This window comes from Triturus cristatus, chromosome 3_1, assembly GCF_964204655.1.
Source record: "Triturus cristatus chromosome 3_1, aTriCri1.1, whole genome shotgun sequence".
Classification (NCBI taxonomy): Eukaryota; Metazoa; Chordata; class Amphibia; order Caudata; family Salamandridae; genus Triturus; species Triturus cristatus.
In genome coordinates, this window is record NC_140583.1 from 973,834,218 (window position 1) to 973,906,306 (window position 72,089).

Consider the following 72,089-nt stretch of genomic DNA (forward strand, 5'->3'; position numbering starts at 1 on the left):
AAATTGCCATTTTAACAGACTTTTTCTCCTACTCAGAAGCTTCTAAATCGACCAATTTCAGGCATTAAAATTACTCTAAACACACTTATTTTAGTTCCAAAAGTGATAATTCACATGCAATAGTTATGTACAGTCAAAAAATTAAACATTAAAAAATTACCATTTCTGACCATCTGGAGAAAGTTTGATAGATCACGGGTCATCGTTTTCATCAGAAAATAGTTTTTTTGGACTGTAGAAAAATTGATTCAAAATGTCATTTGGATTGTGCCTCATGTTCAATGACTACTTTTAAAAGCCTGAAAGTGATCAAAATTGTCATTTTGACAGACTTTTTCTCCTACTCAGAAGCTTCTATTTCGACCAATTTCAGGCATTAGAATGACTCTAAATACACTTATTTTAGTTCCAAACGTGATAATTCACATGCAATAGTCATTTACAGTCAAAAAATTAAACATTAAAAAATAATCATTTCTGGCCATCTGGAGAAAGTTCGACAGGTCACGGGTCATCGTTTTTCATCAGACAATTGATTTTTAGGACAGTAGAAAAATTGATCCAAAATGTCATTTGGATTGTGCCTCATGTTCAATAACTACTTTTAAAAGCCTGAAAGTGATCAAAATTGTCATTTTGACAGACTTTTTCTCCTACTCAGAAGCTTCTAATTCGACCAATTTCAGGCATTAAAATGACTCTAAATACACTTATTTTAGTTCCAAAAGTGATAAGTCACATGCAAAGTCATTTACAGTACAAAAATTAAACATAAAAAAATTACCATTTCCGACCATCTGGAGAAAGTTCGACAGGTCACGGGGTCATAATTTTTCATCGGAAAACTGATTTTTTTGGACTTTAGAAAAATTGATTCAAAATGTCATTTGGATTGTGCCTCATGTTGAATAACTACTTTTAAAAGCCTGAATGTGACCAAAATTGCCATTTTTACAGACTTTCTCCTACTCAGAAACTTCTATTTTGACCAATTTCAGGCATTAAAATTACTCTAAACACACTTATTTTAGTTCCAAAAGTGATAATTCACATGCAATAGTCATTTACAGTCAAAAAATTAAACATTAAAAAATTACCATTTCTGACCATCTGGAGAAAGTTTGATAGATCACGGGTCATCGTTTTTCATCAGAAAATAGTTTTTTTGGACTGTAGAAAAATTGATTCAAAATGTCATTTGGATTGTGCCTCATGTTGAATAACTACTTATTAAAGCCTCAATGTGACAAAAATTGCCATTTTAACAGACTTTTTCTCCTACTCAGAAGTTTCTATTTCAACCAATTTCAGGCATTAGAATGACTCTAAATACACTTATTTTAGTTCCAAAAGTGATAATTCACATGCAATAGTCATTTACAGTCAAAAAATTAAACATGAAAAAATAATCATTTCTGGCCATCTGGAGAAAGTTTGATAGATCACGGGTCATCGTTTTTCATCAGAAAATAGTTTTTTTGGACTGTAGAAAAATTGATTCAAAATGTCATTTGGATTGTGCCTCATGTTCAATGACTACTTTTAAAAGCCTGAAAGTGATCAAAATTGTCATTTTGACAGACTTTTTCTCCTACTCAGAAGCTTCTAATTCGACCAATTTCAGGCATTAAAATGACTCTAAATACACTTATTTTAGTTCCAAAAGTGATAAGTCACATGCAATAGTCATTTACAGTCAAAAAATGTAACATTAAAGAATTACCATTTCTGACCGTCTGGAGAAAGTTCGACAGGTCACGGGTCATCGTTTTTCATTAGAAAATTGATTTTTTGGACTGTAGAAAAATTGATTCAAAATGTCATTTGGATTGTGCCTCATGTTCAATGACTACTTTTAAAAGCCTGAAAGTGATCAAAATTGTCATTTTGACAGACTTTTTCTCCTACTCAGAAGCTTCTAATTCGACCAATTTCAGGCATTAAAATGACTCTAAATACACTTATTTTAGTTCCAAAAGTGATAAGTCACATGCAAAGTCATTTACAGTAAAAAAATTAAACATAAAAAAATTACCATTTCCGACCATCTGGAGAAAGTTCGACAGGTCACGGGGTCATCGTTTTTCATCGGAAAACTGATTTTTTGGACTTTAGAAAAATTGATTCAAAATGTCATTTGGATTGTGCCTCATGTTCAATGACTACTTTTAAAAGCCTGAAAGTGATCAAAATTGTCATTTTGACAGACTTTTTCTCCTACTCAGAAGCTTCTATTTCGACCAATTTCAGGCATTAGAATGACTCTAAATACACTTATTTTAGTTCCAAACGTGATAATTCACATGCAATAGTCATTTACAGTCAAAAAATTAAACATTAAAAAATAATCATTTCTGGCCATCTGGAGAAAGTTCGACAGGTCACGGGTCATCGTTTTTCATCAGACAATTGATTTTTTGGACAGTAGAAAAGTTGATCCAAAATGTCATTTGGATTGTGCCTCATGTTGGATAACTACATTTTAAAGTCTCAATGTGACCAAAATTGCCATTTTTACAGACTTTTTCTCCTACTCAGAAGCTTCTATTTCAACTTATTTCAGGCATTACAATGACTCTAAACACACTTATTTTAGTTCCAAGAGTTCTAATTCACATGCAATAGTTTTTTACAGTCAAAAAATTAAACATTAAAAAATTACCATTTCTGACCATCTGGAGAAAGTTTGACAGATCACGGATCATCGTTTTTCATCAGAAAATTGATTTTTTGGACTGTAGAAAAATTGATTCAAAATGTCATTTGGATTGTGCCTCATGTTCAATAACTACTTTTAAAAGCCTGAAAGTGATCAAAATTGTCATTTCGACAGACTTTTTCTCCTACTCAGAAGCTTCTATTCGACCAATTTCAGGCATTAGAATGACTCTAAATACACTTATTTTAGTTCCAAACGTGATAATTCACATGCAATAGTCATTTACAGTCAAAAAATTAAACATTAAAAAATAATCATTTCTGGCCATCTGGAGAAAGTTCGACAGGTCACGGGTCATCGTTTTTCATCAGACAATTGATTTTTTGGACAGTAGAAAAGTTGATCCAAAATGTCATTTGGATTGTGCCTCATGTTGGATAACTACATTTTAAAGTCTCAATGTGACCAAAATTGCCATTTTTACAGACTTTTTCTCCTACTCAGAAGCTTCTATTTCAACTTATTTCAGGCATTACAATGACTCTAAACACACTTATTTTAGTTCCAAGAGTTCTAATTCACATGCAATAGTTTTTTACAGTCAAAAAATTAAACATTACAAAATTACCATTTCTGACCATCTGGAGAAAGTTTGACAGATCACGGGTCATCGTTTTTCATCAGAAAATTGATTTTTTGGACTGTAGAAAAATTGATTCAAAATGTCATTTGGATTGTGCCTCATGTTCAATGACTACTTTTAAAAGCCTGAAAGTGATCAAAATTGTCATTTCGACAGACTTTTTCTCCTACTCAGAAGCTTCTATTCGACCAATTTCAGGCATTAGAATGACTCTAAATACACTTATTTTTGTTCCAAAAGTGATAATTCACATGCAATAGTCATTTACAGTCAAAAAATTAAACATGAAAAAATAATCATTTCTGGCCATCTGGAGAAAGTTCGACAGGTCACGGGTCATCGTTTTTCATCAGACAATTGATTTTTTGGACAGTAGAAAAATTGATCCAAAATGTCATTTGGATTGTGCCTCATGTTGAATAACTACATTTTAAAGTCTCAATGTGACCAAAATTGCCATTTTTACAGACTTTTTCTCCTACACAGAACTTTCTATTTCGACCAATTTTAGGCATTAAAATGACTCTAAACACACTTATTTTAGTTCCAAAAGTGATAATTCACATGCAATAGTCATTTACAGTCAAAAAATGTAACATTAAAGAATTACCATTTCTGACCGTCTGGAGAAAGTTCGACAGGTCACGGGTCATCGTTTTTCATTAGAAAATTGATTTTTTGGACTGTAGAAAAATTGATTCAAAATGTCATTTGGATTGTGCCTCATGTTGAATAACTACTTTTTGAAGCCTCAATGTGACCAAAATTGCCATTTTAACAGACTTTTTCTCCTACTCAGAAGCTTCTAAATCGACCAATTTCAGGAATTAAAATTACTCTAAACACACTTATTTTAGTTCCAAAAGTGATAATTCACATGCAATAGTTATGTACAGTATATAAATTAAACATTAAAAAATTACCATTTCTGACCATCTGGAGAAAGTTTGATAGATCACGGGTCATCGTTTTTCATCAGAAAATAGTTTTTTTGGACTGTAGAAAAATTGATTCAAAATGTCATTTGGATTCTGCCTCATGTTCAATGACTACTTTTAAAAGCCTGAAAGTGATCAAAATTGTCATTTTGACAGACTTATTCTCCTACTCAGAAGCTTCTATTTCGACCAATTTCAGGCATTAGAATGACTCTAAATACACTTATTTTAGTTCCAAACATGATAATTCACATGCAATAGTCATTTACAGTCAAAAAATTAAACATTAAAAAATAATCATTTCTGGCCATCTGGAGAAAGTTCGACAGGTCACGGGTCATCGTTTTTCATCAGACAATTGATTTTTGGACAGTAGAAAAATTGATTCAAATGTCATTTGGATTGTGCCTCATGTTGAATAACTACTTATTAAAGCCTCAATGTGACAAAAATTGAAATTTTAACAGACTTTTTCTCCTACTCAGAAGCTTCTAATTCGACCAATTTCAGGCTTTAAAATGACTCTAAACACACTTATTTTTGTTCCAAAAGTGATAATTCACATGCAATAGTCATTTACAATCAAAAACATTAAACATTACAAAATTACCATTTCTGAACGTCTGGAGAAAGTTCAACAGGTCACGGGTCATCATTTTTCACCAGGAAATTGATTTTTTGGACTGTAGGAAAAATGATTCAAAATGTCATTTGGATTGTGCCTCATGTTGAATAACTACTTTTAAAAGCCTGAATGTGAGCAAAATTGCCATTTTTACAGACTTTCTCCTACTCAGAAGCTTCTATTTTGACCAATTTCAGGCATTAAAATTACTCTAAACACACTTATTTTAGTTCCAAAAGTGATAATCCACATGCAATAGTTATGTACAGTATAAAAATTAAACATTAAAAAATTACCATTTCTGACCATCTGGAGAAAGTTTGATAGATCACGGGTCATCGTTTTTCATCAGAAAATAGTTTTTTTGGACTGTAGAAAAATTGATTCAAAATGTCATTTGGATTGTGCCTCATGTTCAATGACTACTTTTAAAAGCCTGAAAGTGATCCAAATTGTCATTTTGACAGACTTTTTCCCCTACTCAGAAGCTTCTATTTCGACCAATTTCAGGCATTAGAATGACTCTAAATACACTTATTTTAGTTCCAAACGTGATAATTCACATGCAATAGTCATTTACAGTCAAAAAATTAAACATTAAAAAATAATCATTTCTGGCCATCTGGAGAAAGCTCGACAGGTCACGGGGTCATCGTTTTTCATCAGACAATTGATTTTTTGGACTGTAGAAAAATTGATCCAAAATGTCATTTGGATTGTGCCTCATGTTCAATAACTACTTTTAAAAGCCTGAAAGTGATCAAAATTGTCATTTCGACAGACTTTTTCTCCTACTCAGAAGCTTCTATTCGACCAATTTCAGGCATTAGAATGACCCTAAAGACACTTATTTTAGTTCCAAAAGTGATAATTCACATGCAATAGTCATTTACAGTTAAAAAATTAAACATTAAAAAATAATCATTTCTGGCCATCTGGAGAAAGTTCGACAGGTCACGGGTCATCGTTTTTCATCAGACAATTGATTTTTGGACAGTAGAAAAGTTGATTCAAAATGTCATTTGGATTGTGCCTCATGTTGAATAACTACTTATTAAAGCCTCAATGTGACAAAAATTGCCATTTTAACAGACTTTTTCTCCTACTCAGAAGCTTCTAATTCGACCAATTTCAGGCATTAAAATGACTCTAAACACACTTATTTTTGTTCCAAAAGTGATAATTCACATGCAATAGTCATTTACAATCAAAAACATTAAACATTACAAAATTACCATTTCTGACCGTCTGGAGAAAGTTCGACAGGTCACGGGTCATCATTTTTCACCAGACAATTGATTTTTTGGACTGTAGGAAAAATGATTCAAAATGTCATTTGTGTTGTGCCTCATGTTGTATAACTACTTTTTAAATCCTCAATGTGACCATAATTGCCATTTTTACAGACTTTTTCTCCTACTCAAAAGCTTCTATTTCAACCAATTTCAGGCATTAAAATGACTCTAAACACACTTATTTTAGTTCCAAAAGTGATAATTCACATGCAATAGTCATTTACAGTCAAAAAATGTAACATTAAAGAATTACCATTTCTGACCGTCTGGAGAAAGTTCGACAGGTCACGGGTCATCGTTTTTCATTAGAAAATTCATTTTTTGGACTGTAGAAAAATTGATTCAAAATGTCATTTAGATTGTGCCTCATGTTGAATAACTACTTTTTGAAGCCTCAATGTGACCAAAATTGCCATTTTAACAGACTTTTTCTCCTACTCAGAAGCTTCTAATTCGACCAATTTCAGGCATTAAAATTACTCTAAATACACTTATTTTAGTTCCGAAAGTGATAATTCACATGCAAAGTCATTTACAGTAAAAAAATTAAACATAAAAAAATTACCATTTCCGACCATCTGGAGAAAGTTCGACAGGTCACGGGGTCATCATTTTTCATCGGAAAACTGATTTTTTGGACTTTAGAAAAATTGATTCAAAATGTCATTTGGATTGTGCCTCATGTTGAATAACTACTTTTAAAAGCCTGAATGTGACCAAAATTGCCATTTTTACAGACTTTCTCCTACTCAGAAGCTTCTATTTTGACCAATTTCAGGCATTAAAATTACTCTAAACACACTTATTTTAGTTCCAAAAGTGATAATTCACATGCAATAGTTATGTACAGTATAAAAATTAAACATTAAAAAATTACCATTTCTGACCATCTGGAGAAAGTTTGATAGATCACGGGTCATCGTTTTTCATCAGAAAATAGTTTTTTTGGACTGTAGAAAAATTGATTCAAAATGTCATTTGGATTGTGCCTCATGTTCAATGACTACTTTTAAAAGCCTGAAAGTGATCAAAATTTTCATTTTGACAGACTTTTTCTCCTACTCAGAAGCTTCTATTTCGACCAATTTCAGGCATTAGAATGACTCTAAATACACTTATTTTAGTTCCAAACGTGATAATTCACATGCAATAGTCATTTACAGTCAAAAAATTAAACATTAAAAAATAATCATTTCTGGCCATCTGGAGAAAGTTCGACAGGTCACGGGTCATCGTTTTTCATCAGACAATTGATTTTTGGACAGTAGAAAAATTGATTCAAAATGTCATTTGGATTGTGCCTCATGTTGAATAACTACTTATTAAAGCCTCAATGTGACAAAAATTGCCATTTTAACAGACTTTTTCTCCTACTCAGAAGCTTCTAATTCGACCAATTTCAGGCTTTAAAATGACTCTAAACACACGTATTTTTGTTCCAAAAGTGATAATTCACATGCAATAGTCATTTACAATCAAAAACATTAAACATTACAAAATTACCATTTCTGAACGTCTGGAGAAAGTTCGACAGGTCACGGGTCATCATTTTTCACCAGGAAATTGATTTTTTGGACTGTAGGAAAAATGATTCAAAATGTCATTTGGATTGTGCCTCATGTTGAATAACTACTTTTAAAAGCCTGAATGTGAGCAAAATTGCCATTTTTACAGACTTTCTCCTACTCAGAAGCTTCTATTTTGACCAATTTCAGGCATTAAAATTACTCTAAACACACTTATTTTAGTTCCAAAAGTGATAATTCACATGCAATAGTTATGTACAGTATAAAAATTAAACATTAAAAAATGACCATTTCTGACCATCTGGAGAAAGTTTGATAGATCACGGGTCATCATTTTTCATCAGAAAATAGTTTTTTTGGACTGTAGAAAAATTGATTCAAAATGTCATTTGGATTGTGCCTCATGTTGAATAACTACTTATAAAAGCCTCAATGTGACAAAAATTGCCATTTTAACAGACTTTTTCTCCTACTCAGAAGCTTCTAAATCGACCAATTTCAGGCATTAAAATGACTCTAAACACACTTATTTTAGTTCCAAAAGTGATAATTCACATGCAATAGTTATGTACAGTATAAAAATTAAACATTAAAAAATTACCATTTCTGACCATCCGGAGAAAGTGTGATAGATCACGGGTCATCGTATTTCATCAGAAAATAGTTTTTTTGGACTGTAGAAAAATTGATTCAAAATGTCATTTGGATTGTGCCTCATGTTCAATGACTACTTTTAAAAGCCTGAAAGTGATCAAAATTGTCATTTTGACAGACTTTTTCCCCTACTCAGAAGCTTCTATTTCGACCAATTTCAGGCATTAGAATGACTCTAAATACACTTATTTTAGTTCCAAACGTGATAATTCACATGCAATAGTCATTTACAGTCAAAAAATTAAACATTAAAAAATAATCATTTCTGGCCATCTGGAGAAAGTTCGACAGGTCACGGGTCATCGTTTTTCATCAGACAATTGATTTTTTGGACAGTAGAAAAATTGATCCAAAATGTCATTTGGATTGTGCCTCATGTTCAATAACTACTTTTAAAAGCCTGAAAGTGATCAAAATTGTCATTTCGACAGACTTTTTCTCCTACTCAGAAGCTTCTATTCGACCAATTTCAGGCATTAGAATGACCCTAAAGACACTTATTTTAGTTCCAAAAGTGATAATTCACATGCAATAGTCATTTACAGTTAAAAAATTAAACATTAAAAAATAATCATTTCTGGCCATCTGGAGAAAGTTCGACAGGTCACGGGTCATCGTTTTTCATCAGACAATTGATTTTTGGACAGTAGAAAAATTGATTCAAAATGTCATTTGGATTGTGCCTCATGTTGAATAACTACTTATTAAAGCCTCAATGTGACAAAAATTGCCATTTTAACAGACTTTTTCTCCTACTCAGAAGCTTCTAATTCGACCAATTTCAGGCATTAAAATTACTCTAAACACACTTATTTTAGTTCCAAAAGTGATAATTCACATGCAATAGTTATGTACAGTATAAAAATTAAACATAAAAAAATTACCATTTCTGACCATCTGGAGAAAGTTTGATAGATCACGGGTCATCGTTTTTCATCAGAAAATAGTTTTTTTGGACTGTAGAAAAATTGATTCAAAATGTCATTTGGATTGTGCCTCATGTTCAATGACTACTTTTAAAAGCCTGAAAGTGATCAAAATTGTCATTTTGACAGACTTTTTCCCCTACTCAGAAGCTTCTATTTCGACCAATTTCAGGCATTAGAATGACTCTAAATACACTTATTTTAGTTCCAAACGTGATAATTCACATGCAATGGTCATTTACAGTCAAAAAATTAAACATTAAAAAATAATCATTTCTGGCCATCTAGAGAAAGTTCGACAGGTCACGGGTCATCGTTTTTCATCAGACAATTGATTTTTGGACAGTAGAAAAATTGATTCAAAATGTCATTTGGATTGTGCCTCATGTTGAATAACTACTTATTAAAGCCTCAATGTGACAAAAATTGCCATTTTAACAGACTTTTTCTCCTACTCAGAAGCTTCTAATTCGACCAATTTCAGGAATTAAAATTACTCTAAACACACTTATTTTAGTTCCAAAAGTGATAATTCACATGCAATAGTTATGTACAGTATATAAATTAAACATTAAAAAATTACCATTTCTGACCATCTGGAGAAAGTTTGATAGATCACGGGTCATCGTTTTTCATCAGAAAATAGTTTTTTTGGACTGTAGAAAAATTGATTCAAAATGTCATTTGGATTCTGCCTCATGTTCAATGACTACTTTTAAAAGCCTGAAAGTGATCAAAATTGTCATTTTGACAGACTTATTCTCCTACTCAGAAGCTTCTATTTCGACCAATTTCAGGCATTAGAATGACTCTAAATACACTTATTTTAGTTCCAAACATGATAATTCACATGCAATAGTCATTTACAGTCAAAAAATTAAACATTAAAAAATAATCATTTCTGGCCATCTGGAGAAAGTTCGACAGGTCACGGGTCATCGTTTTTCATCAGACAATTGATTTTTGGACAGTAGAAAAATTGATTCAAATGTCATTTGGATTGTGCCTCATGTTGAATAACTACTTATTAAAGCCTCAATGTGACAAAAATTGAAATTTTAACAGACTTTTTCTCCTACTCAGAAGCTTCTAATTCGACCAATTTCAGGCTTTAAAATGACTCTAAACACACTTATTTTTGTTCCAAAAGTGATAATTCACATGCAATAGTCATTTACAATCAAAAACATTAAACATTACAAAATTACCATTTCTGAACGTCTGGAGAAAGTTCAACAGGTCACGGGTCATCATTTTTCACCAGGAAATTGATTTTTTGGACTGTAGGAAAAATGATTCAAAATGTCATTTGGATTGTGCCTCATGTTGAATAACTACTTTTAAAAGCCTGAATGTGAGCAAAATTGCCATTTTTACAGACTTTCTCCTACTCAGAAGCTTCTATTTTGACCAATTTCAGGCATTAAAATTACTCTAAACACACTTATTTTAGTTCCAAAAGTGATAATCCACATGCAATAGTTATGTACAGTATAAAAATTAAACATTAAAAAATTACCATTTCTGACCATCTGGAGAAAGTTTGATAGATCACGGGTCATCGTTTTTCATCAGAAAATAGTTTTTTTGGACTGTAGAAAAATTGATTCAAAATGTCATTTGGATTGTGCCTCATGTTCAATGACTACTTTTAAAAGCCTGAAAGTGATCCAAATTGTCATTTTGACAGACTTTTTCCCCTACTCAGAAGCTTCTATTTCGACCAATTTCAGGCATTAGAATGACTCTAAATACACTTATTTTAGTTCCAAACGTGATAATTCACATGCAATAGTCATTTACAGTCAAAAAATTAAACATTAAAAAATAATCATTTCTGGCCATCTGGAGAAAGCTCGACAGGTCACGGGGTCATCGTTTTTCATCAGACAATTGATTTTTTGGACTGTAGAAAAATTGATCCAAAATGTCATTTGGATTGTGCCTCATGTTCAATAACTACTTTTAAAAGCCTGAAAGTGATCAAAATTGTCATTTCGACAGACTTTTTCTCCTACTCAGAAGCTTCTATTCGACCAATTTCAGGCATTAGAATGACCCTAAAGACACTTATTTTAGTTCCAAAAGTGATAATTCACATGCAATAGTCATTTACAGTTAAAAACATTAAACATTACAAAATTACCATTTCTGACCGTCTGGAGAAAGTTCGACAGGTCACGGGTCATCATTTTTCACCAGACAATTGATTTTTTGGACTGTAGGAAAAATGATTCAAAATGTCATTTGTGTTGTGCCTCATGTTGTATAACTACTTTTTAAATCCTCAATGTGACCATAATTGCCATTTTTACAGACTTTTTCTCCTACTCAAAAGCTTCTATTTCAACCAATTTCAGGCATTAAAATGACTCTAAACACACTTATTTTAGTTCCAAAAGTGATAAGTCAAATGCAAAGTCATTTACAGTAAAAAAATTAAACATAAAAAAATTACCATTTCTGAACGTCTGGAGAAAGTTCGACAGGTCACGGGTCATCATTTTTCACCAGGAAATTGATTTTTTGGACTGTAGGAAAAATGATTCAAAATGTCATTTGGATTGTGCCTCATGTTGAATAACTACTTTTAAAAGCCTGAATGTGAGCAAAATTGCCATTTTTACAGACTTTCTCCTACTCAGAAGCTTCTATTTTGACCAATTTCAGGCATTAAAATTACTCTAAACACACTTATTTTAGTTCCAAAAGTGATAATTCACATGCAATAGTTATGTACAGTATAAAAATTAAACATTAAAAAATGACCATTTCTGACCATCTGGAGAAAGTTTGATAGATCACGGGTCATCATTTTTCATCAGAAAATAGTTTTTTTGGACTGTAGAAAAATTGATTCAAAATGTCATTTGGATTGTGCCTCATGTTGAATAACTACTTATAAAAGCCTCAATGTGACAAAAATTGCCATTTTAACAGACTTTTTCTCCTACTCAGAAGCTTCTAAATCGACCAATTTCAGGCATTAAAATGACTCTAAACACACTTATTTTAGTTCCAAAAGTGATAATTCACATGCAATAGTTATGTACAGTATAAAAATTAAACATTAAAAAATTACCATTTCTGACCATCCGGAGAAAGTTTGATAGATCACGGGTCATCGTATTTCATCAGAAAATAGTTTTTTTGGACTGTAGAAAAATTGATTCAAAATGTCATTTGGATTGTGCCTCATGTTCAATGACTACTTTTAAAAGCCTGAAAGTGATCAAAATTGTCATTTTGACAGACTTTTTCCCCTACTCAGAAGCTTCTATTTCGACCAATTTCAGGCATTAGAATGACTCTAAATACACTTATTTTAGTTCCAAACGTGATAATTCACATGCAATAGTCATTTACAGTCAAAAAATTAAACATTAAAAAATAATCATTTCTGGCCATCTGGAGAAAGTTCGACAGGTCACGGGTCATCGTTTTTCATCAGACAATTGATTTTTTGGACAGTAGAAAAATTGATCCAAAATGTCATTTGGATTGTGCCTCATGTTCAATAACTACTTTTAAAAGCCTGAAAGTGATCAAAATTGTCATTTCGACAGACTTTTTCTCCTACTCAGAAGCTTCTATTCGACCAATTTCAGGCATTAGAATGACCCTAAAGACACTTATTTTAGTTCCAAAAGTGATAATTCACATGCAATAGTCATTTACAGTTAAAAAATTAAACATTAAAAAATAATCATTTCTGGCCATCTGGAGAAAGTTCGACAGGTCACGGGTCATCGTTTTTCATCAGACAATTGATTTTTGGACAGTAGAAAAATTGATTCAAAATGTCATTTGGATTGTGCCTCATGTTGAATAACTACTTATTAAAGCCTCAATGTGACAAAAATTGCCATTTTAACAGACTTTTTCTCCTACTCAGAAGCTTCTAATTCGACCAATTTCAGGCATTAAAATTACTCTAAACACACTTATTTTAGTTCCAAAAGTGATAATTCACATGCAATAGTTATGTACAGTATAAAAATTAAACATAAAAAAATTACCATTTCTGACCATCTGGAGAAAGTTTGATAGATCACGGGTCATCGTTTTTCATCAGAAAATAGTTTTTTTGGACTGTAGAAAAATTGATTCAAAATGTCATTTGGATTGTGCCTCATGTTCAATGACTACTTTTAAAAGCCTGAAAGTGATCAAAATTGTCATTTTGACAGACTTTTTCCCCTACTCAGAAGCTTCTATTTCGACCAATTTCAGGCATTAGAATGACTCTAAATACACTTATTTTAGTTCCAAACGTGATAATTCACATGCAATGGTCATTTACAGTCAAAAAATTAAACATTAAAAAATAATCATTTCTGGCCATCTAGAGAAAGTTCGACAGGTCACGGGTCATCGTTTTTCATCAGACAATTGATTTTTGGACAGTAGAAAAATTGATTCAAAATGTCATTTGGATTGTGCCTCATGTTGAATAACTACTTATTAAAGCCTCAATGTGACAAAAATTGCCATTTTAACAGACTTTTTCTCCTACTCAGAAGCTTCTAATTCGACCAATTTCAGGCTTTAAAATGACTCTAAACACACGTATTTTTGTTCCAAAAGTGATAATTCACATGCAATAGTCATTTACAATCAAAAACATTAAACATTACAAAATTACCATTTCTGAACGTCTGGAGAAAGTTCGACAGGTCACGGGTCATCATTTTTCACCAGGAAATTGATTTTTTGGACTGTAGGAAAAATGATTCAAAATGTCATTTGGATTGTGCCTCATGTTGAATAACTACTTATAAAAGCCTCAATGTGACAAAAATTGCCATTTTAACAGACTTTTTCTCATAATCAGAAGCTTCTAAATCAACCAATTTCAGGCATTAAAATGACTCTAAACACACTTATTTTAGTTCCAAAAGTGATAATTCACATGCAATAGTCATTTACAGTCAAAAAATGTAACATTAAAGAATTACCATTTCTGACCGTCTGGAGAAAGTTCGACAGGTCACGGGTCATCGTTTTTCATTAGAAAATTGATTTTTTGGACTGTAGAAAAATTGATTCAAAATGTCATTTGGATTGTGCCTCATGTTCAATGACTACTTTTAAAAGCCTGAAAGTGATCAAAATTGTCATTTTGACAGACTTTTTCCCCTACTCAGAAGCTTCTATTTCGACCAATTTCAGGCATTAGAATGACTCTAAATACACTTATTTTAGTTCCAAACGTGATAATTCACATGCAATGGTCATTTAGAGTCAAAAAATTTAACATTAAAAAATAATCATTTCTGGCCATCTGGAGAAAGTTCGACAGGTCACGGGTCATCGTTTTTCATCAGACAATTGATTTTTGGACAGTAGAAAAATTGATTCAAAATGTCATTTGGATTGTGCCTCATGTTGAATAACTACTTATTAAAGCCTCAATGTGACAAAAATTGCCATTTTAACAGACTTTTTCTCCTACTCAGAAGCTTCTAAATCGACCAATTTCAGGCATTAAAATGACTCTAAATACACTTATTTTAGTTCCAAAAGTGATAAGTCACATGCAAAGTCATTTACAGTAAAAAAATTCAACATAAAAAAATTACCATTTCCGACCATCTGGAGAAAGTTCGACAGGTCACGGGGTCATCGTTTTTCATCGGAAAACTGATTTTTTGGACTTTAGAAAAATTGATTCAAAATGTCATTTGGATTGTGCCTCATGTTCAATGACTACTTTTAAAAGCCTGAAAGTGATCAAAATTGTCATTTTGACAGACTTTTTCCCCTACTCAGAAGCTTCTATTTCGACCAATTTCAGGCATTAGAATGACTCTAAATACACTTATTTTAGTTCCAAACGTGATAATTCACATGCAATAGTCATTTACAATCAAAAACATTAAACATTACAAAATTACCATTTCTGAACGTCTGGAGAAGGTTCGACAGGTCACGGGTCATCATTTTTCACCAGGAAATTGATTTTTTGGACTGTAGGAAAAATGATTCAAAATGTCATTTGGATTGTGCCTCATGTTGAATAACTACTTTTAAAAGCCTGAATGTGACCAAAATTGCCATTTTTACAGACTTTCTCCTACTCAGAAGCTTCTATTTTGACCAATTTCAGGCATTAAAATTACTCTAAACACACTTATTTTAGTTCCAAAAGTGATAATTCACATGCAATAGTTATGTACAGTATAAAAATTAAACATTAAAAAATTACCATTTCTGACCATCTGGAGAAAGTTTGATAGATCACGGGTCATCGTTTTTCATCAGAAAATAGTTTTTTTGGACTGTAGAAAAATTGATTCAAAATGTCATTTGGATTGTGCCTCATGTTCAATGACTACTTTTAAAAGCCTGAAAGTGATCAAAATTGTCATTTTGACAGACTTTTTCTCCTACTCAGAAGCTTCTATTTCGACCAATTTCAGGCATTAGAATGACTCTAAATACACTTATTTTAGTTCCAAACGTGATAATTCACATGCAATGGTCATTTACAGTCAAAAAATTAAACATTAAAAAATAATCATTTCTGGCCATCTAGAGAAAGTTCGACAGGTCACGGGTCATCGTTTTTCATCAGACAATTGATTTTTGGACAGTAGAAAAATTGATTCAAAATGTCATTTGGATTGTGCCTCATGTTGAATAACTACTTATTAAAGCCTCAATGTGACAAAAATTGCCATTTTAACAGACTTTTTCTCCTACTCAGAAGCTTCTAATTCGACCAATTTCAGGCTTTAAAATGACTCTAAACACACGTATTTTTGTTCCAAAAGTGATAATTCACATGCAATAGTCATTTACAATCAAAAACATTAAACATTACAAAATTACCATTTCTGAACGTCTGGAGAAAGTTCGACAGGTCACGGGTCATCATGTTTCACGAGGAAATTGATTTTTTGGACTGTAGGAAAAATGATTCAAAATGTCATTTGGATTGTGCCTCATGTTGAATAACTACTTTTAAAAGCCTGAATGTGAGCAAAATTGCCATTTTTACAGACTTTCTCCTACTCAGAAGCTTCTATTTTGACCAATTTCAGGCATTAAAATTACTCTAAACACACTTATTTTAGTTCCAAACGTGATAATTCACATGCAATAGTCATTTACAGTCAAAAAATTAAACATTAAAAAATAATCATTTCTGGCCATCTAGAGAAAGTTCGACAGGTCACGGGTCATCGTTTTTCATCAGACAATTGATTTTTGGACAGTAGAAAAATTGATTCAAATATCATTTGGATTGTGCCTCATGTTGAATAACTACTTATAAAAGCCTCAATGTGACAAAAATTGCCATTTTAACAGACTTTTTCTCATAATCAGAAGCTTCTAAATCAACCAATTTCAGGCATTAAAATGACTCTAAACACACTTATTTTAGTTCCAAAAGTGATAATTCACATGCAATAGTTATGTACAGTATAAAAATTAAACATTAAAAAATTACCATTTCTGACCATCTGGAGAAAGTTTGATAGATCACGGGTCATCGTTTTTCATCAGAAAATAGTTTTTTTGGACTGTAGAAAAATTGATTCAAAATGTCATTTGGATTGTGCCTCATGTTCAATGACTACTTTTAAAAGCCTGAAAGTGATCAAAATTGTCATTTTGACAGACTTTTTCCCCTACTCAGAAGCTTCTATTTCGACCAATTTCAGGCATTAGAATGACTCTAAATACACTTATTTTAGTTCCAAACGTGATAATTCACATGCAATAGTCATTTACAGTCAAAAAATGTAACATTAAAGAATTACCATTTCTGACCGTCTGGAGAAAGTTCGACAGGTCACGGGTCATCGTTTTTCATTAGAAAATTGATTTTTTGGACTGTAGAAAAATTGATTCAAAATGTCATTTGGATTGTGCCTCATGTTCAATGACTACTTTTAAAAGCCTGAAAGTGATCAAAATTGTCATTTTGACAAACTTTTTCCCCTACTCAGAAGCTTCTATTTCGACCAATTTCAGGCATTAGAATGACTCTAAATACACTTATTTTAGTTCCAAACGTGATAATTCACATGCAATGGTCATTTACAGTCAAAAAATGTAACATTAAAAAATAATCATTTCTGGCCATCTGGAGAAAGTTCGACAGGTCACGGGTCATCGTTTTTCATCAGACAATTGATTTTTGGACAGTAGAAAAATTGATTCAAAATGTCATTTGGATTGTGCCTCATGTTCAATGACTACTTTTAAAAGCCTGAAAGTGATCAAAATTGTCATTTTAACAGACTTTTTCTCCTACTCAGAAGCTTCTAAATCGACCAATTTCAGGCATTAAAATGACTCTAAACACACTTATTTTAGTTCCAAAAGTGATAATTCACATGCAATAGTTATGTACAGTCAAAAAATTAAACATTAAAAAATAATCATTTCTGGCCATCTGGAGAAAGTTCGACAGGTCACGGGTCATCGTTTTTCATCAGACAATTGATTTTTGGACAGTAGAAAAATGGATTCAAAATGTCATTTGGATTGTGCCTCATGTTGAATAACTACTTATTAAAGCCTCAATGTGACAAAAATTGCCATTTTAACAGACTTTTTCTCCTACTCAGAAGCTTCTATTTAGACCAATTTCAGGCATTAGAATGACTCTAAATACACTTATTTTAGTTCCAAACGTGATAATTCACATGCAATAGTCATTTACAATCAAAAACATTAAACATTACAAAATTACCATTTCTGAACGTCTGGAGAAAGTTCGACAGGTCACGGGTCATCATTTTTCACCAGGAAATGGATTTTTTGGACTGTAGGAAAAATGATTCAAAATGTCATTTGGATTGTGCCTCATGTTGAATAACTACTTTTAAAAGCCTGAATGTGAGCAAAATTGCCATTTTTACAGACTTTCTCCTACTCAGAAGCTTCTATGTTGACCAATTTCAGGCATTAAAATTACTCTAAACACACTTATTTTAGTTCCAAAAGTGATAATTCACATGCAATAGTTATGTACAGTATAAAAATTAAACATTAAAAAATTACCATTTCTGACCATCTGGAGAAAGTTTGATAGATCACGGGTCATCGTTTTTCATCAGAAAATAGTTTTTTTGGACTGTAGAAAAATTGATTCAAAATGTCATTTGGATTGTGCCTCATGTTCAATGACTACTTTTAAAAGCCTGAAAGTGATCAAAATTGTCATTTTGACAGACTTTTTCTCCTACTCAGAAGCTTCTATTTCGACCAATTTCAGGCATTAGAATGACTCTAAATACACTTATTTTAGTTCCAGACGTGATAATTCACATGCAATAGTCATTTACAGTCAAAAAACTTAAACATTAAAAAATAATCATTTCTGGCCATCTGGAGAAAGTTCGACAGGTCACGGGTCATCGTTTTTCATCAGACAATTGATTTTTGGACAGTAGAAAAATTGATTCAAATGTCATTTGGATTGTGCCTCATGTTGAATAACTACTTATAAAAGCCTCAATGTGACAAAAATTGCCATTTTAACAGACTTTTTCTCCTACTCAGAAGCTTCTAAATCGACCAATTTCAGGCATTAAAATGACTCTAAACACACTTATTTTAGTTCCAAAAGTGATAAGTCACATGCAATAGTTATGTACAGTATAAAAATTAAACATTAAAAAATTACCATTTCTGACCGTCTGGAGAAAGTTCGACAGGTCACGGGTCATCGTTTTTCATTAGAAAATTGATTTTTTGGACTGTAGAAAAATTGATTCAAAATGTCATTTGGATTGTGCCTCATGTTCAATGACTACTTTTAAAAGCCTGAAAGTGATCAAAATTGTCATTTTGACAGACTTTTTCCCCTACTCAGAAGCTTCTATTTCGACCAATTTCAGGCATTAGAATGACTCTAAATACATTAAACATTACAAAATTACCATTTCTGAACGTCTGGAGAAAGTTCGACAGGTCACGGGTCATCATTTTTCACCAGGAAATTGATTTTTTGGACTGTAGGAAAAATGATTCAAAATGTCATTTGGATTGTGCCTCATGTTGAATAACTACTTTTAAAAGCCTGAATGTGAGCAAAATTGCCATTTTTACAGACTTTCTCCTACTCAGAAGCTTCTATGTTGACCAATTTCAGGCATTAAAATTACTCTAAACACACTTATTTTAGTTCCAAAAGTGATAATTCACATGCAATAGTTAAGTACAGTATAAAAATTAAACATTAAAAAATTACCATTTCTGACCATCTGGAGAAAGTTTGATAGATCACGGGTCATCGTTTTTCATCAGAAAATAGTTTTTTTGGACTGTAGAAAAATTGATTCAAAATGTCATTTGGATTGTGCCTCATGTTCAATGACTACTTTTAAAAGCCTGAAAGTGATCAAAATTGTCATTTTGACAGACTTTTTCTCCTACTCAGAAGCTTCTATTTCGACCAATTTCAGGCATTAGAATGACTCTAAATACACTTATTTTAGTTCCAGACGTGATAATTCACATGCAATAGTCATTTACAGTCAAAAAATTAAACATTAAAAATAATCATTTCTGGCCATCTGGAGAAAGTTCGACAGGTCACGGGTCATCGTTTTTCATCAGACAATTGATTTTTGGACAGTAGAAAAATTGATTCAAATGTCATTTGGATTGTGCCTCATGTTGAATAACTACTTATAAAAGCCTCAATGTGACAAAAATTGCCATTTTAACAGACTTTTTCTCCTACTCAGAAGCTTCTAAATCGACCAATTTCAGGCATTAAAATGACTCTAAATACACTTATTTTAGTTCCAAAAGTGATAAGTCACATGCAAAGTCATTTACAGTAAAAAAATTAAACATAAAAAAATTACCATTTCCGACCATCTGGAGAAAGTTCGACAGGTCACGGGGTCATCGTTTTTCATCGGAAAACTGATTTTTTGGACTTTAGAAAAATTGATTCAAAATGTCATTTGGATTGTGCCTCATGTTCAATGACTACTTTTAAAAGCCTGAAAGTGATCAAAATTGTCATTTTGACAGACTTTTTCCCCTACTCAGAAGCTTCTATTTCGACCAATTTCAGGCATTAGAATGACTCTAAATACACTTATTTTAGTTCCAAACGTGATAATTAACATGCAATAGTCATTTACAATCAAAAACATTAAACATTACAAAATTACCATTTCTGAACGTCTGGAGAAAGTTCAACAGGTCACGGGTCATCATTTTTCACCAGGAAATTGATTTTTTGGACTGTAGGAAAAATGATTCAAAATGTCATTTGGATTGTGCCTCATGTTGAATAACTACTTTTAAAAGCCTGAATGTGACCAAAATTGCTATTTTTACAGACTTTCTCCTACTCAGAAGCTTCTATTTTGACCAATTTCAGGCATTAAAATGACTCTAAACACACTTATTTTAGTTCCAAAAGTGATAATTCACATGCAATAGTCATCTACAATCAAAAACATTAAACATTACAAAATTACCATTTCTGACCGTCTGGAGAAAGTTCGACAGGTCACGGGTCATCATTTTTCACCAGACAATTGATTTTTTGGACTGTAGGAAAAATGATTCAAAATGTCATTTGTGTTGTGCCTCATGTTGTATAACTACTTTTTAAATCCTCAATGTGACCATAATTGCCATTTTTACAGACTTTTTCTCCTACTCAAAAGCTTCTATTTCAACCAATTTCAGGCATTAAAATGACTCTAAACACACTTATTTTAGTTCCAAAAGTGATAATTCACATGCAATAGTCATGTACAGTCAAAAAATGTAACATTAAAGAATTACCATTTCTGACAGTCTGGAGAAAGTTCGACAGGTCACGGGTCATCGTTTTTCATTAGAAAATTGATTTTTTGGACTGTAGAAAAAATGATTCAAAATGTCATTTGGATTGTGCCTCATGTTCAATGACTACTTTTAAAAGCCTGAAAGTGATCAAAATTGTCATTTTAACAGACTTTTTCTCCTACTCAGAAGCTTCTAAATCGACCAATTTCAGGCATTAAAATGACTCTAAACACACTTATTTTAGTTCCAAAAGTGATAATTCACATGCAATAGTTATGTACAGTATAAAAATTAAACATTAAAAAATTACCATTTCTGACCATCTGGAGAAAGTTTGATAGATCACGGGTCATCGTTTTTCATCAGAAAATAGTTTTTTTGGACTGTAGAAAAATTGATTCAAAATGTCATTTGGATTGTGCCTCATGTTCAATGACTACTTTTAAAAGCCTGAAAGTGATCAAAATTGTCATTTTGACAGACTTTTTCCCCTACTCAGAAGCTTCTATTTCGACCAATTTCAGGCATTAGAATGACTCTAAATACACTTATTTTAGTTCCAAACGTGATAATTCACATGCAATAGTCATTTACAATCAAAAACATTAAACATTACAAAATTACCATTTCTGAACGTCTGGAGAAAGTTCGACAGGTCACGGGTCATCATTTTTCACCAGGAAATTGATTTTTTGGACTGTAGGAAAAATGATTCAAAATGTCATTTGGATTGTGCCTCATGTTGAATAACTACTTTTAAAAGCCTGAATGTGACCAAAATTGCCATTTTTACAGACTTTCTCCTACTCAGAAGCTTCTATTTTGACCAATTTCAGGCATTAAAATTACTCTAAACACACTTATTTTAGTTCCAAAAGTGATAATTCACATGCAATAGTCATTTACAGTCAAAAAATTAAACATTAAAAAATAATCATTTCTGGCCATCTAGAGAAAGTTCGACAGGTCACGGGTCATCGTTTTTCATCAGACAATTGATTTTTGGACAGTAGAAAAATTGATTCAAATATCATTTGGATTGTGCCTCATGTTGAATAACTACTTATAAAAGCCTCAATGTGACAAAAATTGCCATTTTAACAGACTTTTTCTCATAATCAGAAGCTTCTAAATCAACCAATTTCAGGCATTAAAATGACTCTAAACACACTTATTTTAGTTCCAAAAGTGATAATTCACATGCAATAGTTATGTACAGTATAAAAATTAAACATTAAAAAATTACCATTTCTGACCATCTGGAGAAAGTTTGATAGATCACGGGTCATCGTTTTTCATCAGAAAATAGTTTTTTTGGACTGTAGAAAAATTGATTCAAAATGTCATTTGGATTGTGCCTCATGTTCAATGACTACTTTTAAAAGCCTGAAAGTGATCAAAATTGTCATTTTGACAGACTTTTTCCCCTACTCAGAAGCTTCTATTTCGACCAATTTCAGGCATTAGAATGACTCTAAATACACTTATTTTAGTTCCAAACGTGATAATTCACATGCAATAGTCATTTACAGTCAAAAAATGTAACATTAAAGAATTACCATTTCTGACCGTCTGGAGAAAGTTCGACAGGTCACGGGTCATCGTTTTTCATTAGAAAATTGATTTTTTGGACTGTAGAAAAATTGATTCAAAATGTCATTTGGATTGTGCCTCATGTTCAATGACTACTTTTAAAAGCCTGAAAGTGATCAAAATTGTCATTTTGACAAACTTTTTCCCCTACTCAGAAGCTTCTATTTCGACCAATTTCAGGCATTAGAATGACTCTAAATACACTTATTTTAGTTCCAAACGTGATAATTCACATGCAATGGTCATTTACAGTCAAAAAATGTAACATTAAAAAATAATCATTTCTGGCCATCTGGAGAAAGTTCGACAGGTCACGGGTCATCGTTTTTCATCAGACAATTGATTTTTGGACAGTAGAAAAATTGATTCAAAATGTCATTTGGATTGTGCCTCATGTTCAATGACTACTTTTAAAAGCCTGAAAGTGATCAAAATTGTCATTTTAACAGACTTTTTCTCCTACTCAGAAGCTTCTAAATCGACCAATTTCAGGCATTAAAATGACTCTAAACACACTTATTTTAGTTCCAAAAGTGATAATTCACATGCAATAGTTATGTACAGTATAAAAATTAAACATTAAAAAATTACCATTTCTGACCATCTGGAGAAAGTTTGATAGATCACGGGTCATCGTTTTTCATCAGAAAATAGTTTTTTTGGACTGTAGAAAAATTGATTCAAAATGTCATTCGGATTGTGCCTCATGTTCAATGACTACTTTTAAAAGCCTGAAAGTGATCAAAATTGTCATTTTGACAGACTTTTTCCCCTACTCAGAAGCTTCTATTTCGACCAATTTCAGGCATTAGAATGACTCTAAATACACTTATTTTAGTTCCAAACGTGATAATTCACATGCAATAGTCATTTACAATCAAAAACATTAAACATTACAAAATTACCATTTCTGAACGTCTGGAGAAAGTTCGACAGGTCACGGGTCATCATTTTTCACCAGGAAATGGATTTTTTGGACTGTAGGAAAAATGATTCAAAATGTCATTTGGATTGTGCCTCATGTTGAATAACTACTTTTAAAAGCCTGAATGTGACCAAAATTGCCATTTTTACAGACTTTCTCCTACTCAGAAGCTTCTATTTTGACCAATTTCAGGCATTAAAATTACTCTAAACACACTTATTTTAGTTCCAAAAGTGATAATTCACATGCAATAGTTATGTACAGTATAAAAATTAAACATTAAAAAATTACCATTTCTGACCATCTGGAGAAAGTTTGATAGATCACGGGTCATCGTTTTTCATCAGAAAATAGTTTTTTTGGACTGTAGAAAAATTGATTCAAAATGTCATTTGGATTGTGCCTCATGTTCAATGACTACTTTTAAAAGCCTGAAAGTGATCAAAATTGTCATTTTGACAGACTTTTTCTCCTACTCAGAAGCTTCTATTTCGACCAATTTCAGGCATTAGAATGACTCTAAATACACTTATTTTAGTTCCAAACGTGATAATTCACATGCAATAGTCATTTACAGTCAAAAAATTAAACATTAAAAAATAATCATTTCTGGCCATCTGGAGAAAGTTCGACAGGTCACGGGTCATCGTTTTTCATCAGACAATTGATTTTTGGACAGTAGAAAAATTGATTCAAAATGTCATTTGGATTGTGCCTCATGTTGAATAACTACTTATTAAAGCCTCAATGTGACAAAAATTGCCATTTTAACAGACTTTTTCTCCTACTCAGAAGCTTCTATTTAGACCAATTTCAGGCATTAGAATGACTCTAAATACACTTATTTTAGTTCCAAACGTGATAATTCACATGCAATAGTCATTTACAATCAAAAACATTAAACATTACAAAATTACCATTTCTGAACGTCTGGAGAAAGTTCGACAGGTCACGGGTCATCATTTTTCACCAGGAAATTGATTTTTTGGACTGTAGGAAAAATGATTCAAAATGTCATTTGGATTGTGCCTCATGTTGAATAACTACTTTTAAAAGCCTGAATGTGAGCAAAATTGCCATTTTTACAGACTTTCTCCTACTCAGAAGCTTCTATGTTGACCAATTTCAGGCATTAAAATTACTCTAAACACACTTATTTTAGTTCCAAAAGTGATAATTCACATGCAATAGTTATGTACAGTATAAAAATTAAACATTAAAAAATTACCATTTCTGACCATCTGGAGAAAGTTTGATAGATCACGGGTCATCGTTTTTCATCAGAAAATAGTTTTTTTGGACTGTAGAAAAATTGATTCAAAATGTCATTTGGATTGTGCCTCATGTTCAATGACTACTTTTAAAAGCCTGAAAGTGATCAAAATTGTCATTTTGACAGACTTTTTCTCCTACTCAGAAGCTTCTATTTCGACCAATTTCAGGCATTAGAATGACTCTAAATACACTTATTTTAGTTCCAGACGTGATAATTCACATGCAATAGTCATTTACAGTCAAAAAACTTAAACATTAAAAAATAATCATTTCTGGCCATCTGGAGAAAGTTCGACAGGTCACGGGTCATCGTTTTTCATCAGACAATTGATTTTTGGACAGTAGAAAAATTGATTCAAATGTCATTTGGATTGTGCCTCATGTTGAATAACTACTTATAAAAGCCTCAATGTGACAAAAATCGCCATTTTAACAGACTTTTTCTCCTACTCAGAAGCTTCTAAATCGACCAATTTCAGGCATTAAAATGACTCTAAACACACTTATTTTAGTTCCAAAAGTGATAAGTCACATGCAATAGTTATGTACAGTATAAAAATTAAACATTAAAAAATTACCATTTCTGACCGTCTGGAGAAAGTTCGACAGGTCACGGGTCATCGTTTTTCATTAGAAAATTGATTTTTTGGACTGTAGAAAAATTGATTCAAAATGTCATTTGGATTGTGCCTCATGTTCAATGACTACTTTTAAAAGCCTGAAAGTGATCAAAATTGTCATTTTGACAGACTTTTTCCCCTACTCAGAAGCTTCTATTTCGACCAATTTCAGGCATTAGAATGACTCTAAATACATTAAACATTACAAAATTACCATTTCTGAACGTCTGGAGAAAGTTCGACAGGTCACGGGTCATCATTTTTCACCAGGAAATTGATTTTTTGGACTGTAGGAAAAATGATTCAAAATGTCATTTGGATTGTGCCTCATGTTGAATAACTACTTTTAAAAGCCTGAATGTGAGCAAAATTGCCATTTTTACAGACTTTCTCCTACTCAGAAGCTTCTATGTTGACCAATTTCAGGCATTAAAATTACTCTAAACACACTTATTTTAGTTCCAAAAGTGATAATTCACATGCAATAGTTAAGTACAGTATAAAAATTAAACATTAAAAAATTACCATTTCTGACCATCTGGAGAAAGTTTGATAGATCACGGGTCATCGTTTTTCATCAGAAAATAGTTTTTTTGGACTGTAGAAAAATTGATTCAAAATGTCATTTGGATTGTGCCTCATGTTCAATGACTACTTTTAAAAGCCTGAAAGTGATCAAAATTGTCATTTTGACAGACTTTTTCTCCTACTCAGAAGCTTCTATTTCGACCAATTTCAGGCATTAGAATGACTCTAAATACACTTATTTTAGTTCCAGACGTGATAATTCACATGCAATAGTCATTTACAGTCAAAAAATTAAACATTAAAAATAATCATTTCTGGCCATCTGGAGAAAGTTCGACAGGTCACGGGTCATCGTTTTTCATCAGACAATTGATTTTTGGACAGTAGAAAAATTGATTCAAATGTCATTTGGATTGTGCCTCATGTTGAATAACTACTTATAAAAGCCTCAATGTGACAAAAATTGCCATTTTAACAGACTTTTTCTCCTACTCAGAAGCTTCTAAATCGACCAATTTCAGGCATTAAAATGACTCTAAATACACTTATTTTAGTTCCAAAAGTGATAAGTCACATGCAAAGTCATTTACAGTAAAAAAATTAAACATAAAAAAATTACCATTTCCGACCATCTGGAGAAAGTTCGACAGGTCACGGGGTCATCGTTTTTCATCGGAAAACTAATTTTTTGGACTTTAGAAAAATTGATTCAAAATGTCATTTGGATTGTGCCTCATGTTCAATGACTACTTTTAAAAGCCTGAAAGTGATCAAAATTGTCATTTTGACAGACTTTTTCCCCTACTCAGAAGCTTCTATTTCGACCAATTTCAGGCATTAGAATGACTCTAAATACACTTATTTTAGTTCCAAACGTGATAATTAACATGCAATAGTCATTTACAATCAAAAACATTAAACATTACAAAATTACCATTTCTGAACGTCTGGAGAAAGTTCAACAGGTCACGGGTCATCATTTTTCACCAGGAAATTGATTTTTTGGACTGTAGGAAAAATGATTCAAAATGTCATTTGGATTGTGCCTCATGTTGAATAACTACTTTTAAAAGCCTGAATGTGACCAAAATTGCCATTTTTACAGACTTTCTCCTACTCAGAAGCTTCTATTTTGACCAATTTCAGGCATTAAAATGACTCTAAACACACTTATTTTAGTTCCAAAAGTGATAATTCACATGCAATAGTCATCTACAATCAAAAACATTAAACATTACAAAATTACCATTTCTGACCGTCTGGAGAAAGTTCGACAGGTCACGGGTCATCATTTTTCACCAGACAATTGATTTTTTGGACTGTAGGAAAAATGATTCAAAATGTCATTTGTGTTGTGCCTCATGTTGTATAACTACTTTTTAAATCCTCAATGTGACCATAATTGCCATTTTTACAGACTTTTTCTCCTACTCAAAAGCTTCTATTTCAACCAATTTCAGGCATTAAAATGACTCTAAACACACTTATTTTAGTTCCAAAAGTGATAATTCACATGCAATAGTCATGTACAGTCAAAAAATGTAACATTAAAGAATTACCATTTCTGACAGTCTGGAGAAAGTTCGACAGGTCACGGGTCATCGTTTTTCATTAGAAAATTGATTTTTTGGACTGTAGAAAAAATGATTCAAAATGTCATTTGGATTGTGCCTCATGTTCAATGACTACTTTTAAAAGCCTGAAAGTGATCAAAATTGTCATTTTAACAGACTTTTTCTCCTACTCAGAAGCTTCTAAATCGACCAATTTCAGGCATTAAAATGACTCTAAACACACTTATTTTAGTTCCAAAAGTGATAATTCACATGCAATAGTTATGTACAGTATAAAAATTAAACATTAAAAAATTACCATTTCTGACCATCTGGAGAAAGTTTGATAGATCACGGGTCATCGTTTTTCATCAGAAAATAGTTTTTTTGGACTGTAGAAAAATTGATTCAAAATGTCATTTGGATTGTGCCTCATGTTCAATGACTACTTTTAAAAGCCTGAAAGTGATCAAAATTGTCATTTTGACAGACTTTTTCCCCTACTCAGAAGCTTCTATTTCGACCAATTTCAGGCATTAGAATGACTCTAAATACACTTATTTTAGTTCCAAACGTGATAATTCACATGCAATAGTCATTTACAATCAAAAACATTAAACATTACAAAATTACCATTTCTGAACGTCTGGAGAAAGTTCGACAGGTCACGGGTCATCATTTTTCACCAGGAAATTGATTTTTTGGACTGTAGGAAAAATGATTCAAAATGTCATTTGGATTGTGCCTCATGTTGAATAACTACTTTTAAAAGCCTGAATGTGACCAAAATTGCCATTTTTACAGACTTTCTCCTACTCAGAAGCTTCTATTTTGACCAATTTCAGGCATTAAAATTACTCTAAACACACTTATTTTAGTTCCAAAAGTGATAATTCACATGCAATAGTCATTTACAATCAAAAACATTAAACATTACAAAATTACCATTTCTGAACGTCTGGAGAAAGTTCGACAGGTCACGGGTCATCATTTTTCACCAGGAAATTGATTTTTTGGACTGTAGGAAAAATGATTCAAAATGTCATTTGGATTGTGCCTCATGTTGAATAACTACTTTTAAAAGCCTGAATGTGAGCAAAATTGCCATTTTTACAGACTTTCTCCTACTCAGAAGCTTCTATTTTGACCAATTTCAGGCATTAAAATTACTCTAAACACACTTATTTTAGTTCCAAACGTGATAATTCACATGCAATAGTCATTTACAGTCAAAAAATTAAACATTAAAAAATAATCATTTCTGGCCATCTAGAGAAAGTTCGACAGGTCACGGGTCATCGTTTTTCATCAGACAATTGATTTTTGGACAGTAGAAAAATTGATTCAAATATCATTTGGATTGTGCCTCATGTTGAATAACTACTTATAAAAGCCTCAATGTGACAAAAATTGCCATTTTAACAGACTTTTTCTCATAATCAGAAGCTTCTAAATCAACCAATTTCAGGCATTAAAATGACTCTAAACACACTTATTTTAGTTCCAAAAGTGATAATTCACATGCAATAGTTATGTACAGTATAAAAATTAAACATTAAAAAATTACCATTTCTGACCATCTGGAGAAAGTTTGATAGATCACGGGTCATCGTTTTTCATCAGAAAATAGTTTTTTTGGACTGTAGAAAAATTGATTCAAAATGTCATTTGGATTGTGCCTCATGTTCAATGACTACTTTTAAAAGCCTGAAAGTGATCAAAATTGTCATTTTGACAGACTTTTTCCCCTACTCAGAAGCTTCTATTTCGACCAATTTCAGGCATTAGAATGACTCTAAATACACTTATTTTAGTTCCAAACGTGATAATTCACATGCAATAGTCATTTACAGTCAAAAAATGTAACATTAAAGAATTACCATTTCTGACCGTCTGGAGAAAGTTCGACAGGTCACGGGTCATCGTTTTTCATTAGAAAATTGATTTTTTGGACTGTAGAAAAATTGATTCAAAATGTCATTTGGATTGTGCCTCATGTTCAATGACTACTTTTAAAAGCCTGAAAGTGATCAAAATTGTCATTTTGACAAACTTTTTCCCCTACTCAGAAGCTTCTATTTCGACCAATTTCAGGCATTAGAATGACTCTAAATACACTTATTTTAGTTCCAAACGTGATAATTCACATGCAATGGTCATTTACAGTCAAAAAATGTAACATTAAAAAATAATCATTTCTGGCCATCTGGAGAAAGTTCGACAGGTCACGGGTCATCGTTTTTCATCAGACAATTGATTTTTGGACAGTAGAAAAATTGATTCAAAATGTCATTTGGATTGTGCCTCATGTTGAATAACTACTTATTAAAGCCTCAATGTGACAAAAATTGCCATTTTAACAGACTTTTTCTCCTACTCAGAAGCTTCTAATTCGACCAATTTCAGGCATTAAAATGACTCTAAACACACTTATTTTTGTTCCAAAAGTGATAATTCACATGCAATAGTCATTTACAGTCAAAAAATGTAACATTAAAGAATTACCATTTCTGACCGTCTGGAGAAAGTTCGACAGGTCATGGGTCATCGTTTTTCATTAGAAAATTGATTTTTTGGACTGTAGAAAAATTGATTCAAAATGTCATTTGGATTGTGCCTCATGTTCAATGACTACTTTTAAAAGCCTGAAAGTGATCAAAATTGTCATTTTGACAGACTTTTTCTCCTACTCAGAAGCTTCTAATTCGACCAATTTCAGGCATTAAAATGACTCTAAATACACTTATTTTAGTTCCAAAAGTGATAAGTCACATGCAAAGTCATTTACAGTAAAAAAATTAAACATAAAAAAATTACCATTTCCGACCATCTGGAGAAAGTTCGACAGGTCACGGGGTCATCATTTTTCATCGGAAAACTGATTTTTTGGACTTTAGAAAAATTGATTCAAAATGTCATTTGGATTGTGCCTCATGTTGAATAACTACTTTTAAAAGCCTGAATGTGACCAAAATTGCCATTTTTACAGACTTTCTCCTACTCAGAAGCTTCTATTTTGACCAATTTCAGGCATTAAAATTACTCTAAACACACTTATTTTAGTTCCAAAAGTGATAATTCACATGCAATAGTTATGTACAGTATAAAAATTAAACATTAAAAAATTACCATTTCTGACCATCTGGAGAAAGTTTGATAGATCACGGGTCATCGTTTTTCATCAGAAAATAGTTTTTTTGGACTGTAGAAAAATTGATTCAAAATGTCATTTGGATTGTGCCTCATGTTCAATGACTACTTTTAAAAGCCTGAAAGTGATCAAAATTGTCATTTTGACAGACTTTTTCTCCTACTCAGAAGGTTCTATTTCGACCAATTTCAGGCATTAGAACGACTCTAAATACACTTATTTTAGTTCCAAACGTGATAATTCACATGCAATAGTCATTTACAGTCAAAAAATTAAACATTAAAAAATAATCATTTCTGGCCATCTGGAGAAAGTTCGACAGGTCACGGGTCATCGTTTTTCATCAGACAATTGATTTTTGGACAGTAGAAAAATTGATTCAAAATGTCATTTGGATTGTGCCTCATGTTGAATAACTACTTATTAAAGCCTCAATGTGACAAAAATTGCCATTTTAACAGACTTTTTCTCCTACTCAGAAGCTTCTAATTCGACCAATTTCAGGCTTTAAAATGACTCTAAACACACGTATTTTTGTTCCAAAAGTGATAATTCACATGCAATAGTCATTTACAATCAAAAACATTAAACATTACAAAATTACCATTTCTGAACGTCTGGAGAAAGTTCGACAGGTCACGGGTCATCATTTTTCACCAGGAAATTGATTTTTTGGACTGTAGGAAAAATGATTCAAAATGTCATTTGGATTGTGCCTCATGTTGAATAACTACTTTTAAAAGCCTGAATGTGAGCAAAATTGCCATTTTTACAGACTTTCTCCTACTCAGAAGCTTCTATTTTGACCAATTTCAGGCATTAAAATGACTCTAAACACACTTATTTTAGTTCCAAAAGTGATAATTCACATGCAATAGTCATCTACAATCAAAAACATTAAACATTACAAAATTACCATTTCTGACCGTCTGGAGAAAGTTCGACAGGTCACGGGTCATCATTTTTCACCAGACAATTGATTTTTTGGACTGTAGGAAAAATGATTCAAAATGTCATTTGTGTTGTGCCTCATGTTGTATAACTACTTTTTAAATCCTCAATGTGACCATAATTGCCATTTTTACAGACTTTTTCTCCTACTCAAAAGCTTCTATTTCAACCAATTTCAGGCATTAAAATGACTCTAAACACACTTATTTTAGTTCCAAAAGTGATAATTCACATGCAATAGTCATGTACAGTCAAAAAATGTAACATTAAAGAATTACCATTTCTGACAGTCTGGAGAAAGTTCGACAGGTCACGGGTCATCGTTTTTCATTAGAAAATTGATTTTTTGGACTGTAGAAAAAATGATTCAAAATGTCATTTGGATTGTGCCTCATGTTCAATGACTACTTTTAAAAGCCTGAAAGTGATCAAAATTGTCATTTTAACAGACTTTTTCTCCTACTCAGAAGCTTCTAAATCGACCAATTTCAGGCATTAAAATGACTCTAAACACACTTATTTTAGTTCCAAAAGTGATAATTCACATGCAATAGTTATGTACAGTATAAAAATTAAACATTAAAAAATTACCATTTCTGACCATCTGGAGAAAGTTTGATAGATCACGGGTCATCGTTTTTCATCGGAAAACTGATTTTTTGGACTTTAGAAAAATTGATTCAAAATGTCATTTGGATTGTGCCTCATGTTCAATGACTACTTTTAAAAGCCTGAAAGTGATCAAAATTGTCATTTTGACAGACTTTTTCCCCTACTCAGAAGCTTCTATTTCGACCAATTTCAGGCATTAGAATGACTCTAAATACACTTATTTTAGTTCCAAACGTGATAATTCACATGCAATAGTCATTTACAATCAAAAACATTAAACATTACAAAATTACCATTTCTGAACGTCTGGAGAAAGTTCGACAGGTCACGGGTCATCATTTTTCACCAGGAAATTGATTTTTTGGACTGTAGGAAAAATGATTCAAATATCATTTGGATTGTGCCTCATGTTGAATAACTACTTATAAAAGCCTCAATGTGACAAAAATTGCCATTTTAACAGACTTTTTCTCATAATCAGAAGCTTCTAAATCAACCAATTTCAGGCATTAAAATGACTCTAAACACACTTATTTTAGTTCCAAAAGTGATAATTCACATGCAATAGTTATGTACAGTATAAAAATTAAACATTAAAAAATTACCATTTCTGACCATCTGGAGAAAGTTTGATAGATCACGGGTCATCGTTTTTCATCAGAAAATAGTTTTTTTGGACTGTAGAAAAATTGATTCAAAATGTCATTTGGATTGTGCCTCATGTTCAATGACTACTTTTAAAAGCCTGAAAGTGATCAAAATTGTCATTTTGACAGACTTTTTCCCCTACTCAGAAGCTTCTATTTCGACCAATTTCAGGCATTAGAATGACTCTAAATACACTTATTTTAGTTCCAAACGTGATAATTCACATGCAATAGTCATTTACAGTCAAAAAATGTAACATTAAAGAATTACCATTTCTGACCGTCTGGAGAAAGTTCGACAGGTCACGGGTCATCGTTTTTCATTAGAAAATTGATTTTTTGGACTGTAGAAAAATTGATTCAAAATGTCATTTGGATTGTGCCTCATGTTCAATGACTACTTTTAAAAGCCTGAAAGTGATCAAAATTGTCATTTTGACAGACTTTTTCCCCTACTCAGAAGCTTCTATTTCGACCAATTTCAGGCATTAGAATGACTCTAAATACACTTATTTTAGTTCCAAACGTGATAATTCACATGCAATGGTCATTTACAGTCAAAAAATGTAACATTAAAAAATAATCATTTCTGGCCATCTGGAGAAAGTTCGACAGGTCACGGGTCATCGTTTTTCATCAGACAATTGATTTTTGGACAGTAGAAAAATTGATTCAAAATGTCATTTGGATTGTGCCTCATGTTGAATAACTACTTATTAAAGCCTCAATGTGACAAAAATTGCCATTTTAACAGACTTTTTCTCCTACTCAGAAGCTTCTAATTCGACCAATTTCAGGCATTAAAATGACTCTAAACACACTTATTTTTGTTCCAAAAGTGATAATTCACATGCAATAGTCATTTACAGTCAAAAAATGTAACATTAAAGAATTACCATTTCTGACCGTCTGGAGAAAGTTCGACAGGTCATGGGTCATCGTTTTTCATTAGAAAACTGATTTTTTGGACTGTAGAAAAATTGATTCAAAATGTCATTTGGATTGTGCCTCATGTTCAATGACTACTTTTAAAAGCCTGAAAGTGATCAAAATTGTCATTTTGACAGACTTTTTCTCCTACTCAGAAGCTTCTAATTCGACCAATTTCAGGCATTAAAATTACTCTAAACACACTTATTTTAGTTCCAAAAGTGATAATTCACATGCAATAGTAATTACCAGTCCAAAAATTACACATTAAACATTAACAAATTACCATTTCTGACCATCTGGAGAAAGTTTGACAGGTCACGGGTCATCATTTTTCATCAGAAAATACATTTTTTGGACTGTAGAAAAATTGATTCAAAATGTCATTTGGATTGTGCCTCATGTTGAATAATTACTTTTTAAAGCCTCAATGTGATCTAAATTGCCATTTTTACAGACTTTTTTCTTCTACCCAGAAGCGTCTATTTCGACCAATTTCAGGCATTAGAATGACTCTAAATACACTTATTTTAGTTCCAAGAGTTCTAATGCACATGCAAAGTCATTTACAGTAAAAGAATTTAATTATTAAAAAATTACCATTTTTGACCATGTGGAGAAAGTTCGACAGGTCACGGGTCATCGTTATTCATCAGAAAATTTATTTTTTGGGCTGTAGAAAAATTGATTTAAAATGTCATTTGGATTGTGCAACATGTTGAACTACTTTTTAAAGTCTCAATGTGACCAAAATTGCCATTTTTACAGACTTTTTCTCCTACTCAGAAGCTTCTATTTCGACCAATATCAGGCATTAAAATGACTAAGCTCCCTTATTTTAGTTCCAAGAGTTCTAATTCACATGCAATAGTCATTTACAGTCAAAAAATAAAACATTAAAAAATAAATATTTTTAACCATCTGGAGAAAGTTCAACAGGTCACGGATCATCGTTTTTCATCAGAAAATACATTTTTTGGACTGTAGAAAAATTGATTCAAAATGTCATTTGGATTGTGCCTCATGTTGAATACCTACTTTTTAAAGCCTCAATGTGATCTAAATAGCCATTTTTACAGACTTTTTCCTCCTACTCAGAAGCTTCTATTTCGACCAATTTCAGGCATTAAAATAACTCTAAACACACTTAGTTTAGTTCCAAGAGTTCTAATTCACATGCAATAGTCATTTATAGTAAAAAAACATTTAAACATAAAAAATTACCATTTTTGACCATGTGGAGAAAGTTCGACAGGTCACCAGTCATCATTTTGTATCCGAAAATTGATTTATTGGACTGTAGAAAAAGTAATTCAAAATATCATTTGGATTGTACCTATTGTTGAATAACTACTTTTTAAAGCCTCAATGTCACCGAAATTGCCATTTTGACAGACTTTTTCTCCTTCTCTGAAGCTTCTAGTTTGACAAATTTCAGGCATTAAAATCACTCTAAACACACTTAGTTTAGTTCCAAGAGTTCTAATACACATGCAATAGTCATTTACAGTTAAAAAATTAAACATTAGAAAATTACCATTTCTGACCATCTGGAGAAAGTTTGACAGGTCACGGGTCATCATTTTTCATCAGAAAATAGATTTTTTGTACTGTAGAAAATTGGTTTCAAAATGTCATTTGGATTGTGCCTCATGTTGAATATCACTTTTTAAAAGCATGAAAGTGACCAAAATTGCCATTTTTACAGACTTTTTCTCCTACTCAGAAGCTTCTATTTTGACTAATTTCAGGCATTAAAATGACTCTAAACACACTTATTTTAGTTCCAAGAGTTCTAATTCACATGCAATAGTCATTTACAGTCAAAAAATTAAACATTACAAAATTACCATTTCTGACCATGTGGAGAAAGTTCGACAGGTCACGGATCATCATTTCTCATCAGAAAAAGGATTTTTTAGACTGCAGAAAAATTGATTCAAAATGTCATTTGGATTGTGCCTCATGTTGAATTACCACTTTTTAAAAGCCTGAAAATGACCAAAATTGCCATTTTTACAGACTTTTTCTCCTGCTCAGAAGCTTCTATTTTGACTAATTTCAGACATTAAAATGACTCTAAACACACTTATTTTAGTTTCAAGAGTTCTAATTCACATGCAATAGTCATTTACAGTCAACTTTTTTTAAAAACATTAAAAAATTTCCATTTTGGACCATGTGGAGAGAGTTCGACAGGTCAAAGGTCATCGTTTTTCATCAGAAAATTAATTTTTTAGACTGTAGAAAAATAGATTCAAAATGTCATTTGGATTGTGCTCTATGTTGAATAACTACTTTTTAAAGCCTCAATGTCACCAAAATTGCCATTTTTACAGACTTTTTCTCCTACTCAGAAGCTTCTATTTCGACTAATTTCAGGCATTAAAATGACTCTAAACACACTTATTTTAGTTTCAAGAGTTCTAATTCACATGCAATAGCCATTTACAGTCAAGAAATTAAACATTAAAAAACTTACCATTTCTGACCATCTGGAGAAAGTTTCACAGGTCATCGTTTTTCATCAGAAAATTGATGTTTTGGACTGTAGAAAAATTGATTCAAAATGTCATTTGGATTGTGCCTCATGTTCAATAACTACATTTTAAAGTCTCAATGTGACCAAAGTTGCCATTTTTACAGACTTTTTCTCCTACTCAGAAGCTTCTATTTCGACCAATTTCAGGCATTAGAATGACTCTAAATACACTTTTTTAGTTACAAGAGTTCTAATTCACATGCAATGGTCATTTACAGTCAAAAAATTAAACATAAAAAATTACCATTTCTGACCATCTGGAGAAAGTTCGACAGGTCACGGACCATCATTTTTCATCAGAAAATTGATTTATTGGACTGCAGAAAAAGTAATTCAAAATATCGTTTGGATTGTGCCTATTGTTGAATAACTACTTTTTAAAGCCTCAATGTGACCAAAATTGCCATTTTTACAGACTTTTTCTGCTACTCAGAAGCTTCTATTTCGACCAATTTCAGGCATTAAAATGACTCTAAACACACTTATTTTAGTTGCAAGAGTTCTAATTCACATGCAATAGTCATTTACAGTCTAAATATTAAACATTAAAAAATTACCATTTCTGAGCATCTGGAGGAAGTTCGACAGGTCGGGTCATCGTTTTTCATCAGAAAATTGATTTTTTGGACTGAAGAAAAATTTATTTAAAATGTCATTTGTAATTTGTATTGTGCCAAATGTTGAATAACTACTTTTTAAAGCCTCAATGTCAACAAAATTGCCATTTTTACAGACTTTTTTCTCCTACTCAGAAGCTTCTATTTCGACCAATTTCAGGCATTAAAATGACTCTAAATACGCTTATTTTAGTTTCAAGAGTTCTAATTCACATGCAATAGCCATTTACAGTCAAGAAATTAAACATTAAAAAATTACCATTTCTGACCATCTGGAGAAAGTTTCACAGGTCACGGGTCATCGTTTTTCATCAGAAAATTGATTTTTTGGACTGTAGAAAAATTGATTCAAAATGTCATTTGGATTGTGCCTCATCTTGAATAACTACTTTTAAAAGCCTGAAAGTGACCAAAATTGCCATTTTTACAGACTTTTTTCTCCTACTCAGAAGCTTCTATTTTGACCAATTTCAGGCATTAGAATGACTCTAAATACACTTTTTTTTAGTTACAAGCGTTCGAATTCACATGCAATAGTCATTTACAGTCAAAAAATTAAACATAAAAAATTACCATTTTTGACCATGTGGAGAAAGTTCGACAGGTCAGGGATCATCATTTTTCATCAGAAAATTGATTTTTTGGACTGCAGAAAAATGGTTTGAAAATGTCATTTGGATTGTGCCTCATGTTGAATAACTACTTTTTAAAAGCTTCAATGTGACAAAAATTGCAATTTTTCTAGACCTTTTCTCCTACTCAGAAGCTTCTATTTCGACCAATTTCAGGCATTAGAATGACTCTAAATACACTTATTTTAGTTCCAAGAGTTCTAATTCACATGCAATAGTCACTTACAGTAAAAAAATTAAACATTAGAAAATTACCATTTTTCACCATGTGGAGAAAGTTCGACAGGTCACGGGTCACCATTTTTCATCAGAAATTTGATTTTTTGGACTGCAGAAAAATTGATTCAAAATGTCATTTGGGTTGTGCCTCATGTTGAATAACTACTTTTAAAAGCCTGAAAGTGACCAAAATTGCATTTTACAGACTTTTTCTCCTACTCAGAAGCTTCTAATTCGACCAATTTCAGGCATTAAAATGACTAAGCACACTTATTTTGGTTCCAAGAGTTCTAATTCACATGCAATAGTCATTTACAGTCAAAAAATTAACCATTAAAAAATGATCATTTCTGACCATCTGGAGAAAGTTCGACAGGTCACGGACCATCATTTTTCATCAGAAAATTGATTTATTGGACTGTAGAAAAAGTAATTCAAAATATCGTTTGGATTGTGCCTATTGTTGAATAACTACTTTTTAAAGCCTCAATGTCACCAAAATTGCCATTTTTACAGACTTTTTCTCCTACCCAGAAGCTTCTATTTCAACTTATTTCAGGCATTAAAATGACTCTAAATACACTTATTTTAGTTCCAAAAGTGATGTCACATGCAAAGTCATTTACAGTAAAAAAAAAAAAAATTATTAAAAAATTACCATTTTTGACCATGTGGAGAAAGTTCGACAGGTCAGGGATCATCATTTTTCATCAGAAAATAGATTTTTTGGACTGCAGAAAAATGGTTTCAAAATGTCATTTGGATTGTGCCTCATGTTGAATAACTACTTTTAAAAAGCCTCAATGTGACCAAAATTGCGATTTTTACAGACTTTTTCTGCTACTCAGAAGCTTCTATTTCGACCAATTTCAGGCATTAAAATGACTCTAAACACACGTATTTTAGTTCCAAGAGTTCTAATTCACATGCAATAGTCATTTACAGTCTAAATATTAAACATTAAAAAATTACCATTTCTGAGCATCTGGAGAAAGTTCGACAGGTCACGGGTCATCGTTTATCAGAAAATTGATTTTTTAGACTGTAGAAAAATAGATTCAAAATGTCATTTGGATTGTGCCCCATGTTGAATCACTACTTTTTAAAGCCTCAATGTCACCAAAATTGCCATTTTTACAGACTTTTTCTCCTACTCAGAAGCTTCTATTTTGACCAATTTCAGGCATTAAAATGACTAAGCACACTTATTTTAGTTCCAAGAGTTCTAATTTACATGCAATAGTCATTTACAGTCAACAAATGAAACATTAAAAAATGATTATTTCTGACCATCTGGAGAAAGTTCGACAGGTCACGGACCATCATTTTTCATCAGAAAATTGATTTATTGGACTGTAGAAAAAGTAATTCAAAATATCATTTGGATTGTGCCTATTGTTGAATAACTACTTTTTAAAGCCTCAATGTTACCGAAATTGCCATTTTGACAGACTTTTTCTCCTACTCAGAAGCTTCTATTTTGACCAATTTCAGGCATTAAAATGACTAAGCACACTTATTTTAGTTCCAAGAGTTCTAATTCACATGCAATAGTCATTTACAGTCAAAAGATTTTAAAAACATTAAAAAACTACCATTTTTGACCATGTGGAGAAAGTTCGCGGGTCATCGTTTTTCATCAAAAAATAGATTTTTTGCACTGTAGAAAAATGTATTCAAAATGTCATTTGGATTGTGCCTCATGTTCAGTAACTACATTTTAAAGTCTCAATGTGACCAAAGTTGCCATTTTTACAGACTTTTTCTCCTACTCAGAAGCTTCTATTTCGACTAATTTCCGGCATTAAAATGACTCTAAACACACTTATTTTAGTTTCAAGAGTTCTAATTCACATGCAATAGTCATTTACAGTCAAGAAATTAAACATTAAAAAATTACCATTTCTGACCATCTGGAGAAAGTTTCACAGGTCACGGGTCATCGTTTTTCATCAGAAAATTGATTTTTTGGACTGTAGAAAAATTGTTTCAAAATGTCATTTGGATTGTGCCTCATGTTGAATTACCACTTTTTAAAAGCCTGAAAGTGACCAAAATTGCATTTTACACACTTTTTCTCCTACTCAGAAGCTTCTAATTTGACCAATTTCAGGCATTAAAATGACTAAGCACACTTATTTTAGTTCCAAGAGTTCTAATTCACATGCAATAGTCATTTACAGTCAAAAGATTTTAAAAACATTAAAAAAACTACCATTTTTGAACATGTGGAGAAAGTTCGCGGGTCATCGTTTTTCATCAAAAAATAGATTTTTTGGACTGTAGAAAAATGTATTCAAAATGTCATTTCGATTGTGCCTATTGTTGAATAACTACTTTTTAAATTTAGCCTCAATGTCACCAAAATTGCCATTTTTACAGACTTTTTCTCCTACCCAGAAGCTTCTATTTCAACTTATTTCAGGCATTAAAATGACTCTAAACACACTTATTTTAGTTCCAAGAGTTCTAATTCACATGCAATAGTTTATTACAGACTAAAAATTAAACATTAAAAAATGACCATTTCTGAGCATCTGGAGACATTTCGACAGGTCACGGAGTCATCGTTTTTCATCAGAAAATTGATTTTTTGGACTGTAGAAAAATTGATTCAAAATGTCATTTGGATTGTGCCTCATGTTGAATTACCACTTTTTAAAAGCATGAAAGTGACCAAAATTGCCATTTTTACAGACTTTTTCTCCTACTCAGAAACTTCTATTTTGACCAATTTCAGGCATTAAAATGACTCTAAACACACTTATTTTAGTTCCAAAAGTGATAATTCACATGCAATAGTAATTACCAGTCCAAAAATTACACATTAAACATTAACAAATTACCATTTCTGACCATCTGGAGAAAGTTTGACAGGTCACGGGTCATCATTTTTCATCAGAAAATACATTTTTTGGACTGTAGAAAAATTGATTCAAAATGTCATTTAGATTGTGCCTCATGTTGAATAATTACTTTTTAAAGCCTCAATGTGATCTAAATTGCCATTTTTACAGACTTTTTTCTTCTACCCAGAAGCTTCTATTTCGACCAATTTCAGGCATTAGAATGACTCTAAATACACTTATTTTAGTTCCAAGAGTTCTAATGCACATGCAAAGTCATTTACAGTAAAAGAATTTAATTATTAAAAAATTACCATTTTTGACCATGTGGAGAAAGTTCGACAGGTCACGGGTCATCGTTATTCATCAGAAAATTTATTTTTTGGGCTGTAGAAAAATTGATTTAAAATGTCATTTGGATTGTGCAACATGTTGAACTACTTTTTAAAGTCTCAATGTGACCAAAATTGCCATTTTTACAGACTTTTTCTCCTACTCAGAAGCTTCTATTTCGACCAATATCAGGCATTAAAATGACTAAGCTCCCTTATTTTAGTTCCAAGAGTTCTAATTCACATGCAATAGTCATTTACAGTCAAAAAATAAAACATTAAAAAATAAATATTTTTAACCATCTGGAGAAAGTTCAACAGGTCACGGATCATCGTTTTTCATCAGAAAATACATTTTTTGGACTGTAGAAAAATTGATTCAAAATGTCATTTGGATTGTGCCTCATGTTGAATAATTACTTTTTAAAGCCTCAATGTGATCTAAATTGCCATTTTTACAGACTTTTTCCTCCTACTCAGAAGCTTCTATTTCGACCAATTTCAGGCATTAAAATAACTCTAAACACACTTAGTTTAGTTTCAAGAGTTCTAATTCACATGCAATAGTCATTTATAGTAAAAAAACATTTAAACATAAAAAATTACCATTTTTGACCATGTGGAGAAAGTTCAACAGGTCACCAGTCATCATTTTGTATCCGAAAATTGATTTATTGGACTGTAGAAAAAGTAATTCAAAATATCATTTGGATTGTACCTATTGTTGAATAACTACTTTTTAAAGCCTCAATGTCACCGAAATTGCCATTTTTACAGACTTTTTCTCCTACTCAGAAGCTTCTATTTCAACTTATTTCAGGCATTAAAATGACTCTAAATACACTTATTTTAGTACCAAAAGTGATGTCACATGCAAAGTCATTTACAGTAAAAAAAAAAAATATTAAAAAATTACCATTTTTGACCATGTGGAGAAAGTTCGACAGGTCAGGGATCATCATTTTTCATCAGAAAATTGATTTTTTGGACTGTAGAAAAATAGATTCAAAATGTCATTTGGATTGTGCCTCATGTTGAATAATTAATTTTGTAAAGCCTCAATGTGATCAAAATTGCAATTTTTACAGACTTTTTCTCCTACTCAGAAGCTTCTATTTCGACCAATTTCAGGCATTAGAATGACTCTAAGTACACTTATTTTAGTTTCAAGAGTTCTAATTCACATGCAATAGTCATTTACAGTCAAATTTTTTTTAAAACCTTAAAAAATTACCATTTTGGACCATGTGGAGAGAGTTCAACAGGTCACGGGTCATCGTTTTTCATCAGAAAATTGATTTTTTAGACTGTAGAAAAATAGATTCAAAATGTCATTTGGATTGTGCCTCATGTTGAATAATTACTTTTTAAAGCCTCAATGTGATCAAAATTGCAATTTTTACAGACTTTTTCTCCTACTCAGAAGCTTCTATTTCGACCAATTTCAGGCATTAGAATGACTCTAAATACACTTATTTTACTTCCAAAAGTGATAAGTCACATGCAAAGGCATTTACAGTAAAAAAACTTAATTATTCAAAAATGACCATTTCTGACCGTCTGCAGAAAGTTCGACAGGTCACGGGTCATCGTATTTCATCAGAAAATTGATTTTTTAGACTGCAGAAAAATTGATTCAAAATGTCATTTGGATTGTGCCTCATGTTGAATAACTATAAAGCCTCAATGTCACCAAAATTGCCATTTTTACAGACTTTTTCTCCTACTCAGAAGCTTCTATTTCGACTAATTTCAGGCATTAGAATGACTCTAAATACACTTATTTTAGTTTCAAGAGTTCTAATTCACATGCAATAGTCATTTACAGTCAAGAAATTAAACATTAAAAAATTACCATTTCTGACCATCTGGAGAAAGTTTCACAGGTCACACGGGTCATCGTTTTTCATCAGAAAATTGATTTTTTGGACTGTAGAAAAATTGATTCAAAATGTTATTTGGATTGTGCCTCATCTTGAATAACTACTTTTAAATCCTGAAAGTGACCAAAATTGCCATTTTTACAGACTTTTTTCTCCTACTCAGAAGCTTCTATTTCGACTAATTTCAGGCATTAGAATGACTCTAAATACACTTTTTTTAGTTCCAAGAGTTCCAATTCACATGCAATAGTCATTTACGGTCAAAAACTGAAACATTAAAAAATGATCAATCAATCAATCAATGAAAACTTTATTCGGATCATTCACAATCCATAAAAGTACAGAAGAAAACAATTGTAAAATCATGCAGTAAGATAAAATACTGTTTACACATAGGAAATAAACCATCAAAGCTTTAAGACATTGTAGACCGGGCACGAACCACAGTTTTTAAAAAAGAGCTCACACGAAAGACAAGTTCATCATCGTCCAGGGACAAAATCATAGAAAATGCGAGTTCCAGGCTAATTGGTTTACATTTTTTAAAATACGGAGTTAAAAACCATTTGATGTACTTCATATAGAACTTGCAGAAGAATAAAAAATGTAGAGTTGTTTGCCTGCTTTTGGAATCACAGGGGCATGGCTCAGCACATTGGTCATTAAAATTCCATAAAGGGAAACTAAGTGCGTGTTTAATGGTGCCTGCCCTAAGGCGAAATATAAGGCCTCGTTCCCATTGACTCAACGGGAGGGTTAAATATCTGGGTGTGGGGTAATTTATAAAATTACAGGCTAGGTAACCAGAAACACTAGATTTCAAGGACTCCCTAGCTACCCTTTCAGCATCAAAAGACGTATAAAGTACTTTTTTGAGTTCGCATTTAGTGGGGTGCTTGGTAGTAGAGGGTTTTAGAAAAATGTCTTCAAAGTTCACGCTGCGAAGGACGCTATGCACCCCTGACAGCCAGGGAATGGACATGCCCCTGTCGCAGCGGAGACAATCCTCAATAATGTCCCTAGTCAGTTTGGCGGTGGGATTTTTCCAAATCGACAGCCAAAAAAGGGCGGGACGGGCACGAATAAAATCCCCTATAAAGTGCAAACCCAATTCCCTGTGGCATATAAAATGTGTGGAAGTAATGGGAACACAGAGAAGTTTCCTACAAAATCTATGTTCCTCGGTAGTTATATCCGAGCAACTGGCGGTACCCCAAACCTCGGCACCATAAGTAGCAACCGGGACGCATTGAGTTTTGTATATTTTTAGGATAGCAGGCAATGCCCCGGTCAGTTTTGGACGGGGGAGGCTCATAATTGAATTGATGGACTTTGAGAACTTACTCCTGGCGTGGGCAATATGCCCACTCCAGGAGTTGTTCGCAGCAAAGACCACTCCCAGATACGGGAAACTGCCAGTTGACCCCAGTCTTTCTGCCCCCACAAGTATACTGCCAATATGATGCCTCTTCGGGCCACAGGACATTACAAAAGACTTTTTAAAATTGGTCTTCAAATCTAGGGAATCCATGTATGCAACAAAGCCATTCACTAATATGCGTAATGCGTTTGGGGTGCGTCCCATAAGGACCACATCATCTGCATATAGTAGTGCGGGAAGATGGTTATCTTTTATGGTCGGGACATCACCAGTTAAAGAGACCAGATGTTTATGTAGGCCATTAATGTATATAATAAATAAAAGAGGGGCTAGGACGCACCCCTGTCTGACCCCTCTATTGACAATAACTGGCTCAGAAACCTCACCCCCAGTGCTAATCCTGATACAGGCCTTCAAATCCCTATGCAAATAAGCCAGGAAGTGAACCAGCGATTCATCCAAACCATAGTCCAATAGTGTCTTCCAAATATGATCATTTCTGACCATCTGGAGAAAGTTCGACAGGTAACGGACCATCATTTTTCATCAGAAAATTGATTTATTGGACTGTAGAAAAAGTAATTCAAAATATCGTTTGGATTGTGCCTATTGTTGAATAACTACTTTTTAAAGCCTCAATGTCACCAAAATTGCCATTTTTACAGACTTTTTCTCCTACCCAGAAGCTTCTATTTCAGGCATTAAAATGACTCTAAATACACTTATTTTAGTTCCAAAAGTGATGTCACATGCAAAGTCATTTACAGTAAAAAAAAAAAAATATTAAAAAATTACCATTTTTGACCATGTGGAGAAAGTTCGACAGGTCAGGGATCATCATTTTTCATCAGAAAATTGATTTTTTGGACTGCAGAAAAATGGTTTCAAAATGTCATTTGGATTGTGCCTCATGTTGAATAACTACTTTTTGAAGCCTCAATGTGACCAAAATTGCCATTTTAACAGACTTTCTCCTACTCAGAAGCTTCTATTTCGACCAATTTCAGGCATTAGAATGACTCTAAACACACTTATTTTAGTTCCAAAAGTGATAATTCACATGCAATAGTCATTTACAGTCAAAAAATGTAACATTAAAGAATTACCATTTCCGACCATCTGGAGAAAGTTCGACAGGTCGCGGGGTCATCGTTTTTCATCAGAAAACTGATTTTTTGGACTTTAGAAAAATTAATTCAAAATGTCATTTGCATTGTGCCTCATGTTGAATAACTACTTTTAAAAGCCTGAATGTGACCAAAATTGCCATTTTTACAGACTTTCTCCTACTCAGAAGCTTCTATTTTGACCAATTTCAGGCATTAAAATTACTCTAAACACACTTATTTTAGTTCCAAAAGTGATAATTCACATGCAATAGTCATTTACAGTAAAAAAAAACATTAAAAAATAAATATTTTTGACCATCTGGAGAAAGTTTGACAGGTCACGGTTCATCGTTTTTCATCAGAAAATAGATTTTTTGAACTGTAGAAAAATTGATTCAAAATGTCATTTGGATTGTGCCTCATGTTGAATGAGTAATTTTTAAAGCCTCAATGTCACCAAAATTGCCATTTTGACAGACTTTTTCTCCAACTCAGAAGCTTCTATTTTGACCAATTTTAGGTATTAAAATTACTTTAAACACACTTATTTTAGTTCCAAAAGTGATAACATGAAACATGAAAAAATAACGATTACTGACCATCTGCAGAAAGTTCGACACGTTCCGGGTTCATCGTTTTTCAGTAGAAAACTGATTTTTTGGTCTGTACAAAAAATGATTCAAAATTTAAATTAGCTCATGCCTCATGTTGAATAACTACTTTTTAAAGCCTCACAGTGAACAAAACTGGAAAATGACTCCAAACACACTTCTTTTAGTTCCAAAAGTGATCATTCACATGCTAGAGTCATTTACAAGCAAAAGATTAAACATTAAAAAATCATTATTGCTGACCATCGGAGAAAGTCCGGGGTTATCATTTTTCAGCAGAAAATAGGTTTTTGGGACTGTACAAAAAATTATTCAGAATGTCAATTGGATCGTGCCTCATGTTGAATAACCAGTTTTTAAAGCCTCACAGTGACCAAAATTGCCATTTTTACAGATGTTTCCCCTACTCTGAAGCTTCTATTTTGACTGATTATGGGAAGGAAAATGACTCCAAACACACTTCTTTTGGTTCCAAAAGTGATAATTCACATGCAATAGTCATTTACAGTCAAAAGATTAAACATTAAAAAATCACCATAACTGACCATCTGGAAAAAGTTCGAAAGGTCCAGGGTCATCGTTTTTCATCAGAAAATTGTTTTTTGGGACTGTACAAAAAATGATTCAAACTGTCAATTGTATCATGCCTCATGTTGAATAACCACTTTTTAAAGCCTCACAGTGACCAGGCCATATACTTGACCCTATTTGCACCAACTTCCCTATTCTACTAAGGGATCCTTGCCCAGTTTCATGGTCGGATCATTTTATAACCATTATTAATGGGAAGTGTCCAATGCTGAGCAAAGCAGCCTTTGGTAAAATATAAAAGTATTGAAGCATGATTGTAAGGCCCTTGAGCGGGCTTGGCGTAGGAGTGGATATTGCCGGGCAACTAAGCGGAAGCTCAGAGATAAGCAAAAAATATACTACGAAGCCATAACGTTGGCTAAAGGGCAATTTTATTCAGCCCGTATTGATTTGGCTAGAAACAACTCTAAAGAAATTTTTGCTATCGTTCGGAGCTTTACGTCCCCTCTGAACCAAGATAGTGTGTCTCCATCTTCAGCTACATGGTGGAATACTCATTCCTGCTTCTTTAGGGATAAGATCCGGACTATTCAGGTGGCTTTTCCATCCTGTGATGAAAGTACTGGGGCATTTTTGGTGTTTCAATCTTTTGATCCTGTCCATTCTTTGTCTGTATTTAGGCCAGTCGATCTACCGGAATCCCTTAGAATGCTTAAGGGTCTAAAGTCTGGTTCGCCCTCGGACCCCTGTCCTGCCAGGTTACTGGCAGCAGCGGCAGAGATCACGAACACAGAAGTGAATAGTATTATTAACATGTCTGTTCAGCAAGCTGTTGTACCACAGGTCTGGGAGCAGGCTAAGATCTTGCCACTTCTAAAAAAGCAGTCATTGGACCCCCTTAGCCAAGGGAATTTCCGGCCTATCTCAATCCTACCTGCTCTGGCTAAGGTGTGTGAGAAGGTGGTAAACAAACAGCTAACGGAATTTGTGGAAAGGGAGGTGCTTCTGCATCCAGCCCAATCAGGGTTTCAAGATTCTCACAGCACAGAATTGGTTCTGGTTGAGGTGACGGAGGCCATCCATGAGTGTTTAGACGCCGGTGGGAGAGCAGCATTTATTTTGCTGGACCTCTCTGCGGTGTTCGACACCGTCCCGCATTCACCTCTCCTAGAGCGACTGGCCGGGATTGGTCTGTCAGGTGCAGTTTGGTGCTGGCGCAGGTCCTTCCTAGAGGGGCGGGTCGAGCAGATTTGGCTTCCACCATCCTCCTTCTCCCCTCAGTCAGTGACAACTGGAGTCCCCAGGTATCATCCCTTAGCCCCCTTCTTTTTAATATTTATGTCACTCTTCTGATATATCTGGCGGAGGGGTTGGGGTCCAAGGAGATGGCCTATGCTGACGACAACCAGCTGCTTTTTATCTGGGATTAAAATGCGGATTCTGTTCTATCTGTCCAACATTGACTATCTTCAATCTTTAAATAGTTGGCGGATGCACAGCTCAAGTGCAATGAAGAATAGTCTGAGATTCTTCTATTTGGGAAATTTCCTTCTAACTACTGAGAGCAGCTCTGGCCTCCTGAGTTCCACTTGCCCACCTCCACATGGAAGCATGTTAAAATTCTGAGGGTGTGGTTTGATGAGAGTCTCTCCTTTTCAACACACATTAAGAAATTGGCTGGTTGTTGTTTCGGCCTTCTCAAGACCCTTAGAAATGTTTTTCCTCTCCTACCCCAGGCGGCGAGGGAAACGGTTACTTGTGCACTGATTTTGTCGTGGCTGGACTATGCCAAGGCCCTCTCTGTTGGTACTCCAGGCTACCTGCTCAAGAAGCTCCAGGTGGTTCAAAATACGGCACCCAGACTTTTATTGGGCATCTCGGCTAGGAACAGCTTTCACCATCAGTTGCGATCACTTCATTGGCTCCCCGTGATGGATAGAGTTAAATTTAAATCATTGGTTCTGGCCCATTGTGCTCTTCATGGTTGTGGTCCTCTTTTTTTGCAGAAACATTTTTTCTTTTACGTTCCTTCGTGACCCCCTGCGGTCTATGTCCCTATGCTTTGCTCAGGTTCCTTGCATTAAGTATCAGAGGTTAGGTGGCAGCTCCTTTGTTTTGAAGACTGCTGCTGCTTGGAATGCCCTCCATCTTGCCCTGCGAAATATTCAGGATCCAGTGGCTTTCAAGAGGAAACTGAAAACACATTTCTTTGCTTAAAGTTCATTTCCCATACTCCGCTAGGCATCGCGCCTGGACACTCATGAGTATCTGTGCGCGTTACAAATTTACGTAACATAACATAACATTTTTACAGATGTGTCCTCATACTCAGAAGCTTCTATTTTGACAACTTTCGGGTGGGAAAATTACTCTAAACACACTTTTTAGTTCCAAAAGTGATAATACACATGCAGTAGTCATTTACAGTCAAAAGATTAAACATTAAAAAAAATCAGCATTACTGACCATCAAGGCCCATATGAAAACAAAACCAGCATGGTCCGTTTTAAAAATAAAGCAAATAACATGATATGAAAGAAGGATGCATGAGATAATGGCTAGCACATGCTCAGAATGAACGTCTTCCATGCAGAGTAAACAACAAAGACGCTTCACCTAAAGTTGTTGTGCTGCTAGTCGTTAGTTGACTAAATATTCTTGTAATCACACAATCTGTACGTGGAGAATGGCATCTATTGACAGGTCACACCATGGACAAGGAATGTAGGTACCTATACATTATGTCATGATACTCAGTACCGTGCAGCCATACAAAGTGATATCAAACATCTAACACCAAGCTTGTGGGGTGCACTTCAATGGTCATTTCTTCTCTGTTCTACAGGTGACCAAGAATTGACTACTGCAGATGACAACACCAACCTGCAGAGTCAGTCTCTCCTCCTCCCCCCCGGAACATGGACTCTCGGATGCAGACTCTCTAAATTCCTCGGGTATGGACCCAGAACCTGGCCCATCAGGCCTGCCATGGCGCACCAGGGCCTAGGCCCCCACTGTCCCCACCACCTCAGCAACAACTGCGCTGACCCCTGCTGTAATGATCTGTGCAGCCTCCACGACTACCACCAGTGCTTCCTGCAACACTGATCCTGCCTCAGAGAATACCCATATCATCCCACAATCTGAGGAGGGCAGGGAGAGTCAGTGGGCGCGTCGAGTGGTGACGCCACAGGTCCGGGACAGCAGGGCAAGTGGGAGGGCAACTGGGCAACGAAATCAACAGGACACTGGGACCGAAGCCCTGGCCAACATCGCCATAGTCCTCAAGGCATACGAAGAAGCCCAGGGACACACGGGCCAGGCTCTGGAAGAATTGCGTGAGCTTCGCCTGCTGCTGAGGTCCATAGACACGTGTATGGGCCAAATCGTGGACCTCTTGGGCCTGCTTGTGGGTTTTCTGAGGGACAGGCCTGCTGCCCTCAGGACAGCTCAACCTTGCTCCAGTAGCCCACAGGATGACAGTCCTACCACCTCACCTGCGGCCACAGAGAGGGGTGAGCTGGAACAGGCTGAGTCCTCAGACACCTCTGAACCCGCAGCAGAGCCCCCCCACCAAACGCTCAAGGGGCCGTCCGAGGAAAACCAAGGGAGGATCACGTGGCAAAGCACCAGTCAAACGCCAGTTAAAGAGACAGCCATAATGGCAGCTTTCTTCACCTTGCCATTGACTTTGTTGAAGATCCTTACCCACACTACCATGTTGATGGCAGGCGTCTGTTGGACTGTGTCACCTCATCAATGTGGTGACTACTCTATTGTCTAGTCTACCATCACTGACAACTCATTGATTCACTTTGTACCTTTTTGTGAATTATTCACTTCCCTGTCACATATACTTATTGTAAATAATCACTCTTTACACATCTATGTTTTCGTGTCAGCGCCATTTTGTATCACAGAATGTACAATGTTGACTCTCATTACAATGTACCAGGAGCACTGATTATTTGGAGGCATTTAGAGGCTGAAAGGACCTAGGAAAACACAAGAGAACAACATTCACTTGTCAGGTGATGGCATCACACCCATTACACAACACTTATCAGTGCACTCAAACCTGCGCACATTACAATGAGCAACAATATCAACAGACATCATGTAGGTGTGCATAACTACCCTGTCCCAGAAACATTAGCCCTCAGCACAGATCCAACAACAGGCAGCAGTCAGAAAGCTCCCCTAGGCCTTTGCACAAACATCAAATATAGCAGACAATGGCACTGTTGTACAATGTCACTCACCTTCAAGGGAAGTAGCGGTTGATGAGCTGTTGACGCAGGCCGACACCTTCCTCCTCTCCACTCTCCTCGTCACTGGACATGTGTGGGTTTGCAGGCAGGGGCCTCGCCTGCTCATCATCGTCCAGGAGCAGGGCGATATCTTTGCGCAAGGCCAGATTTTGGAGCATGCAGCATGCAACTATGATCTGACACATTTTTTGGAGAGTGCACCTCCGGTCCTGTCCAGGTACCGGAATCGAGACTTCAGGAGACCAAAAGTACGCTCCACCACATGACGTGTCCTCCCATGGGCATCATTGTAGCGGACTTCGACCGGGGTCCAGGGATTCTGCAGTGGGCTCAGCAACCAAGGCCTGTAGGGATATGCAGAGGCACCTAGGTGTGAGATACACTGAGCAATTTTGTTATGTAAGTGTGACAGAGGACAGCATGTCACACATACAGCATGCTACTTGACTCTGCGTACTCACTCACAATCCATGCACGCTCTGGATGCAGATTTCCCATCAGCTGTGGTACGATGCTGTTACCTAGGATGTAGGAGTCATGGGCTGATCCTGAATATTTGGCACAGACATGTGAGAATCATATTCGCCTGACATACCACTTGCACATTGATGGAATGGAAATGCTTCCTATTCCTGTAGCTGTGCTCACGTGCCTGTGGTGGAACCAGGCCAACATGTGCGCAGTCAATGGCACCAACAACATTAGGGATGTGGCCAAGGTCATAAAAATCACCCTACACAGCCACCAATTCATGCCTCCTGAGGAAATGGATGTATCTGTCCTTCTAGGTCATCATAGCAGACAGGACATCACGTAGCAACATGCTGAACAAAGGTTGCAACATCCCACCTGCGCTGGCCACTGTGTACTGGAAAGAACTAGTAGCAAAAAAATGCAGGGACGCCATCAACTTACACATTGGCTTTAAAGCAGTCGGATAGGTTCTGTGAGGCCTCAGCTGGGGCTCCAACAGAGCACATAGGTCTTGAAGGGTAGGTCGATCCAAACTGAATTTCCGTATGATGTCCTCATCCTCCATGTCCGCAAGCACTGTGAATGGATGATGCACATTTGGTCGCCTCCTAGGTGAGATGAAAGGGGACACATGTCAGTTAAATTCCCCTCTGAGATGGGTACAACATCTTACGTTTTGACTGACACAGCGCCAACAATGACTGGCATGAAACTAGGGGCACCTTGATCTAAACTTGTCCAGTATTCACACAGTGAGAACCCCAAAAACAGATTCAGACTATGTGAATGCCAAAAGGTACATTTCAACATGTTGTGTCAGCAGCCCTGAGAATAGTTGACACAGCACATGAGTGGAACAGCAATACTGGTGGCTTCTATGTAGCTGCTGTACCTGCCACACCTTCTTGCGTAAGTCAGACAGGGCACACATTAACAACACAATGAGCACAGTGTGTGCACAAAGATCTAGTATGTACAGAAGCTCAGCAACGTACAAAGTGAAATATAGGCACATTATGTAGTCAGACCATCATTACTACATGTTGCTTAGCCATCTCACACATTGACATGTGTACATATTTGAGAGTCCATCACACCACAGATCTGTGTACATCCACACCAATATCATAAGTGACATGTGAGGGAGTACATGCCAATGCATGTAATCCTGTGCACTGACATGGCATGTGTAGTCATCAGAGAGTTAAATGTAACACTAGCATTGGTTTGCACTATCTGGTGGCATGATTCATAGTAAGTGTCTACTGTTCAATGTTGCCACTGCTATAGCATGATGTGTCCAGAGGTGCCATAAGCGTGCACCGCCACCGCAAACACGGCCATAGGCATCAATGTCAAGAGGCCATATCGCGGTAGTGACCGCCTGGCCACCGCAGTGTGACACCGCCAATGCCCATGCCCTTACAGCCAATGGGAACCGCACTCGCGGTAGTGATGTACACATTGGAAAATGGCGGTTGGTGTGCTCTGCTACTGCGGGCCGTTCATTGGATGCAATTGAAAGATGCAAGATTGTTATAACGACCGCCTGGCCCCTACGGTGTGTCACCGCTAATGCCCATGCCCTTACAGCCAATGGTAACTGCAATCGCGGTAGTGATGTCCACCTTTGAAAATCGCGATAGGTGTGCTCCGCTACCACAGGGCCGGTCATTGGATGCAATTGAAAGATGCAGGATCACGGTAGCGACCGCCTGGCCCCTGCGGTGTGTCACCGTCAATGCCCATGCCCTTACAGCCAAGGGGAACCGCAATCGCGGTAGTGATACACACATTTGAAAATCGCAGTAGGCATGCTCTGCTACCGCGGGGCCAGTCATTGGATGCATTTGAAAAAAGCAGACCTGGAACACCAATCGCATCAGCTGAGTACAACTGAAACAACCCCAGGGGGCTATATATGTGTGGGAGGGAGCCATATATTTCCACTGCATCCAGATACTGCTGACTGACACTCTTCAACCACCAACTACTGCTGCTGTTCCCGTCTCCTTGACCCAGTGATGGCGAGAACATCAGGGCCAGTCCGTTCACCACAGGGGAGCTGGAGGTCCTTGTGGACGAGGTGCTCTCACAGTATGGGAGGCTATATGGTGCTCCAGATGTCATAGTAAGTGTTTCATAGTGGAAGTGAGAGTGCAGGGAGTGCACACATGAAGTTGATCTGCTGCAGTATGTGCCCGAGAGTGTGGGCTTGTGTGATACACTGCCTAGCATACTGACTTCAGGAAAATTGAGTTTGTAGCCTATTTTACACATTTCCGAGGCTGCATTTCAATATGGGAGGGACATGCAGTGTTTTTGCAGCCATACAGTGACACTGCACGTTTGGAAAGTGGGAGTCAGGACAGACATTGCCTGTGCTAATGGATGTTTGAGTCCACAAGGTTTTTACAGGCTCATTTCTGGCATTACAAAGACGTTCCGTCCAAAGGGTACTGATGGATGTGTGTTTGACTTTGTATTGCCACCATGGATCTATGAGCAGTATACACAAGAGTGAACTGCCTGAGGGTGACACTCTTGGTCGAAATTACCATACGACACAGCAAATTGTTGTACTTCAGAAACATCCCCATTCCATTATTTTCATTATGTGTACTGACTCGCATGTGTAGGCACTATTTGCCCTCTTATATTGTACATGCATGTGACAGTTCTGATGGCCCACGTTAAACCTCAGTATGAGCTCCCCTGGCCTTCACACTTACTTCCCAATTTGACAGGGCGCCATCACTGAATGGACAGAGTGAGACATATGGGTTGTCTGCCACCCTATTCATCAATGAGCTATCTTAGGCCTGTGGATTGCACAAGACCAACCTTGGGAGAAGGGTGTGAGATTTTAAGGTAATTTCCATAAATGTGACCTCCATGATACAGTGAGCAATTCACAGGGCAAGGACATGGAGGGGTGTGCAGTGTTGGACACAGGGAGTCTGCTCGGACTCATCATTTTCAAAGTAATATAAGTCTTGCACACTCACAAACTGCATCGCAGATGTGGGCCTTCTTCACATTGCTTTCTGTGCTGGCATTCTGCATGTGTACGAGATGGCCAGGTACTGTGTCCATCCTCATACCTGCATGCATTTAGGTATGATTATCTCATGCCAATGTAATACGTGTCACGCTGTATGGCCTCTGCTAAACATTTCTGAATAGCTGTGCTGAGTTTGTGCATGCTCCTGTACGGGCACACAGTCGTACATAACACTGTCACTGAAAATTCCTCCTCTTGTCTCCCATGCCTGCAGCTCAAAGTCCACCAGCGTAAGGCCGTATGGAGGGTCATTGCACACAAGGTGCAGGCTCGTGGTGTCTCCAACCGATGGCACACACACTGTCACAAGAGGTGGGATGACATCTGCCGGCTGAGCAAAAACATGGCAGAGATGATGCTGGGGCTCCTCCCTCAGACTGGCAGTTTGGCGCGCAGGAGCATGACACCACTAATGGCCCGCATCTTGGCAGTGACACAGCCAGAGCTAGATGGACGCTCGAGGGCCCATCAGCAGCAAGTTGGGGGTGAGTATTATGGGAAGGGTGACTTTGGGTGTGAGTGACTGCATGTATCCCAACTCTGAGCCAGTGTGGAGCACTGTGATGTTTCTAATGTGATGCAATGGCTTGTAAGTGGCCTCTGTGTTGAGTGGAACTGTTTTGCTTTAACGCCACATCTACTTTCTTATGTCTTTTATGTAATGGCCCTTGACATTGCATGCAGAGATGTGGCCTTATGGCATCGGCTGCATTAGGGGAGTCATGGACATCCCCTGGCAGTGAAGAGCAGTGTGAATCATCTTAGTGTGCTTACGTCGATATGTGCAGTGCCTGACCTTGAAATTGTGAGAACTTCACATCTGACAGCAATGTGCGACTGTAGTTGTGCACCAAAGTACAACATGGTGGATAGCAAGAGCTCATGGCCATGGCAAAAGGACATTTGGGAGCCTGTATCTGTGTTGTCCCCTTATGGTGACTCCATATGTGACTGTGACAACATGTTGACATGTACATCTTTTTCACCTACAGGGACCTAGGTATGCTCACAGGAATCTGTATGTCAGGTTTCACGGAGGCACGGGCCAGGTATTTGGCTGTGTGAACATCACATGGGTCATTAATGCCAAGTGTGCATGTTACCATGCATCTTTTGATTTTTGAATTAAGGTTGCACATGCTGACTGGACAGGGTGGTGTGCAACATGGGGGTATCATCATCTTGCTTTGATGTTTGTGAGTATGGCACTAAACCAAACCTACGTCTCTGTCTACCAAGGGCACAGAAGGACAGAGGACGGACACCAGTGGTGCGGCATCTTGCACGACCGCTACACAGAAGCTCACTGACCCGGATGTGAACAGCGCCTTGGAGGGGGACAGGAGTGCCCTTGAAGAATCACGCCCAGAATCACCAACCTCAATGTCATCTGATGCCAGCGGTGACTCCTCGATGTTGGCAGGCACTGGGAGTGGGAAATCTGCCTCTTCATCCACCACACATCGTCCAGTGCCCGCCCTCCCGGCTACTTCCACTAGTGCTGCCCGTGCCTGCAGCAATAAGAAGGGTAGAGTGTCCTTCCCCCCAGGCACTGTTGCCCCTGCCCCGGTCTCCTCTGCTGCCCTCAGTGTTAAGGTGGTAGACCTTTTGCGCCAGCTGTGTGTGGGTCAGACTACTCTCCTGTATGCTTTCCAGGATCATGACAAGAATTTGGCACAGGTAGATGCCTTCATGGAGGGCATTCATTCTGACATGGGTGGGCTACACAGAACTGTCCAGTCTTTGTCTTTCACAGTGACGGCAGCAATTCAGCTGTCACAGGCTCAGAGTCCAGAGCCAGTCCCTTCAGCAACCACCCTGCCAGTGGCAACATCTGACGAGAGTGACCACACACCACAGCCCTCAGGCTCCAAGTACTCCACAAGAAGCACAAAACAGCAGCACTCCAAGCAGACCAGAACGCAGACACCATCCCCAAAACCCAAGAAATTCACACAGGAGCACAAAGGCAAAAGTCCTTCAAGTGATACTCAGGGGCATCAAGCCAAGAAGCAGGCCTCAGGTTCACATGCATCCAAATCAGCCCCATCCAAGGACACTCCCGTCCCAAAAGCGTCTCCCAAAGACAGGCAAACAGTTGCCGTGCCTGCTGTGAAGCTGGGACAGGAGGGCACTGTGAGGGGTTCAACTGGCCAACAGGGGATGGAAGATAAAAGGCAAGGCCAGGCCAAGCATCGTACCAGATCCAGCAGATCACCAGAGGGAGGGCCACCACTTGCACCTGATGAGAGTGAGGCTGTTGTGCCTGCCCCACTTCCCACTCCTACCAAGACAATTATTACCTATTGAATTCCCAAGAAGTGGAAAGGCAGCCCTCTACATTCTCCCTCACACACTATCTCACGGCAGCATGTCTCCGCCTCCCCATGCCACCTAGTCCAAGCAGTCCTCTGGCTCACAAAGCCACTGATGCCTCTCCCTCAGCTGGTCCTCCCTCTCCCAGGTCCAGTCTTCCTACGGTCCCCAACAATCTGCCACCTCCCAGTTCAACTGACAGCTAAGTCTGAGGCAAATTCCCCCTCCCAAAGCCATCTCTCCCACAGTGGTGCCTGGACCACCCATCTGTATCCCCAGAGCTGTGAGGATCCCCATGGCAGTGTACAGTGTTACCCATTCCCTGAGCAGGTGCTCATGCACACATGTCCCTCCTTTGAACTATGGACTGGGCACTGGCCTTACTGTTTGTAACTTTGGATGCCCATTCCCTGTGCAGGTTCTCATGCACACAGGTCCCTCCTTTGAACTATGGTCTGGCTACTGGCCTTGCAGTTTGTAACTTTGGATGTCCATTCCCTGTGCAAGTTCTCATGCAGATATGTCCCTCTTTTGAACTATGGGCTGGCAAATGGCTTTGCTGTGGTCTACTTTTCAGGCCTATCTTGGTGATATGTGATAAAGACAGTTACTCCTGTTGTCTGATTTGTCAGTGACCTTGCTAAATAAATGTTTTCTGTATGGGTATGGTTGCATGTGACACATGCTCTGTATGCCTTTTTAACATTGCCAATTGCTTCCTTTACTTTTTCAGGATTTGCCAGTGGTGAGGGGCACTTTAGTTATTCTTCATTCTGAGGCTTAAGGGTGCAATGAAGGGTGTTTGTGATGATCTACTATTATCATACTCATCATATGGTCATGTTATGATGCAATACCAGAACAGAGGTGAAATCTATCCACAGGATTACTTGCGGGCTGGCCAGGGTCCATCATATCTGTGTGATGTTTCTTGATGTGTGAACAGCAGTGTTGATGTATGGTCATCTTGTGATGGCCTGTCTTCCTAGTCACATGGGTACATTTGGATGTGTGCACTTGTGTGGTCATGCAGGGGCACCCACACATCAACACCACTGACAAAGTCACCCCCTTCACACTTCAATACCAACTGCACACATGTATGACACAGAAGCTGAGTGCCTGTTTGTTTCAAGTGTCTGCCATGTGCTTCTTATTGTGGGCACATGCGAGAGTTGTGGGTTGGGCACTGTGTAGTGTGTGGGTTTGTCCTTGCACTCCTGGGGGACACCTACATGTTGTTGCTGCCAGTTGTGAGTATGCAGTGTGTGTGACAGCCAAGTCTGTGTTGTGTTTTGTTGATCAGCCATGTGTCTTGTAACTGTTTGTGCACACTGTACAGACCTGCTGAGCCACACTGACATTATTTGTGAGTTTTCTCATGCATTGCTGTCACTTGACCCTTTTTGGCTCCAGTATGTTATGTGGAGTCATGCCATCCCCTATAGGTGCTTCTGATGCATACACATTGTCTTCCACTCCATGGCTTGCCAGTGTGTGAGCCTCCCCATCACTTCATAGTGTGACACTATGCTGTGTAAGGCTGATCTGTGTACAGCACCCATGTGCTACTCAGGACAGTTTCCCAATTAGTTATGTGTTATTTTCTTGTACTTGTTTGCTGTCATGGTTGTTCATGTGCAGTGCAGATGCACAAGTTACTTACCTTCGGTAACAATATATCTGTCAGAGACATTAGTTAGTGATAGATTCCTTACCTCAGAATATCCCTAGGCATCAGATTGGATCCGGAAAGTTTGTCAGCAGTACCTCTGCGCGTCGGAAGGTGGCGTTGTGTGGCTCCGCATCCGTCGTAGGCGTTGTGATCGCCGGGATGACGTCGCGGCAGCTACTTAGACGCAGCCCTCTCGCCCTGACGTCAGTTTTGTACACAACTTTCCACGCCAGGAACGCAGAGCCATCCAAGATACTGACCACTGGTGCATTGAAACTAGGGCCCTGAAAGGGATGACCTAAACCCTAGAAATCAGTTTGCAGCACGGGGAGGATGGGTGGAGCGGTAAGGAATCTATCACTAACTAATGTCTCTGACAGATATATCGTTACCGAAGGTAAGTAACTTGTGCATCTGAAAGAGACATGTTAGTGATAAGATTCCTTACCATAGAATAGATACCCGAGCAATACCAACCCCAGTGGTGGGTCTGCGAACCAAGATCACACTACAAAGTCACAGAGAACGGCCAAAGAAGCAGTCTCTCCGGACTTGGCTGTCCAGGCAATAATGCTTAGTAAAAGTGTGCAGCGAGGTCCACGGAGCTGCCCGACAGATGTCTTGCAGGGGGACACCACGTCCCAATGTAGTAGTAGCTGCTGTCGCCCTGGCAGAATGGGCGCTCAACCCCACTGGAGGTTCCTTGTTAGCCAGAGAAAAGCAGGCTTTAATACACAAGACGACCCAACGTGAGATAGTCCTCTTGGCTACAGCCTGGCCTTTCTTGGTGCCTACGTAGCCAACAAACAGCTGGTCATCAACCCGGAACTGTTGTGTGCGATTCAGGTAAAATGAGAGCGCATGTTTTGGGTCCAGACGGAGGAGCCTTTCTTCCTTTCTGAAAGGATGCGGAGGCGGAAAGAAAGTGGGCAAGGTGATAGTTTGCCCGATGTGAAAGGCAGTAACGACCTTTGCCAAGAAGGAAGGCTGAGTGCGAAGCACAACCTTGTCCGGATGAACAGACAGAAAAGGAGGTTTATAGGAAAGAGCCTGGAGCTCACTCACGCGCCTTGCGGAGGTGATGGCAACCAGGAAAGCAGTCTTTAAAGTCAATAAACGAAGAGGACAATTGTGCAGCGGCTCAGAGGGAGCATACATCAAATAGGTAAGAACCAGATTCAAGTCCCACTGCGGCATCACAAAAGGAATAGGAGGGAAAAGTTGAGTAATGCCTTTGAGAAATCTATTTACTACAGGGAACTTGAAGAGAGAAGGCTGATCAGGGAGCCTGGGAAAGGCCGAGATTGCAGAAAGGTAGCCCTTAATAGTGCCCAGAGCAGAGCCCTGCCGGGCCAAAGACAGAAGGAACAAAAGTACTTCTGAAAGAGTGGCAGAAAGGGGATCCACAGCCTTTGCTGTGTACCATGCCCGAAATGTGTTCCACCTGCAGGCGTATACCGTTTTAGTGGAAGGACACCTGGCTGCCAGAATGACATCACAGACTTCAGGAGGCAAGTCAAATGGCATCAACTGCCGCCGCTCAATCTCCACACATGGAGGTGGAGGCTGGACAGAATCGGGTGAGGACCGTCCCCTGCTGCTGCGACAGAAGGTCCTCCTGAAGAGGCAGTCGAATCGGGGGATCGATGGACAGACTGAGTAGCTCGGGATACCAGTATCTTCGTGCCCAATCCGGAGCCACAAGGATGACTTGTGCCCGGGCACGCCTGATTTTCTTCAGCACTCTGTGCAGAAGTGGTATAGGCGGAAAGCCGTATAACAGACCGCAACTCCACTTGCGACGAAAAGAGTCTCCGAGCGAGTGCCGCTTTGGAAATTCCAACGTGCAGAGCTGATGACATTGCCCGTTCTCTTCGGTGGCGAATAGATCTAACCAAGGCTCTCCCCATTGCCGAAAGAGACCTTGCGCCACGTCCGAGTTCAGATGCCACTCATGATCCATCATGCACCGATGACTTAGTTCGTCCGCCCTGGCATTCAGAGATCCCGCCAGGTGTTGAACCACCAGGGTGATGCCCTGATGTTCCAGCCATGTCCAGAGGCGCAGAGCCTCCTGACAAAAGGTCCACGACCCCACTCCGCCCTGTTTGTTGAAATACCACATGGCGGTAGTGTTTTCCATTAACAACTGCACTACACTTCCCCGGACAGAGGGAAGGAATGCCTTCAGTGCAAGCCGGATCGCCCGCAGCTCCAATAGGTTGATATGGACCCGGGACTCCACCAGAGACCAGAGGCCTCTGATCTCCGTCTCTCCCATGTGGCCCCCCCAACCCAGGAGGGGCGCATCCATCACCACTACGTGCTCCGGTTGGGGTAAGGAGGGATCTGCCACTGACCCAATCGCAGTCCGTGAGCCACCATTGCAACTGTCTTGCAGTGCCCTTCGAGATCAGGACATGGTCGGACAGGTTGCCCTGATGTTGAGCCCCCTGGAACTTCAGGTCCCACTGCAGAGCCAAAATCTGCAAGCTGGCGTGATGTATCAGCAGTATGCAGGAGACCATCAGACCCAGCAGCCGTAGGGCCATCCTGACCGAAACTAAGGATAAAGGCTGAAAGATCGGAATCAGAGCCTGAATATCCCAAACCCACTGTTCGGGAGGATAGACCAGAAACCACGCCGAGTCCAGAACCGCTCCGATGAAGAGAAGCTTCTGGGAGGGACTCAGATGTGACTTCGGCACGTTGATGGAGAACCCCAGCGAATGCAGGAGGTCGGCTGCAGTCTGGAGGTGGGAGACGACTGTTAAGGGCAAGCCCGCCTTCAACAACCAGTCGTCGAGAGGGGAAGACTGGAACCCCTAATCTGCGCAGATGAGCTGCGACCACCGCCATCACTACCGTGAACACACGAGGGGCACTGGTGAGGCGAAGGTGAGCATGGTAAACTGAAAGTGCTTGTGGCCTACCATGAACCGCAGGTAACGCTGGTGGGCTGGCAGGACAGGGATGTGGAAATAAGCGTCCTGCAAGTCCAACGCTACCATCCGGTCTCCAGGGTCTAGGGCAGCCAGAACCTGAGCTAATGTCAGCATCTTCAACTTTTGCTTCCAGAGGAAGGTGTTGATGCTCCGGAGGTCCAAGATAGGGTGTAGGCCCCCTTTGCCCTTCTTGGGAACCAGAAAGTAGTGGGAGTAATAACCCTGTCCTACTTCTGGGCCAGGAACGCGCTCGATGGCCCCCTTGGCCAAGAGGGCCGTAACTTCCTCCTGCAGAAGTTGCAAGTGATCCCCCGACATGCTGTGGTACTGCGGTGAAATGGCTGGAGGGGTCGCCTCGAAGGGGAGGGAGTAGCCCCTTCGGATGAATTACAGCACCCACCTGTCCGAAGTGATGGTATGCCAGTGGAGCAGGTGATGGCAAACTCTGCTTCCCACTGGCGTGGAAAGTGCCTGAAAGCTCGGACTAGGAAGGCTTTGAGGCAGACGCTGCGGGAGTGGATGTGGACTGACCGGCTCTCTGTCCCCCTGCTCTGCCACAGCGGAATCCACGCCCGCGACCGCATTGAGGCTGGTTCTGCGGCCTGTGGCTGGACGAACGTGCGTGCGCCCCTTCCTTGGCCACGAAAGGGGCAAAAAGCAGAAGTTTGCTGGCGCTGGTCCGACAGACCCAAGGAGTTGGCCGTAGCCCTGTCGTCCTTAAAGCGCTCCGGCACGCTATCTGCTTTGTCGACAAAAAGGCAACGGCCATCAAAGGGCATGTCCATGAGAGTGCTCTGGACATCCCCTGAAAAGTTTGTGGATCTCAGCCAGGCGTGATGACGAATTGCCACAGTCGTTGCAATCGCTCTGCCCAGTGAGTCTGTGGTGTCAAGTCCACATCTAATGGAATACCGTGCTGCATCACGCCCCTCAGCAAGAGCCTGGGCGAGCAGTCTCCTGGCCTCCTCTGGACACAGGGGCAGCACGTCCGCCACCGTATCCCACAGAAAGTGGGTGCGACGGTCCAAAAGGCATGCAGTATTAATGGACCGCAAACCAAGACTGAGTGAGTAAAACAGTTTCTTGCCAAACTGTTCCATCCTTTTGGATTCCCGGTCCGGAGGTGCGGACGGGAAGGCGGTTTGGGACGTGGAGGCCTGGATAACCAGACTCTCAGGGGTGGGGTGTATGGACAGAAAGCAGGGGTAGCCCGGAGCTGGGCGGTGGCGCCGGTCCACGTTCCGATCCACAGGAGAGACTGTTGAGGGGTTGGACCAAGTGCCCATCAGAATGCCAGTGAGGGCCTCATTAAACTACAGCAGGGGCTCCAAAGAGCCTACTGGCGGTTGAAGCACCTCAGTGAGGAGGTTAGTCTTCATGGCCGCTGCAGGGAGATCCAGGCGCAAGGCCTTGGCCGCCTTGCGCAGCACCACAGGACAAGTACCACCCTCCTCCGTAGCCACGGAAGGAGGAGAGATTAAACCAGTGTCAGGCGAAGTGTCTAGACCACTGGCCTCCCCCAGCTCATCTGCCCAGTCCAAACTTAACTGGCACTGCTGTGCCAGAGGGTCCTAAGACCCTTCCCAGTCCTCCCCTTCATCCGTGTCCTGGTAAACAGGCAGAAATGACGGAGCAGGGTGATAGGCGAAAGTCTCACCCATCGACGCCTGAGACGGCGCCGCTCCGACACCAGACCCGGACTGAAACCAGGGACAGAATCATCCGAGGACAGCGCCGGGAGTGACATCATGGGTGTTGGCGCGAGTGGATGAGTCGGGAGGTCAACTGGCATCGATCGGGATCCAGGCCTGGATCCCACAGGGGCCTGCGGCGGCGGGACACTAGTCGATGACGGCGCCGGGGCCCGAAGCCGCCGGTTCGCAAGGACCCCCAGTCGGACCTGTGGGGCCCGGAGGCGTGCCGGCAGGTCTCGACAGCGGGAAGAGAGTCCTCATGACCACGAGAAAGTCTCGAATCTCACCCAGAGTCGCATGAAGCCCAGGGACCGGAGGGTGTGGGGCCGGATGCAACTTCTGCGCCTCCGGCGGAGCCGCGCAGGTGGTGCCACCCGAACCCTCAGCCGAGTCGCGCGAGGGGAGTCAGAAGAGCAATGTTGCTTCTTCGACTTCTTTTTGCCATGACTTGACTTACCTGAGTGCGAAGGCTTGGATCCCGACGAGCGGTGATGACTGCGGCTCCGTGACCGGTCCCTCGAATTCTTCCTCGACCGGGACCTCGAGCGGCGCTGACTGCCGGATCTCAAGGAGCTTGCGGAACCGCTCCCGCCTAGCTTTCAACGTCAAGGCCCGGCAGTCGGGGCAGGACTTGTCATCGTGGTCAGCCCCAAGGCAGTAGAGAGACCGATGGTGGGGGTCGGTAACCGACATCAATCTGTGACAGAAGTCACACGGCTTGAACCTGGCCATCCCTACCGGCACCAGGATTCGAAGTAGACTCGAAAAAAATAGACAAAATGTCCAAAAAGTTAGTCAAAAAATGACTACGGGTACGCTCTTCCTGGATCTGCGCTTGCTGGCACGGAAAAAAGAAGAACTGACGTCAGTGCACGAGGGCGACGTCTAAGTACTCCGACGACGTCATCCCGGAAATCACGACGCCGACGGACGCAGAGCCGCAGACGATGCCTACCAACGCGCAGGGGTACTGCTGACAAAAAATCTTTCCGGATCCAGCCTGACGCCTGGGGATATTCTAAGGTAAGGAATCTAACCAACGTGTTTGTTTCAGATTGAACAAACAGATAACAGGAGAAAATAATGGCTATTATCACAAACAGAACTGTCCAAGTTTCAGGGCTCCAATGTAGGTCAGTGACTATCTTATCCAGTTTCAAAATAGCCAACAACACATGTCTGATGCAATGTCTAAATAAAAACAATTTAATAGACCTTCCAGTGTTCCTCTTTATGTGGGCAAGGGTACCAATGATATGTTCGGGGAGAGCGGAGTAGTATTTATCAAAGACTGCACAAAATATTTTTCTTGCAGAAACAACAATATTCCAAATGCAAATATTAAAGTATATATACATATTGTCACCAAAACAATCTTTGTGTTGGGGGACCAGGAGGACCAAACGGGGCCATGAGAATTAGGACAAGGAGCCGCTCCTCCTCAAAAATGGGAAAACCAAAGGGGTACATTGCTAAAAAGTACTTGGAGAAGAGAAACCGCTGTACAACCAGCCAGAGGGGAGTCTTCTCCCTGTGTCTGTCTGTGCCTCACAGGCAGGCTCTTATTGTTCATCAAATGTTCACTTCTCCCACAGTGGAGCTGCACAACTGGCAACTCAGGAAAACAATCCCGGCCCAGGCTAAGGGAAAAGTTTTTTCTTTCAGGATAGGGCAATCACCCTCAAGGATCCTGTCCAGTGTCTCAGGCAGTGCACAAGTATTCTTCCCTCTAATCTAACAGGCACCAGAGGCACAGCACCTGTACCCTGAACTCAAGTCCTTCCCTAACTCCTGTGTTGCTCCGCCTGCGCACTGCTCTTTCGTCGGGCCACAGATTGTACCTAGTATGCCCAGGCACCTCTTGATCAACAAACAAAGGTGCAGGCTCACTTTCAGATGGGGTTCTGAACTCAGAGGCCTGATGCTGAAGTATCTGAAGCAACCCTTGTTTCAGAGGGGTCACCTCAAGCAAAACCTCCTTGCCGTCCTTGTTGGTCTGTGCCTCTCTCAGCTGGACAACAGGAAAAGAGGAACAGCTCTCCGTCCTGATTCGTGACCCCGTCTTTCACCCAAGACAGTGGTAGGAGTACACCTTCTTCCGGTCTTCCACCTTCACCACTGTTCTAGTTGCCAGCAACGCCTGTGCTGGTTCTCTTTACCTCAGCTCCAACCTGGACTTATGCTGACTCCCCAGGCTGGACCGGATGTCCGGGCCCCTTTGGCAATGGTTGTAGGGCAGCAGATATCTATTGGTGAACAGAATAAAGATCGTTTAGACAAGGCATACACGTAATCTATCAACAGAGAGGATACTCTATTTCAGAAAACCTCTTTAGTCTCTGGACGCCCCAGACATTAGCAGGACGCCCAAGAACCACTTCATCTATCTGAGAGTAAAAAACACCCTGGACCTGTTAGCGAGTATAAAAGGAACTTTTAGTGAACTGACAAGAGTAAACTTCATTTTTCTCTCCCAATCCCACGCAGCCGGGAAAGTTTATATTAATTTACTAAACATACTCTGAATCCTTACTAAACAACTAATTTTTGGTGTTTCTTGTGTTAGCAAGCTTGTGTTCCATAAATCATATAGTTCACAACACTTCTACTTGTGAGTTTTTTCACTACTGTACAGGACTGTGGACACTTCTAGAATTATTTTCCTTACATAAGAACAACAATATGTTTCGCTTATGACCATGCTCTCATGTTATAGATGTAACAGGAAACCCTAAAGCTGTGAACGTAACAGAGATCTGTATTGCGTGAATAACTAACACATTAAGCCTAACATAATAAGTACATAAATCTCTCCAGCAGAACTTGTTGTGGCAAACAAACTCCTATAAAGCAATATTTTTCTTCAAAATGTTTGTTAAGGATCACACAAGCATTGCTCCTAGCATTGTGAAGAACAAGTTACTTACCTTCGGTAACGATGTATCTGTAAGAAACATTAGTTAGTTAGATTCCTCACCTTAGAATATCCCCAGGCGTCAGACTGGATCCGGAAGATTTTTCGTCAGCAATACCCCTTGCGCGTCGCTAGGCGTCGTCTGCGGCTCCGCGTCCGTCGTCGTGCGCCGGGATGACGTCGGAGTACTTAGACGCCGCCCTCGCGCGCTGACGTCAGTTCTTGTACATAGCCTTCCGCGCCAGGAACGCAGAGCCATGCAAAGACCGACACTGGTGCCAAAAATAAAATCTAGGGGCCTGAAAGGACAACCTCAACCCTAGATGTCAGTTCGCAGAACGGGGAGGATGGGAGGGTCGGTGAGGAATCTAACTAACTAATGTTTCTTACAGATACATCGTTACCGAAGGTAAGTAACTTGTTCATCTGAAAGAAACACGTTAGTTAGATTCCTCACCTTAGAATAGATACCCAAGCAATACCATCCCCGGTGGTGGGTCTGCGAACCAAGATCACACCAGAAAGTCCTGGAGGACAGAACGGCCAAAGAAGCCATCCCTCCGGACTTGGCTGTCAAGGCAATAATGCCTGGCAAACGTGTGTAGCGAAGCCCACGTCGCCGCCTGACAGATGTCCTGCAAAGGGACTCCCCGTCCCAAGGCAGTAGTAGCCGCCGTGGCCCGAGTAGAATGGGCGCGCAGCCCAACAGGAGGGTCCTTTTTAGCCAAGGAATAGCAAATTTTTATACACAAAACGACCCACCGAGAGATGGTCCGTTTGTGCACAGCTTTCCCCTTCTTAGCGCCCACGTACCCAACAAAAAGCTGGTCGTCCACCCGGAACTGTTTTGTGCGGTCCAGATAAAAGGAGAGCGCACGTTTTGGGTCCAGACGGTGGAGCCTCTCTTCCTCTTTGGAAGGATGCGGAGGCGGAAAGAAGGTGGGCAAGGTGACAGACTGCCCAAGGTGAAATGGAGTCACCACTTTAGGAAGAAAGGAGGGACGAGGCCGAAGGACAACCTTGTCCGGATGAACAGATAGAAAAGGAGGCTTTGAAGATAAAGCCTGGAGCTCACTCACCCGTCTAGCCGAGGTGATGGCTACCAGAAAAGCAGTCTTTAGAGTTAGAAGACGAAGAGGGCAATTGTGAAGAGGCTCGAAGGGAGCGCACATCAGGAATGTCAATACCAGATTCAAGTCCCACTGAGGCATTACAAAAGGGACAGGAGGGAACGTGTGTGTAATGCCTTTGAGAAAGCGTGTAACCACAGGGGACTTGAAAAGAGAAGGCTGATCAGGAAGCCGCAAGAAGGCGGAGATGGCAGCAAGATAACCTTTCAGGGTGCCCAGGGCAGAGCCCTGCCGGGCCAGAGAAAGAAGGAAGAGGAGAACCTCAGAAAGAGGGGCGGAAAGGGGATCCACAGCCTTTGCTGTGCACCATGCCACAAATTTGTTCCACCGGCAGGCGTATACCGACTTTGTGGAGGGACGCCTGGCTGCCAGAATGATATCACAGACTTCAGGAGGCAAGTCAAATGGCATCAACTGCCGCCGCTCAATCTCCACGCATGGAGGTGGAGGCTGGACAGGTTCGGGTGGAGGACCGTCCCCTGCTGCTGCGACAGAAGATCCTCCCGAAGGGGCAGACGTATCGGGGGATCGGTCAACAGACTGAGTAGCTCGGGATACCAGTATCTCCGTGCCCAATCCGGAGCCACCAAGATGACTTGGGCCCGGTCGTGCCTGATCTTCTTCAGCACTCTGGGCAGAAGTGGTATAGGCGGAAAGGCGTACAACAGACCGCAACTCCACTCGTGACGAAAAGCGTCGCCGAGCGAGTGCCGCCTTGGAAATTCCAACGCGCAGAACTGCTGACATTGCGCGTTCTCTTCGGTGGCGAATAGATCTAACCAAGGCTCTCCCCACTGCTGAAAGAGGCCTTGCGCCACTTCGGAGTTCAGACGCCATTCGTGATCCATCATGCACCGGCGGCTGAGTTCGTCTGCTCTGGCGTTCAGAGAGCCCGCCAGATGTTGAACCACCAGGGTGACGCCCTGGTGTTCCAGCCATGTCCAGAGGCGCAGAGCCTCCTGACAAAGGGTCCACGACCCCACCCCGCCCTGTTTGTTGCAAAACCACATGGCGGTGGTGTTGTCCGTGAACACCTGCACGACACTTCCCCTGACAGAGGAAAGGAAGGCTTTCAGTGCAAGCCGGATCGCTCTCAACTCCAACAGGTTGATGTGGAGACGAGACTCCGCCGGAGACCAGAGGCCTCTGATCTCCGCCTCTCCCATATGGCCACCCCATCCCAGGAGGGACGCATCCGTCACTACGACATGCTCTGGTTGGGGAAGGGAGAGGCTCTTGCCCTTGACCCACTCGCGGTCCGTGAGCCACCACTGCAACTGCTGTGCAGTGCCCTCCGAGATCAAGACATGGTCGGACAGGTTGCCGTGATGCTGGGCCCACTGAAACTTCAGGTCCCACTGCAGAGCCCGCATGCGCCGCCTGGCGTGATGCACTAGTAGGATGCAGGAGGCCATCAGCCCCAGAAGCCGCAACACTAGCCTGACCGAAACCCGGGATAGAGGCCGAAAGATGGGAATCAGGGCCCGTATATCCCGGACCCGCTGTTCCGGTGGATGGACCCGGAACTGCGCCGAATCGAGAACCGCTCCGATGAAGAGGAGCTTCTGAGAGGGACTCAAGTGTGACTTCGGCACGTTGATGGAAAACCCCAGCAAATGCAGGAGATCCGCCGTAGTCTGGAGGTGGGAGACGACTGCCTGGGGCGAGCCCGCCTTCAACAACCAGTCGTCGAGATAGGGGAAGACTGGAACCCCTGATCTGCGCAGATGAGCTGCGACCACCGCCATCACTTTCGTGAACACCCGAGGGGCACTGGTGAGGCCGAAGGGGAGCACGGTAAACTGAAAGTGCTCTTGGCCCACCGTGAACCGCAGGTAACGCCGGTGGGCCGGCAGGACGGGGATATGGAAATATGCGTCCTGCAAGTCCAACGCTACCATCCAGTCTCCAGGGTCTAGGGCAGCTAAAACCTGAGCCAACGTTAGCATCTTGAACCTTTCCTTTCGGAGGAAGGCATTGACGTTCCGGAGGTCCAAGATAGGGCGTAGGCCCCCCTTGCCCTTCTTGGGAACCAGAAAGTAGTGGGAATAACAACCACGACCTACTTCTGGACTCGGAACGCGCTCGACGGCCCCCTTGGCCAAGAGAGCCGAAACTTCCTCGCGGAGAAGATGCAAATGATCCCCCGAGATACGGTGGTGCTGCGGTGGCATGGCTGGAGGGGTCGTCTCGAAGGGGAGGGAGTAGCCCCTTCGGACGATTTGCAGCACCCACCTGTCCGATGTTATGGACCGCCAGTGGAGCAGGTGATGGCGAACTCTGCCGCCCACTGGCGTGGTATGGGCCTGAAAGCTCGGACTAGGAGGGCTTTGAGGCGGATGCTGCAGGGGTGGAAGTGGGCTGACCACGTCGGCCTCCATTTCCGCCACGGCGGAAGCCACGTCCGCGACCGCGCGCAGGTTGGTTCTGCGGCTGGTGGCTTTGCGGACGTGAGGAGGCGCCCCTTCCTTGGCCACGAAAGGGGCAAAAAGCGGAGGTGTGCGCCCGCGGAGCCGAGAGGCCCAAGGACTTGGCCGTAGCCCGGGAGTCCTTAAAGCGGTTCAGCGCACTGTCCGCCTTCTCACCAAACAGGCGAGTGCCATCAAAGGGCATGTCCATGAGGGTGGTCTGGACATCCCCGGAAAATGACGTGGACCGCATCCAGGCGTGGCGGCGGAGCGCCACCGTGGTTGAAATCGCCCGACCCAGCGAGTCCGTGGTGTCAAGCCCACATCGTATGGCGTGCCGTGCTGCATCCCTCCCATCGGCCAAAGCCTGGGTAAGACGCGTCCGGACCTCCTCCGGACACAGGGGCAGCACGTCCTCCACCGTATCCCACAGGGAATGGGAATAACGGTCCAAGAGACAGGCGGTATTTAAGGACCGCAGGCCCAAACTAAGGGACGAAAACAGTTTCTTGCCAAACTGCTCGAGTCTCTTGGAATCCCGGTCCGACGGAGCGGTCGGGAAGGAGGATTGGGAGGTAGAGGCCTGGATAACCAGACTCTCGGGGGTGGGGTGTTGGGACAGGAAACTGGGGTCGCCCGGAGCAGGGCGGTGGCGCCTGGCAACGTTCCTATCCACAGGAGGAACTGTGGAGGGCTTGGACCAGGTGCCCTGCAGAACGTCAGTGAGGGCCTCGTTGAACGGCAGCAGAGGCTCAGTGGAGCTTGCTGAGGTTTGAAGCACCTCAGTGAGGATGTTAGTCCTCACAGCCACGGCAGGCAACTCGAGCCCAAGGGCCTCGGCCGCCTTGCGCAGCACCACAGAAAATGCTGCACCCTCCTCCGAAGCCACGGTCGGAGGAGAAGTGAAGAACAAGTTACTAACCTTCGGTAACGATGTATCTGTAAGAAACATTAGTTAGTTAGATTCCTCACCTTAGAATATCCCCAGGCGTCAGACTGGATCCGGAAGATTTTGTGTCAGCAATACCCCTTGCGCGTCGCTAGGCGTCGTCTGCGGCTCCGCGTCCGTCGTCGGCGTCGTGCGCCGGGATGACGTCGTCGGAGTACTTAGACGCCGCCCTCGCGCGCTGACGTCAGTTCTTGTACATAGCCTTCCGCGCCAGGAACGCAGAGCCATGCAAAGACCGACACTGGTGCCAAAAATAAAATCTAGGGGCCTGAAAGGACAACCTTAACCCTAGATGTCAGTTCGCAGAACGGGGAGGATGGGTGGGTCGGTGAGGAATCTAACTAACTAATGTTTCTTACAGATACATCGTTACCGAAGGTTAGTAACTTGTTCATCTGAAAGAAACACGTTAGTTAGATTCCTCACCTTAGAATAGATACCCAAGCAATACCATCCCCGGTGGTGGGTCTGCGAACCAAGATCACACCAGAAAGTCCTGGAGGACAGAACGGCCAAAGAAGCCATCCCTCCGGACTTGGCTGTCAAGGCAATAATGCCTGGCAAACGTGTGTAGCGAAGCCCACGTCGCCGCCTGACAGATGTCCTGCAAAGGGACTCCCCGTCCCAAGGCAGGAGTAGCCGCCGTGGCCCGAGTAGAATGGGCGCGCAGCCCAACAGGAGGGTCCTTTTTAGCCAAGGAATAGCAGAGTTTTATACACAAAACGACCCACCGAGAGATGGTTCGTTTGTGCACAGCTTTCCCCTTCTTAGCGCCCACGTACCCAACAAAAAGCTGGTCGTCCACCCGGAACTGTTTTGTGCGGTCCAGATAAAAGGAGAGCGCACGTTTTGGGTCCAGACGGTGGAGCCTCTCTTCCTCTTTGGAAGGATGCGGAGGCGGAAAGAAGGTGGGCAAGGTGACAGACTGCCCAAGGTGAAATGGAGTCACCACTTTAGGAAGAAAGGAGGGACGAGGCCGAAGGACAACCTTGTCCGGATGAACAGATAGAAAAGGAGGCTTTGAAGATAAAGCCTGGAGCTCACTCACCCGTCTAGCCGAGGTGATGGCTACCAGAAAAGCAGTCTTTAGAGTTAGAAGACGAAGAGGGCAATTGTGAAGAGGCTCGAAGGGAGCGCACATCAGGAATGTCAAAACCAGATTCAAGTCCCACTGAGGCATTACAAAAGGGACAGGAGGGAACGTGTGTGTAATGCCTTTGAGAAAGCGTGTAACCACAGGGGACTTGAAAAGAGAAGGCTGATCAGGAAGCCGCAAGAAGGCGGAGATGGCAGCAAGATAACCTTTCAGGGTGCCCAGGGCAGAGCCCTGCCGGGCCAGAGAAAGAAGGAAGAGGAGAACCTCAGAAAGAGGGGCGGAAAGGGGATCCACAGCCTTTGCTGTGCACCATGCCACAAATTTGTTCCACCGGCAGGCGTATACCGACTTTGTGGAGGGACGCCTGGCTGCCAGAATGATATCACAGACTTCAGGAGGCAAGTCAAATGGCATCAACTGCCGCCGCTCAATCTCCACGCATGGAGGTGGAGGCTGGACAGGTTCGGGTGGAGGACCGTCCCCTGCTGCTGCGACAGAAGATCCTCCCGAAGGGGCAGACGTATCGGGGGATCGGTCAACAGACTGAGTAGCTCGGGATACCAGTATCTCCGTGCCCAATCCGGAGCCACCAAGATGACTTGGGCCCGGTCGCGCCTGATCTTC